The 61,491-nt window shown below is 34.5% G+C and overlaps 4 protein-coding genes across 4 annotated transcripts; 1 reads left to right on the top strand and 3 right to left on the bottom strand.

Moving 5' to 3' along the window:
- Window positions 1–1,267: 1,267 nt before the first annotated feature.
- Window positions 1,268–11,310, bottom strand: LOC132565211 (4-trimethylaminobutyraldehyde dehydrogenase-like). Its single transcript, XM_060229845.1, has 10 exons — window positions 11,233–11,310; window positions 8,756–8,942; window positions 8,132–8,277; window positions 7,592–7,721; window positions 7,089–7,333; window positions 5,707–5,814; window positions 4,971–5,090; window positions 4,543–4,731; window positions 3,499–3,725; window positions 1,268–2,828 (listed from the first exon to the last, which is right to left on the bottom strand). Exons 2-10 carry the CDS (start codon window positions 8,916–8,918, stop codon window positions 2,621–2,623), a joined length of 1,536 nt encoding a protein of 511 aa, XP_060085828.1. The 5' UTR covers window positions 8,919–8,942; window positions 11,233–11,310; the 3' UTR covers window positions 1,268–2,620.
- A 319-nt stretch (window positions 11,311–11,629) lies between these two features.
- LOC132565216 (beta-galactosidase-1-like protein 2) lies at window positions 11,630–27,501 on the top strand. Its single transcript, XM_060229851.1, has 18 exons — window positions 11,630–11,805; window positions 13,089–13,531; window positions 13,792–13,809; window positions 14,972–15,127; window positions 16,092–16,200; window positions 16,407–16,499; window positions 17,038–17,134; window positions 17,627–17,788; window positions 19,917–20,054; window positions 20,731–20,841; window positions 21,085–21,117; window positions 21,891–21,946; window positions 23,088–23,228; window positions 23,866–24,043; window positions 24,224–24,311; window positions 25,793–25,907; window positions 26,050–26,166; window positions 27,393–27,501. Exons 2-18 carry the CDS (start codon window positions 13,125–13,127, stop codon window positions 27,483–27,485), a joined length of 2,112 nt encoding a protein of 703 aa, XP_060085834.1. The 5' UTR covers window positions 11,630–11,805; window positions 13,089–13,124; the 3' UTR covers window positions 27,486–27,501.
- Window positions 27,502–34,644: 7,143 nt separating this feature from the next.
- On the bottom strand, window positions 34,645–42,684 carry LOC132565234 (uncharacterized). Its single transcript, XM_060229870.1, has 7 exons — window positions 42,584–42,684; window positions 38,024–40,470; window positions 37,501–37,646; window positions 36,995–37,072; window positions 36,408–36,519; window positions 35,373–35,479; window positions 34,645–34,755 (listed from the first exon to the last, which is right to left on the bottom strand). The coding sequence occupies exons 1-7, from the start codon at window positions 42,682–42,684 to the stop codon at window positions 34,645–34,647; spliced, it is 3,102 nt and encodes a 1,033-aa protein (XP_060085853.1).
- Window positions 42,685–54,252: 11,568 nt separating this feature from the next.
- On the bottom strand, window positions 54,253–57,263 carry LOC132565235 (sepiapterin reductase-like). Its single transcript, XM_060229871.1, has 3 exons — window positions 56,726–57,263; window positions 55,397–55,549; window positions 54,253–54,404 (listed from the first exon to the last, which is right to left on the bottom strand). Exons 1-3 carry the CDS (start codon window positions 57,261–57,263, stop codon window positions 54,253–54,255), a joined length of 843 nt encoding a protein of 280 aa, XP_060085854.1.
- Between the last annotated feature and the right edge of the window lie 4,228 nt (window positions 57,264–61,491).

Here is a 61,491-nt window from a genome sequence, read left to right as displayed (position 1 = left end):
TTACATTAGAACTTTAACAGCAGTAACTGGTAATGAGAAAAACAAATCCATGTTGGTCCTGATAAATTGATTACTGCCCGTGAGTAACTACATTTGCATTTCTTGAATCTTCACTGTTTAAATTTCTAATGAATGAAGAAAGGACCTCATTTATACATTTTCAACAACTACATTACAGATGACTGATATACAGGTATATCATTGTCTCCTCTGACAATATTTCATTTTAAATTGCACCAATTTGTACTCGAACAAAATAGAAGAATATTGCCAAGATACAAATCAGGAGATCAGCATATTGCAGGACAATAAAATATCATTTGTTTGTCATTATACTGAACAGCAATAGATACAGGTAGGCTTATATTCCAATAAATACAGGAACAAAAACATCTATTGTGCCTTGTCTGAAAATACTCTATTTTCTTTGCAGCACTCATATTCAGTTGACCATTCAGGCCTGTTGACATCTTAGAATGACAATATAACAGTATATTTTACAATTTATATCAGCAAAGGTTGTTAAAATACCTAAGAAGAAACACAATGAAGATTCCGGCAGAAATTGAAGAGATAATTTCAAAGATGTTTGAAAGTGTGTACCATATATTTCTGCCTATAAACCGCACCTAAGTATAAGCCGCAGGACCGGTTTTGAGCGATTTTTTATTATTTCATCCACATATCAGCCGCACCCTTTCTTATGATATGGTGACCACTGTTGTTGACATTTGATCTACCGGTAAGAGATAATGGGAGGCACTTTTTGAAGATCACCAGTGTAATATTTCATCAAGTTTACTGATGAATTTTCCACAATTAATCCTCTAGGTTATGGATATATATTTAAGTAATGTTGGTCTCTATATATATTTTGCAACATTTGTTTCTTATGATGAACTGCTATAGTCAACAATCTTTCCCACCCTTATATCATCTGTTTCATGGTTGGATTAGTTAGAAGTAGGTCCTGCAATATTATGACACATGTAATAAAAATAAAACAAGAGCCCAAAGGGCCCGTATTGCTCACCTGGTTAAGCTTGCTGAAATTGACTCATCTAAACTAAAGGGAGAGTATTTACAACACTTGTTCCCTACCCTAAAGATCAAGGTAGAATTTAAAGTAATCGATTGATTTTCCCCCATTGAAACCCGTCCCTCTCGGCCCTGATTTCCCAGGTAGCTTGGTTTTCCTATAGCTCACATTGGTCCTTTGGGCCATCTCGTGTGACAACAAAAAAAAAAAAAAAAAAATATTAGAAGATTATTTACAAAAAAATTTATTTGTTAATGATGGCAATACATGTATTTAAAAATAAAATATTTCTCAATGTATTTCTTGATCTCACAATATCAATCAAATTGCTTCATGTAAATAAATACATCACTTGGCAGTTATACAATATTAGAACACAAACAACCTCAAACAGTGAAGTCAAAACAACATTACCATGATGTAAACAAACAACACTCCAATGCTAAATACTACATGTATATGAGACAACAGTAAACTGAGACATCAGCCAAGGAAGTTCAGCTCAGCATTTTATCAAGCAGGAACCGACTGGGAGACGATCCAAATCCAACTGATATTACAGGAGTGATTGTCAGTTGTTCAGGGATTTAATCCCCGTCAATTAGAAGTAATGTCCGAGATTATCAAAGTGTTTTGGATTTCGATTCCCTCCGTGTAACTTCTTAAAGACAATAAACACATAAATATGAAAAAATTCCTTATTGTTCAAACATTTGCTCAACAACATCTTAAAACTGTTTGGAATGTATAAATGTTTACTATTTCCTCAAAGACATCAACATACATACCAAGTTACTTTTCACTATCAACCTATATTTGAGCAGCTTGGATTCATATCTCAGGAGTTCACAAACACCTGTACTGGCAAAGTGGACAAAACTCATTCATCACAACACGGATAACCCTGTTTTCTAAATGCTGTTTGTGAAACACAATGAAGTGTTAACCTGTATTATTCATAAATAATTTTCACACCTTTGTTGAACTTTTCTCTGTGCCCTTTTTACCCGATCACCCAAATTCCTTTCCCTACAGATCAAACATGCTGTCAATCTCTACAACATTTTATAGTCTTATTTTCAGTTTCTCCAAACCATAAGGTGATTGATCTATTTTGTTTTGTATTCCCTTACCATTCTTATCATTTTCCATTTGAAAATGTAGAAAATAAAACCGATTTATAAAATGAAAATTTAACAACTGGATGTTCTGTCTATTTTAGCCATGTCTCATACATTAGGTCCTCCCCCTGTGGGATGTGGAATGCCTGTTTAATAATGTATCCTTATTTCTGGTTAAATAGTTAATTTTAAATTCACAAACAATTTTATCAAATTAAAAAAAAACTATTCTGTATCTTCATGAATTAATTTTTCTCTATCAAATGTCTTGTACTCATTTGAATTATAATTCCCCTTTCACATATCTGTCACTGTCTAGTTCAGGACTAGATTACATGGGGTTGGTTCCCTCCTACATACATCCTGGCTCTGGATTAATAAGGTAGCTTTCCTTTGGATATAACCTTGATATCACCTGTCAGAATGTTAGTCACACGCTACACATTATTAACATAGTCCTTCAAAAGGGTGCTTCAACTGATCCCATTTCTACATAAACAGATTTTATCTGTGTGTAATAGTCCAATGCTTCTGGTCCGTTTTCGCGTCCGATGCCTGACTTCTTGTACCCGCCGAATGGAACTCCGGCTGGATACACATTGTAGTTATTGATATAGAGAGAGCCCGCTTCCAGACTGCTTGCCACTCGGTGAGCCCTCTGTAAGTTACTGAAACCAAAAATAGTCAAGATGATACTTAAGAACCACAGAAGCATAATAGACTATGTAAATACAACCTTTTGTCACAACCACATCAGGAAATGATATGGCATTGGCTTAACCTTATAATAGATAACGTGTATGTTGTATACTGTCTAATTTTCGTTTTTTTGTGTAAGATTGCTTGGCAAATATTTCACTGGCTAAGTCTTATTGTTAGAGAGTAACAATACAAATACATATGTTCAGCTCTTCATTGGCAAAAGCCTGACATGTTTAAAATGGGATATTCTAGTTTTGACACCAAAAGATGAAATTTATATACCAGGTAGCATGAAATTAATTTGTATCAGGGTATGTTAATCTCCCTATTCAAAGATGTTTAAATCCATAATACTCTCACTGATAATAACTCCCTTCAATGGCGTCAGCTGGTTAACATCGTTATGTCTACACAATCAATTAATTCAAATTCTGAATCTGTTTCTAGTTTTCAACATTTGAAAACATCCATCTTTTGATCCAAACACAAATAAGTGAGGTCTTGCATCAGATGTGAGATAATGTTTAACAAGTTTTTATTTGGGTACATAAAATTATTTTGAACATCTAAAAAGCATAACCATCTTTATAAATATCAAAGGGTGTTAACTTGGTTATCTTTACAACAATATCATACTTTGTGAAGATTCCTCCTGCCAGTCCAAATTCTGAATCATTGGCACGAGTAATGACCTCTTCATCACTTGAAAAGCTGAGTACAGACATGACACTTCCAAATACCTCCTCCCTGACCACTCGCATGTTGTCTTGGCAACCAGTTAGTATACAGGGCTGGATATAGTGGCCACCAGCTAGACTAGGGCTAGGTGTCACACGTTCACCTCCATACAGAACGCGAGCTCCCTGCGACACAAACATAGAGCCTTATAGTTCCCAATAACAGTCATTCTCTTACTCTGGCAAATGTAATAGATTTCAAGCATTTGGTACCGACTGCAAACATCCTTAATTTTGTGAAACCACATTTCAGGGCATAGAATTTCAGTAAATGACACATTAGCACAATAATGAATTCATGTTTCCAAAATAATTTCTATATAAGCAGCATAGAGAAACTGTAATAACAGCAATCATATTTTAGTGCAATACTTACAGCGTAAACAAGCGCTAAAATAAAATTACCTCTAAAAATATATTTGTTTACAGTATTTGTTTGGATTTATATTCCTGTACCAATTCCCAGTAACGTAAATTAAAATAGCTAACTGTTTAATACTTTATATTTACCTTTTTGTTAACTCAACAGCCAATTTTACATAGGCATAACTAATCTAAAACTAAGTTTATTATCTGCCTTGAAAGTTCATCAGTGGAATAGCCAAAAATAACCGTCTCTTTCCGTTGTCTTTATAATAAAATAATGCATCGTGAATTTAAGATTAAAAAATTGTTGTGTAATTGGAGAGAAATTTTGAGAGTGTAGGGTGAGTACATCAAAATATATTTGAAAATTTTCAAATAATGAGATGGAAATACAGCAATAATATCAAAATTCTGAATCAAAATTGTTTTGTCATTTTGATACTGCAGAGGAATCACAGAAGTACTCTTAAAAAAGCAATAATACCATGAGTTTGCACTTCATTTGGTCCCTAGATTCACAACCTGGAACAGAATTTACTAGGTTCACATAGTGACAATGCAGCACGAATGTAAATACCTCTGTTTTACCAATGTCTATGTACTGTAGAGTTTTGTGTGCCTGTTCTGGGCTGATTGTAGCACCGACAGTGGTGTCTTCGTCATTTGGATCACCAATTTTCATTGCTTTGGTTCGCTCCACCAACTTTTCCAAGAAGGGTTTCATGACACTTTCTTGTACAAACACCCTTGTTCCATTTGAGCACACCTAGGGAAAAACCAATAAAATAGGAGTGAAATTACCACGGTAACAAGGAATTCTATAGTGATCTTGGTATCTACTATGGTATAAACTTTATTAGTTCTATATCAGTTGGATATTTTGTTAAATACGTTTTCTGGTCTGTGTTAAGATCTACCTGGCCTTGGTTGAACCAATTATCTACTCATTGCAAAGACTTACCTGACTTTGATTGAGAAGGACATTTGATCACTGGCTAGACTCACCTGTCCTTGGTTGAGGAAGTTGGCTAACATGGCACCAGTCACTGCACTATCCAGATCACTGTCCTCAAAGATGATACAGGGAGATTTCCCCCCAAGCTCTAAAGTTACATGATGAATTTGCTGAAAATTTAAATAAATGTCACAGTTGTTCAGATCCCTGTTGTACAGAAAAATACTTGAAAAAATGGTTCATGTTATTCAGAGTTTCTTACATCCACGACAGGACATTATATATACCTACAAACACATAGTTGCTCAGAATGCTAACAGTCAAACCCTTGCTGACAACTACTTGTACATCAAGATACTCCTACAAATGTACAAGGCCTTAATCTGCAGTTTTTGAAGTGATCAAAAAATCATTACATCAAATCAAACCAAGTAAAACTTGACAAAATTCTTACAAAAGTATCGTTAATGATCCTGGTGACACCTTTCAACTTAATTTCTTTACTTTGGGGGAATAATATCTTATTTCAATTTTAAATGAAGTCAAAATTAAATGGAGATCATTTCAGTTGATTAAAAAAAACACTCTTTTCAGCAGTCAGGAAGGAATTTCAATTTTAAAATACACAGAAACATAAAAAAATCAAATCTAACAACAAAGAAATACTTATAGACATTAATGATAAATAAAAACTATCAAACATCAAGTATAGCATATAGACATAAACTTTCAAGTCTTGAGTCGACTTCATATGAAACATGTCATCTATTTGTATACCCCTATTACCTTAGCACATGCCTCCATGATCTTGCTACCTGTTGGAACACTGCCAGTAAAAGTCATTTTGGACACACCTGTGTGGTTGCTTAGCAACTCCCCAGTTTCTCCTTCACCCTACAATAAATCATCTCATCAAACACAGGATTGCAAGGAAACATTTGAAGACATCTCAGCCATATCATTATCATTTTTTTTTTTAAATTTTGACCAACAAGTTATGGATGCTGCGACATAATTAATGCATTTCATCTTTTGTGAACAAGGCAGGTAATGACAAGTATTTTCAAAGTTTCAAAAACATATTGTTCTAAAAATTCTTTTCAAGTTTCATTCTGATTAAAATAAGGTGACAATAATACTACAAGATTGATGCACTCACAATTTTTGGATAATCATTTACATCTACAAGTTCAACAAAGAATCTTTAACATTAACATAGGAAAGTTTTTGCCGTAGTGTTGTAACTGTTCTTATCAGCTTAGTTAATATTTCTAGATCTTAAAGCCCAGAGCAGATGAAGTTAGATGGAAAACTAGTCTACAAAGCATCTTTATCTAAATCTGGCAAAATGTCTTTTTGATTGAATACCTTTGCCTATTTTCCGCAATTTTCAACTAACCACTGTCTTGCAGAATGAAAACATCCTTTAAACTACAGAGACCAACACAGGGCTCTCTCACTCCATTTTGGGACTGGGGCTCGGGGCCCTTAGAATTGGGAAAAATAGCGGCATTTTCCTTAGAATTGGGAAAACTTGGGGTCTAAATTGGGAAAAAAAGATACCTATTTTGCATTGGGAATGTGGCCGAATATCGGTCCCAAATCTGGCAGATTGAGAGCCCTGCAACACCACACAGAGACTTTCCTAATCACAGTAACAATGCGGTCACTGAATATGGTATGTCTAATGACATGTGACTTTAATATCTGAAAAGCGTAAAGTTGTTTCATGCCTTTAAAATCAGTCAACAGTCAAACCAATTTTTCCGAGGTGTTTGGTGGTGCAGATTGAGGGATACAGCTCATTGGATTGGCTCTCTTGTGGAAAATAGGTTTGAGTGTTGACTGATATTAAAGGCTAGAAACAACTATTTTGTTACCTGAATTATCCAACATGATCAGATATATGTCATTCATGCTGAGAAATTAATACACCTGTCTGTGTGTAAGACCTGTCCAGTACAAGGAAAGCAGTCGTCCGTTTACATTGGCAATCAAGACAAGAAAGATACTTAATCATAATCATTATCGTTGGAATGCTTGGGCGTGTGCAGATACTCTGCAACCGTCAAACATTTTGACTGTTGACAGGCTTCTTTGGGGTTTTCCTGGTTTCCCAGGTATTTATTGTGTTGCCATAGATATCCTAAAGCAGGCCTGGTATTTACCTGGACAACATTAAAACAGCCATGTGGCAGGCCAGCTTCTGTGTAGATTTCTGCCAACATCACAGCGGTCAGTGGTGTAAACGGGGATGGTTTGAATACCATAGTGTTCCCTGCAGCAAGGGCTGGACTTGACTTCCATGATGCCATCTGAAATGGGTAATTCCAGGCTCCAATACCTCCAACAACACCCAGCGGCTCTTTGATTGTGTAAGCAAAGCTCCCATTGGGCAATTGTTGGTACTCTCCTGTAATGAAGAGAGAATCAATCTAACAAACTGTATTTATCTTGCAATCAACTGAGGGGGCTAACTTTCAAATAATGACTCAAAATCAGGGGATAGGCATATTGTGGGATGTTGAAGAAGTTCCTGTTTGTAACTCCTCTGAAAAGCAAGCTTAGCTCTGAAAGTGAGCTTATTACTAGACATAGGCTAATCAGTGGTAAAAATATTGTAAGCTCATTGGAGTGTGTGAGAAGGATATACATGTACAAATATCTTCACCTGCAATTTTTGCAGCCAGCCCACCATAATAGTCAATAGTGTCGGCACAGCTTACGATGTCGTATCTTGCCTCCCATATAGGCTTGCCTGTGTCAAGTACCTCGGTCCTAGCCATCTCCTCTGTCCGCTCCTACAACATGTACAGAACCATTTGGTATCAAACCAACTGTAGAATAGCACAATCACTTAAAACATTTTTAACAAAGAAGTGAGGTTAATGATAAAATGATAGAAATCTAATAATTAGTGCATAAAAAAGCTTTGCTTTGTTCTTTTAATGGGTTTATTACTCTGTGAACAGCCAGGGCCACTTTGAGGTGGTGTCTCCTTGTCATTGCTGGATGCTACTATAGGGAACAACATGTGGGAGGCCAAAATCATGTGAGTCATATTTTACCATATGCTTATGTAGGCCAACATCCTACTGACCAATATATCATAGCCCAGTAATATAAAAAAATCAAGAATAATAGCAAATTATGGCTAACAAAATACAATGCACAATACACATCAATCATACATTCTTAGCACAAAACCTACCCTGACTATATTGGCTGCCTTTTTCAGTATTGCTCCTCGTTCAAAGCCTCCCATCTTTGACCAGGTTTTAAATGCATCTTGAGCCACAGACACAGCCTCATCAACATCCTTGCCTCCAGCATTTCCAACAGTTCGGAGAACTTCACCTATAGTAAAACAGCTAGAACTACAGAAAAGTGCACTTGTTTCCAAAATAAAGAATTTGAATTTCAATTACAAAACAGGAATAGTATTAAGCTGCTTTCAGTTTTACAGAAATGTTCAGTGTACTTTATCTCTATTAAAGTAACAAGAATTTTAGCAGAGAATTGCATGTTTTCAACATTTCCCACAGTTATGAAAGCCTCTCCTATACTGTACAAATATCACTCACTGACTCAATAGTAAAGATAGCCTGTTGTAACTAGAGACATGCAGGTGAATGTGTTGACAAGTTAGAGAGGTACCAGTAATATATTTGTTAGATTGAAGTTAATGGTGAAGCACAAATAATATTGTAATTTAATGGAATAGGACACATAACATTGTTTAAGATTATTAGCATATTTAGTGAGGTTTAGTTGAGGTAGATGAGCCTTCAGTTAAATGTTTGAGATGGATTTTGATTAAGTGAGCTACTGATACCTGTAGCAGGAGATGTTAGATTGAAGGTGTTTGGTGAGTTTGCTGGGTCCACTCTTTGTCCTCCTATGTAGTTGAGAGGCTGTGTGACCTGTGGATGCGAGCCAGTCACTACAGCCATATATCGTCGTGGAACAAATTGTAATGCTCTCTTCATGGACAACATCTTTCTGGCTGTTCACTGTCAAGACTTAAATATAAAAAGATGCAGGTCTTACAAAAATGAACTCATGTATAAGAATTTTTTCAAGTTGAAAATAACAGCAAGTAAAGCTTTAGGAAATACACACTTAACTAGCTTAAAATAAAATGTGTTCCTTAGTTGACTACAAGTCATTTAAAAATATTTATTTGATTTTTAGCAATGCTTTTCTGAATGCATGAAAGGCCAAATCTTTATATCTCGATGTTTTTTGGAAACAAAAATAAAATAATAAATCATATCAGACTTTTACCATATCATATTAATTAAAATGAGTAAAAACAAAATAATTTAAATTTGATTTTGTGTAAAGTTTCAGAGATCTCAGAATTGGTGACGTCGGCAACATTCAAAATCAGTAACCTTTCAGGGTCATGCTATTGTTCCTACTGTACTTTTCAAGATGTTTCAGGATCTATGACGAACAATCATCATCCAGGCTAGATATATGCAAATGAGATATTTGTGAAAAGTGTATTGTAGTTATACTGTTGCAAATGATTTTTACTGACCAATCAAATGTTGTTTATTTCTTGAACAAATTAGAATTAACATAAATTTTTTACTATTGTAAATTTTACAAATGAATATCATTTAATGTTCATTGACAAGAAAAAATAAATGCTTAAATTGTGTACCAGCGGCTCATTAGACTTATGCATAATGAATGAACTGAGGGGAAACTCTCATGCCAGTTATTTCTAGAATTTTACCAGGGTGGAAAAAAATCGAAGATGGAACGACAAGTGAAACAACAGAAAAAATATTATATGTGTACTAACAGTAAACAGTGATACAACATTCAATAATAATTGTAATACACCAGAATTTTTTCCATTAGTAGTTAAATTTGAATGTAAGCAAATTATAACTATACTGTCAGGGCTCTCAATCTGCCAGATTTGGGGCCGAATATTCCCAATGCAAAATAGTATCTTTTTTTCCCAATTTAGACCCCAAGTTTTCCCATTTCTAAGGAAAATGCCGCTATTTTTCCCAATTCTAAGGGGCCCGGGCCCCAGTCCCAAAATGGGGTGTGAGAGCCCTGACTGTATACAGGACTCGGAAACAATAATGAAGAATTTAATTGATTTCTTCATATATGCGAGGGTCACATGATAGATGGTACAAAGGCATGCAATTGATGTCCTATCCATGAACTGTCCATTGATGGTACCTTAAGATCAACAGTAAAGGTCATCTTTTGACCTTTCCCAATTTAAGGTAGTATACAGGTTAGCAGCAAAGGTCAAATGATCACATTTCCATTGAAAGTACAAAGCTGAAGATCACAAAGAGACTCAAACATCTTTTTGTAATATAATTAGGAGACTTTGAACTTTACAACATAAACTCATTGAAAGCTTAAGGGTTTTGAATATTAACCAGGGCTTTTGAATAAGGACATCTGTGGAATATCTTCACTGACTGACTTTGAGCAACTAATATGTATTTCAATGGCTTTGTAGTTAAACCACTGTTACATATGCATTCTTCCATGGAAATAAGTATGGCTAATCATTAAGTAGAATGAACCACATCTTTGTCTGAGCAAGCCTCCGTAGATTACTACCATACTTACAGAAATCAGTGATTTTTATGCAGAAGTAATGAAGCTAACATAACCCTGGTTTCTATATTAAAGTCCTTTCGCCTAATATCAAAGCTGAACTTGTATTGATTCCCTCATTGATTTGAGCACTAATCTAGCTGTGCTTAGTTTGTTTATTGGGATAAGCGGAAACAACCAGGGACCTCTTGTACAATGTAGCAGTTGGTGGCTACCTCACTGAACATCATGTGGAAGGTCTGACACATGCCATAATCCAAAACAATTTGGGACAAAGCATCTTACCAAATATCACTATTCAACATACATCAGAAGATGGCCTGTATGATATCAGCTTCTTGTTAAGCACAAAATGCTTGCTTAGTGATTGAACTACAATGTAACCTTCAACTTGCTCTACCGATACTGATAGTCAAGCTAAACTGAGCCTGCTTTTTTTAAGTTTTCATTGACAAAGTAAAACATCATAGTAATCTTAGTGTTCTCTCTCCCTTGCAATACCTTACATGCATATTTGGGACACCATCTTGCTAAAACCGATAGGATTTAAACAGCATGCAGATATAATGAACCATGACATGTGTAAGACTACAAGAAAAACCGTCCGTATCCATTTCTTATTTTAATCACGTCTTAAAATCGCTGCAGTGCAAACACGTGCAATTTATTTAATAATTCCAAGTTAACAATGTCAAAATATATACCAACCGAGATGAACACACAGTGTTTACTCTGGATCTGTGTTGGATACCTCAAATTACAGGGGGATTTTATTTCTTGTCAAACTTTGGAGTCAGCAACTGTACCGGATCGACTTAGACTTTACCGACAATATGACCCTGGAATCTGACCCGGAAGTTGATTTTTCACACTTCCTGCACGTGTAGTGGAGAAAATATCTCAATGGTATGTTGTTGTCACTTGTTAAGATTTGTAAATAGTTTTCAGAACAAATAACAATACATTTGTCTTAATGTCCTTTAAGGATCGTTCAGATCTCCAGTCAGTAAGATGTACTAGCTAATTAAGATGTAATGCGGTACACTCACTTCCGGTTTCTTGTTTCAGTTTCAACTTCAACTGTTCAACTTCTAGAGCGGGAGAGCATGAGAATGAAAACTACTACTAAGCAAATGATTTAGCAATCAGCAGAGGGGAAATAATTTTGGTTTAGTTTTACTTAATCCTTCCGATGTATATTATATACCTCTCCTGAAGAATTAACTGACGATCTCCTTATTTCGTTAACTTCACCAGAACTGATGGATGAGTAAAACACAGGTGAGTCAGTAAGCTTGTATAGCTGGTTTCTCATTTAGCCTGGCAATTGAAAGAAAGCCAAGTGCTTGTTGGCATATAATAGCATTTATATCCAAAGTTAAAAACACATAATACTCTTAAATTACTATTTCATTGGAAATATGCCAGCAAGTTATAAATACCTGAATACAGGACAGTAGGTTCACTAACTCATAATCATCTCAGATTTTAGCTGGAGCAGTAACACATGACCATGAGAGCCAGTCCATTGTCGAGCTGGTCATTACATGTCTTTAATGTTCACGGGTCCAGAGAGTGTGACTAGTTATCCATGATCTAGTCACCTGGAAACCAAAATAGCAGGATTAGGACAGAATCACACTGAAATTATTGAAAGTCTTGTGCCATGCCTTCACTAGCTTGATTCTTATGGGGGTCAGGAGAATGACAGGAATTCATGAACTCTTTTCATATTGCCACTGTTATAGGAAGGAGTAATAAAAATACCCTGCTACTCCTGGGGTTTAAACTTCTGCAGACCCTTCATTCTCTAGCTTGATATCCTACTGCTACACATCAGGGAAATTCCCACTATTCTGACTACTAGCACCTCCAGTTGAAACCAATTCCAACTATAGCTAGGTTCCTACACTCATACCTAGGAGATCTACTGCTCTAATCCACCGTCAGTATCTAAAATAAAACATGGTAGGATTTTGTAGCTGTAACAATTGTTCATTGTCATTGTTGCAAAATTCAATCAAGTGCTACAGGTAAGGTTCTAACTTAATAATTTTATTAGATATCAAAAAGTTGAAAGCTGTGTTTTGTATAACACTGAGGGAGTTCTCTGTGATGACTGTTGACTGTAATTATGGCATTGTGTATATTTTGCATATCTAAACTGATGTAAGCTGAGTAAACACCGAAAATGTGGCCGTGGGAATTTTTGAGAGAAAAAGCGGCGTAAGGATGGTTATGGACGTGTTAACACAGAAGATGACACTTATGAATCAAAGCAGCACAAAATACAAACCAAATCATTCCTAAGGAACAATAAGATAAAAGGTTTAGCTGCAATCTTAGTTATAGCAGCTGTTGTTGTTTTCTTTGTGGCCTGTAACTTTAATTGTTCATTGTCATGTGTCTCAAAATGTCACACACCGTGCTAAAGCCAGGCAAGGTTCTCACTTAATAATTTTATTAGATATCAAAAAGTTGAAAGCTGTGTTTTGTATAACACTGAGGGAGTTCTCTGTGATGACTGTTGACTGTAATTATGGCTTATTGTGTATATTTTGCAGAAAAAAAACTGATGTAAGCTGAGTCAAACACCGAAAATGTGGCCGTGGGAATGGAGAGATACACTGAAGCGGCGTAAGGATGGTTATGGACGTGTTAACACAGAAGATGACACTTATGAATCAAAGCAGCACAAAATACAAACCAAATCGTTCCTAAGGAACAATAAGATAAAAGGTTTAGCTGCAATCTTAGTTATAGCAGCTGTTGTTGTTTTCTTTGGCTGGCCTAGAGGAGGCTTTAAGGGTGAGGTTCCTGATGTGTCTCATGTCACACACCGCTACAAAAGCCATGGCAGCCTCACTTTCAAAAAAGGGGAATTTTATCTTGATACAAATCCTATCAAAATTGTCAGTGGAACCATGCACTATTACCGAGTTGTACCAAGCTATTGGGAGGAACGTATGAAAAAAATGAAAGCTTGTGGATTAAACACACTGCAAACGTAAGTATTTTTACTGAAAATATTTTCTTTATCTCATCAAAAGCATACAATTACCTGGTCATGAGGTGTTTCGGAATGGATGAATTGTCCATCATCATTGATCTAATGAAAAGAGGACCATTCAACAAAATGGTTAAAATGTGATTGATTCATTTAATTCTATAGATATTGCTTACAAGTTTTGTTTTGATATTGTCCCTGATCGTAATTCTCCTTCATTCATCATCATCCATAGCTAAACATGACACAATTCCTTCCAGATCAATTCCATGGAATCTGTTGTATGAGATACAATGTATACTCCTTCCTGTATCTGTTGTATCAGATACAATGTATACTCCTTCCTGTATCTGTTGTATCAGATACAATGTATACTCCTACCTGTATCAGTTGTATCAGATACAATGTATACTCCTTCCTGTATCTGTTGTATCAGATACAATGTATACTCCTTCCTGTATCAGATACAATGTATACTCCTTCCTGTATCAGATACAATGTATACTCCTTCCTGTATCTGTTGTATCAGATACAATGTATACTCCTTCCTGTATCTGTTGTATCAGATACAATGTATACTCCTTCCTGTATCTGTTGTATCAGATACAATGTATACTCCTACCTGTATCAGTTGTATCAGATACAATGTATACTCCTTCCTGTATCTGTTGTATCAGATACAATGTATACTCCTAGCTGTATCTGTTGTATCAGATACAATGTATACTCCTTCCTGTATCAGATACAATGTATACTCCTTCCTGTATCAGTTGTATCAGATACAATGTATACTCCTTCCTGTATCTGTTGTATCAGATACAATGTATACTCCTAGCTGTATCTGTTGTATCAGATACAATGTATACTCCTACCTGTATCTGTTGTATCAGATACAATGTATACTCCTTCCTGTATCAGTTGTATCAGATACAATGTATACTCCTACCTGTATCTGTTGTATCAGATACAATGTATACTCCTTCCTGTATCAGTTGTATCAGATACAATGTATACTCCTTCCTGTATCTGTTGTATCAGATACAATGTATACTCCTAGCTGTATCTGTTGTATCAGATACAATGTATACTCCTACCTGTATCTGTTGTATCAGATACAATGTATACTCCTTCCTGTATCAGTTGTATCAGATACAATGTATACTCCTTCCTGTATCTGTTGTATCAGATACAATGTATACTCCTACCTGTATCTGTTGTATCAGATACAATGTATACTCCTTCCTGTATCTGTTGTATCAGATACAATGTATACTCCTTCCTGTATCTGTTGTATCAGATACAATGTATACTCCTTCCTGTATCAGATACAATGTATACTCCTTCCTGTATCTGTTGTATCAGATACAATGTATACTCCTTCCTGTATCTGTTGTATCTGGATATCCAGATACAACCTGAATACTTTACCTATTAAACAAGACACAATCAGAATAAACATTCATATTTTACTGAAGTTTCTTCATTCTTTCTTTATTACAGTGAGTACCTGGAGACTGCTAAGAAAGTGGGTCTCCATGTCATTATCGTTCCTGGTCCATACGTTGGCAGTGACCTTGAACTTGGAGGTCTGCCAAGGTAAGTGCTTGTTGGGACTATTTAAGTCTTTCTGAATCAGTATAGCTGACCATCTGTCCAAAAACCCTTTGCCATAGTCTGTAGTCCTTAGTCCATTGTTGCCCTTAAACAAATCTTGTTATTGCTATTTCTTGAGAAGTACTGGACCAATTGTTCTCAAATTTCATATGTAGAAGGTCACATGGTTGTTTGTTGTTCATATTTTATTTTGGAACAGAACAGAAAGAAGAGGAAAAAAGGCAAAATATCCATTAAGAACTAATAAAGATGATCGTATGTTGTGCATCAAGATCCCTCTGTGATGCAGATGAAAAATAATATTGAAAAATTTAATGTTGTTAGTGTTTGACCATAAACTAATGATACAGACATTGCTTAATAGATTGCTTTGAAATCAGCATGGAAATTCTAGATCTCTTTTGATGACCTTGACAGCTCTAGATCAAAAATATTAATCCTGGCAGCTTTAGATCTGTAGTGTTGACCTTGACAGCTGTAGTTTTAAAATGTTGACCTTGACAGCTGTAGATCTATAGTGCTGACCTTGACAGTTGTAGATCTATAGTGCTGACCTTGACAGCTGTAGATCTATATGCCGACCTTGACAGCTGTAGATCTATAGTGCTGACCTTGACATTTGAGATTTATAGTGCTGACCTAGACAGTTGTAGATCTATAGTGCTGACCTTGACAGCTGTAGATCTATAGCGTTATCCTTGACATTGGAGATTTATAGTGGTGACCTTGACAGCTGCAGTTTTAAAATGTTGACCTTGACAGCTGTAGATCTTTATAGTGTTGACCTTGACAGCTGTAGATCACTATAGTGCTGACCTTGACAGCTGTACATCTATAGTGCTGACCTTGACAGCTGTAGATCTATAGCGTTATCCTTGACATTGGATATTTATAGTGGTGACCTTGACAGCAGTCTGTGTTCATTATGTAATGCTCTTTATTATAGCTGGCTGTTACGTGACCCAGACATGGAAGTGAGGACAAACTATGATGGTTACTTGTCCGCAGTTAAAAGATATTTCACATATCTGATGTCTATTATAGAACAGAAGCAGGTAAATAGTTTTACATTTCTAGTCTTTAGATCTTCTTACTTGTAGGCATTGGTTCAATTACACCACACTCTTGTCATATTATTTAAGATTCAATGAGTGACAGTTTGGCTGTTTATGTTAAAAATAAGGTATATGTTAGCTTGATATATGAACACACATCATTTAACAGATATACATGTATATATTATAATGAGCTTTCTTTATAGCATTCCAAAGGTGGCCCTATTATAGCAGTCCAGATTGAACATCAGTATGGATCCTTCAGTAAAGATACCAAACATTTGCAGGTTCTCAAAAAGGTAGTGTAGCTTAATTTCAACTGGCAAGAAAAAGAATATCCGTTAAAGTCTTTAATTTTTGTAGGAGGGTTAGTAGCCCACTTTCATCAGATGGTGAGCTGTTATAATTGTCCTGTGTCCATGGTCTGTCTGTTCATTATCAGTATTTAAACGATTCTTGTCATCACTATTTCTTCAGAAGTGCTGGATAAATATTTCTCAAATTTCATATGTAGGTTCTCTTTGGTCCCTAGTTATGCCCTTCTGGTCTTGAGACTGTTCGAAAAATGATGACAAAAGAGCATCTTGGATTTTGTCAATGAAAGTTTTTTTATCGTTTGTTATAGCAAAATAAATTCCCTACAAATATCAACAGAACAGTAGAGAACTATAATGCTTTATAAGGGTAATATGAAAAATTGTGTTACATAAGTGACTAGACTCTTTAGGTTGCTTAATAGGTATAAAAACTGTACTTTTTGAGGTGGGCTGTACAGATATAGATGCTGTGTATCGTTTGGAATTTGGCTGTATATGTTTATACTGATGTTTTTAACAGATGATGGTGCAGCTTGGTGTAACTGAAATGGTGCTGACATCAGATGGATGGACAGATGATAATAAGCTGGGCATGGCTGTAGCACCTTTCCATGACAGTATGTTGACACTGCAGGCTGTACAGAAAATCACCCAGTTTAGGAATGATTTACTAAATGTCACGATAAAGGAATAAACAATTAAAGTGGCCATTTTCTGATCATGTAGCAACCTAACATGCTTCATTTGTTTTTAGTGTCATCCAGATTGTGCCAATATTGACAGCAAATACAATCTGATGACTGGTCAATAGATAATTATGATTAAAAAAAAAAAATTGATTGTACTTAAGATCAAGAGAGAAAATGACAAATTGGGGTCTGATATCAGTGTTTAAATAGGGCTGAACTTGCCCCAGTATAGAGATTGGGACACTGAAGTTGTATCACAATATGGTGTAGGAATAGGCTGTCTATAGCTGTTTCACAATGCAGGATTAATAAGGTTCAAAGTCCACAAGCTGTTTAAATATAATAATATAACATAATATAAAATATTTATGTTATGAATGATTGAAGCTTGATATTTGCTTAAATCCCTCTGTTAAATAGGCGCCTTACCAACAGCCAGCTTCAGCAGCTTTGAGGAAGGGAAGTCAGCTTTTGATCATATTACAAGTCTGAGTACAGACTTCCCATTGTTCGTCTCAAACTTCTGGACAGGAGCCAACAACTACTGGGGAGATAAATACAGTCCTGGTTCTACAGTCACAGGTATGAATATCAAACTGAATACAAAGTATATATATAATACACTGACATCTACCTGTTGACACAGATATATGACCTCTGGACAGGTAAATAACACGAAGGTAAGGCCTCTTTAGACAGGTGTATATGACCTGATGTAAATACTCAAGTGTGACCTCACTTGACAGGTTGAAATATTCAAGTCAATTGTGACCTAGCTAAGCAGGTGTAAATTCTCAAGTTTGGCATCACTAGACCGGTGTAAATTCTCAAGTTTGACCTCACTAGACACGTGTAAATTCTCAAGTTTGACCTCACTAGACAGGTGTTAATACTGAAGTGTAACCAATCTTAGATAGGTGTAAAAACTCATATGGGAACTAGCTAGACGTGAAAATACAATGTACTCAATGTGACCTCATTAACCAGGTGTAGATACTCCAAGGTGACCTCTCTTAAATACTCATGTGGGACATCTCTAGATAGATTATATTACTCTAGTATGACCTCACTAACCAGGTGTAAACACTCAAGTGTAATCTCACTACCTAGGTGTAAACTTTCAAGTGTAATCTCACTACCTAGGTGTAAACACTCAAGTGTTACCTCACTAACTAGGTGTAAACTTTCAAGTGTAATCTCACTATCTAGGTGTAAACACTCAAGTGTAACCTCACTAACCAGGTGTATACACTCAAAGGTAACCTCACTAACCAGGTGTAAACACTCAAGTGTAACCTCACTAACCAGGTGTAAACACTCAAGTGTAACCTCACTAACCAGGTGTAAACACTCAAATGTAACCTCACTAACCAGGTGTAAACACTCAAGTGTAACCTCACTAACCAGGTGTAAACACTCAAGTGTAACCTCACTAACCAGGTGTAAACACTCAAGTGTAACCTCACTAACCAGGTGTAAACACTCAAGTGTAACCTCACTAACCAGGTGTAAACACTCAAATGTAACCTCACTAACCAGGTGTAAACACTCGAGTGTAACCTCACTAACCAGATGTAAACACTCAAGTGTGATCTATCTAGACAGTTGTACAATCCAAGTGTAACCTATCTAGACAGTTGTACAATTAAAGTGTGACCTATCTAGACAGTTGTACAATCCAAGTGTAACCTATCTAGACAGCTGTACAATTCAAGTGTGACCTATCTAGACAGCTGTGCAATGCAAGTGTGACCTATCTAGACAGCTGTACAATTCAAGTGTGACCTATCTAGACAGTTGTACAATTAAAGTGTGACCTATCTAGATAGTTGTACAATTCAAGTGTGACCTATCTAGACAGCTGTACAATTGATGTGTGACCTATCTAGACAATTGTACAATTCAAGTGTGACCTATCTAGACAGGTGTTCAGTTCAAGTGTGACCCATCTAGACAGTTGTACAATTAAAGTGTGAACTATCTAGACAGTTGTACAATTCAAGTGTGACCTATGTGTGACAGTGTGACCTATGTGTGACAGTTGTTAATCTCATTTTTAACCTTGATAGACAGGTGTAGATACAAAATGTGACCTAGCGAAACAGGTTTGTTATACAGATATCTGGCTTATGTAGGCAGATATACAATACAATACAAATGAATGCATTGTTGTTTTAAGACTCAAATATTTGAGTCCTGGGCCATGCTTTTTTCCTATTGGAATCTCTTCAATTTTGAGAACCTGTTATATCCACCTGAAACTGGACTCATCAAAATTTTGGAAATATGACTCTGGACTTACAAGATGAAATCCCACAAAACATACTGGTACGACCACTTTAGATTGGTACATTAATCAAATATGTGACATGTGTAAGTATTTGTTTTGTGACGTCTCTAGCCAGGTGTAATTACGCAAGTGTGACCTTACTAGGCAGTTGTATGACGAATGTTAAATAAAAGATTTACCCTTAAGTATTTTGGGACACACACTCTTGAAAATTATTGATTGAACAATGGCACACTAGGAAAACAATGAGAGAGATAGGTTTTAGTAGGGAGCTCAGCCCAACCACTGTTGATAATGATAGGTTAGACCTCTCTCAACAGGTATAGTCATAGCTGATCTCTATAGACAGGTGAAAAGTGAACTAGTCCAGGGAGAGGACACCAATGTTTCCTGACCGGTAGTAATGTATTCTATTTACAGAGTTCACATCAAACCTAGAGGAAGTGCTGATCACTGGGGCCTCTATCAATTTCTACATGTTTCATGGGGGAACAAACATTGATGTTATTGCAGGCGCTAGTGATCATAATGGCTACCAACCGGGAGTCACAAGTTATGGTAAGTTTGGTGTAAAGTATGAAGATCACTAAAACAGTAAGTAAACATATGTAGCAGAGGTCATTATGGCTTACAAGTCTGACGCTCAACCGATCAAGCTGTAGAGAAGTTCTCTTTAGCCGAGCAGTATTTTGCAGCTAGTATTTTTACCAGGGTTACACATGATTTGATGTTTATTCAGGGGTCTACAATTTATTTTATAGAAAACAATATAGACTTTGTACCAAACCTATAGTTTGTGTTACTGTAACCATGGTAATTTCTGCTAGGAGTCAGTTTCATGATATTAAAAGGCAAATTGTATGCGCTGTGGTTATTTTCCAATCAACGAACCTTCGTATATCTAAATTAATAAATATTTTGATATGTATGTGGTATGTGGATGAAGTTTATGTGGCAGAATGACTTCTGTGTTTAGTGTAAGTTTCCCTCAGCATGTGGTAAGTTAAATTTAACAAATTGTATTAGAAGACTCATGCAAGGAAGCTTTTCTCATTTTCTCATTTTTCTTATATTATTTTGTAGTGTTACTAATATCTTTCAGATTTCTTAGTAAAGGTGGATCAAACTTTTTATAACTTTTAAAAGTTAAAACTGAAGTCAAAACTTTTGAATGTCAACTGTTGAAAGGTTATAGTCAAACAGATTTATCATTGATAAATCAAATATTTATCAGATTATGATGCACCGTTAACTGAATGGGGAGACACCACCCTGAAGTATAAGGCAATCACTGAGCTGCTTCTGAAGTATGACTATATACGACCAGAGGATATCGTGATACCAGGTGAGCTTCAGACATCTTAGTTCATAATAACCTGGCACTTGTAATGAAAGTTTCTTAATCTCTTAATCTCATTTTCATAATTCAATTGTGTCTCTTTAAAATCAATTGGTTGCATATTCACTACTGGAACATATTCATTCACCATCTCCATGTTGTTGGTTTTTTCAATTTTAAAACTCAAATGTTTTATATTTACATAGTGGTTGTCACTTTGATATTTTTGTTTCATTTTCTTTTTCACAGAAATATCTCGAGATCCTCGGACCACTGCCTATGGTAGAGTATAAGGTTTAAATAAAACAGCATTCATTGTTTAATAGTTACATTCACTTGTGAGTCTAAGTTGCCATGGTGATCTAACATTGTATTTCTGTATCCTCCTCCAATAAAGTTTCCATGGTGATCTAACATTGTATTTCTGTATCCCCCTCCAATAAAGTTTCCATGGTGATCAAACATTATATTTCTGTATCCCCCTCCAATAAAGTTGCCATGGTGATCAAACATTGTATTTCTGTATCCCCCTCCAATAAAGTTGCCATAGTAATCAAACATTGTATTTCTGTATCCCCCTCCAATAAAGTTGCCATAGTAATCAAACATTGTATTTCTGTATCCCCCTCCAATAAAGTTGCCATGGTGATCAAACATTGTATTTCTGTATCCCCCTCCAATAAAGTTGCCATAGTAATCAAACATTGTATTTCTGTATCCCCTCCAATAAATTTTTGTTGTTATTGATATGTACTTAACCATTTAAATAACTTGAGTAAGTAACAAGTTATCTTATACAAAAAAATACCCGAACCAATGAAATAATTAAAATTAAACAGGATCTTTGAGTTGAGCTTCAAGAAAATAGTGTTTTATCGTCTAACTGTTGAATGATTGTCAAAATTATAGTCACAGTCAATATGAATGTGATCTGGGTGACAAATGAACAATCAGGATGTCATTCATATTGACAATAAATGCAATATGACAACTGTTCAATGGTTATACCCTCACTTTTTTCAGGCAGTGGATGACAAAGTGTCTTTATGTTATAGGTAGTGTACAGATACAGGCCTTCCTCAGTTTTGAGAACATGCTATCCAGAGTAAAGGTAGGTAACTAGAGTTTAGTAATTACCAAAAAAATAAAAGGTAAGATATCGTATATCAGGAGTTGTTTTGCAAGAATCTAATTTTTGTAAATTTACCAACCCTTTTAATATTTCAAAGAATCAACATCACTAATTTTTTTCTTCTTTTTTTTGTTAACAAATGAGTAATACATCTATAGGGCTGACCTACCTAAAGGCACCAGAGGACTCTCTAGTCGTTAACATTTCTGAAATAAATCAAAAGTAGTCAGTATGTACCCATTCAACAAAAAGTACATTTTAGGGCTTTTCGCAAAAATTGGACAGTGCAAAAATATCCCCATATATGGTATGAGGTGTAAGTGGTTCAATTCGAAGATGGGTCGCTTTGTATTTCAGAGGAAACTGAATTCATTGACTGCCCTGCATTGTCATGATTGTGTTCTTTAGCAAGACACTTTATCAAAATTTCTGTGGATAGCATGCAATGGGCCTTGTGCATGGTGTTCAGTTAGGTAGTCGCCAGCTGCTACTACAAGGAGACCACACTTTGAAAAGACCCTGGTTGCATTGCCCTTTTGAGGCAATAAAATCAGCAGGCAAACAAAACATGAAGAAAACTGATAGCAGATTCAGGACTGAATTTTCTAGGTTTCAATACGGCTTAAGAAATCTTTAGAAATTCCTTACTTAAGGAATGCTCAGGAAGTGTTTTATATGCATAATATATGCAAAATAAACCAACACAAAATTTCAAGCTCTGTAAAATCTTGGTATAAGCTTATAAAAAATCCTGAACTCATCTAGATTTAACACCTTGAAAAATCATCTGCTTTTTGATCTAGTTATTTGTTTGAGATATTACAAATTGTATCTAGAAGCATTTGTTTATTTGAAAGGTAGTTCAGGCTCATATACATAACTAATAATGAGTTCACATCTGTAGATGGGAGAGGCTGGTACTGACCAGTGATGTTGAATTTTAACAGGGGAAGCAGATGGATTTGACCAGTGATAACATAATTTTCATTGGTCAAATGACCAAGGTTGTTGACCTGTGAAATGTGTTTAAAGTGTCAATGTTTTACTGTGATGATATATAATACAGATGTTATTAAGGTTAGTGTAAGTACTAGTATTTAGAAAGATGTTAATTTTACAGGGAATGCAGAGGTCCCGCTTTTCACTTACCATGGAGGAGCTGAATGTCAGAGGTCAAAGGTCAGGCTACATACTGTATAGAACAAACATACCTAGCTCGTCCATTGTCAGATTGACTGACCAGCCACGGGACAGGTTACAGGTCAGTTTGCTATCAACAGTTCTGTAGTTTGAAATTATTTTAATTTTCGTTAATTTTGTACCAGCCATATAAAACATTTTGCTTTCATCTTTTTCTTTGTTTTAGCTGACTTGACATCACAGAATACATACTTTTAAAAGAAACCTCAAATAATGTACATACTGTAATATCTATTTATTCTTGGTTTTATATAGCCTTGTGGGTGTCTTGTGGCTCAAAGTTTAACTTTTCTCCCCTATTACCTTTAGACATTACATTGTATGCTACTGTGACCATAGTAGTCAAATTTACACAAATTTTTAGGATTTTTTGAGAGTTATATGTTGAGAACTTTACACTCTCGAAAATTACAGGTAAGGTTGTGTTTTGGTTTTAATTGTTCATTTTTTTTGTTTCACCGAAAGTTTTTAGCAGGGTGGATGTTTTATTACAGGAGTCATGGAACACAGTATTGTTTTCTTTATCAAGTTAATTCCATCCTTGTTAATTGTAGATAAACAACAGTTACAGTATTTGTAACAGATATAAACACACAAAGACCACATTTAATACGGACATGATTTAGTGTAATAACTAATATAGTACATTGTGTATTGATAGTATACCTGGTGTATTAATCCTAGTATTGTGTATATAGCTGTTGGTGAATGGTATTAACATGGACACAATATTTGACTGGAATACCAATACACGTACTACTGATATCTCCTCCGAATGTATCTTCATTAACAACACACTGGACCTCCTAGTGGAGAATACCGGCCGAGTTAGTGAGGTAAAACAGTCGTCAGATTGGATGGACAAGCAGAGGAAAGGTGAGATGTATTACTAGCAAAGGTGAGAATATGTTAAAAAGAAATCAATTAATGATATGTTTTGCTACTATGATAGAATCGAATGAGATTACATAACTTTTCAAATCAGAGTAAGGTTAGATTGTTGTATATTGAAGGCAAATATTACTGCATGACTGTAACATCTGTCCTCTGTATCAGGTCTTCATGGGGATGTGTTAGTAGACCGCCACACTGTGAATCACTGGACCATCTATAGTCTGGACTTCTCATCCAGCTTCATCAACAGGTAAAATACATCTACAGGTAATCTACATCAATAGGTAAACTACGTCTACAGGTAAACTACATTAACAGGTAAACTACATCAATAGGTAAAATATATCTACAGGTAAAATACATCTACAGATAAAATGCATCAACAGGTAAACTACATCAACAGGTAAACTACATCAATAGGTAATCTACATCAACAGGTAAAATACATCAACAGGTAAAATACATCTACAGGTAAACTACATCAACAGGTAAAATACATCAACAGGTAAACTACATCAACAGGTAAACTACATCAATAGGTAAAATACATCAATAGGTAAAATACATCAACAGGTAAACTACATCAATAGGTAAGCTATATCAACAGGTAAACTACATCTACAGGTAAACTACATCAACAGGTAAAATACATCTACAGGAAAACTACATCAACAGGTAAACTACATCTACAGGTAAACTACATCAACAGGTAAAATACATCAACGGGTAAAATACATCAACAGGTAAACTACATCAGTAGGTAAACTACATCAACAGGTAAACTACATCTACAGGTAAAATACATCAACAGGTAAAATACATCTACAGGTAAACTACATCTACAGGTAAACTACATCAACAGGTAAACTACATCAACAGGTAAAATACATCAACAGGTAATCTACAGGTAAACTACATCAAAAAGTAACCTAGAAATACAGGTAACCTACAAAAACAAGTTACCTACATCAACAGGTAAACCTCATAAACATATAAATGACATCAACAAATAAACTGCATCCACAGGTAATCTACATGAACAGATTGTTTACATAAACAGGTAAATTCCATCAACAGATAATCTACACCAACAGGTGCAGGTAAACTGCATAAACATATAGATAACATCAATAGGTAAACTACATCTACAGGTAAACTACATCAATGGGTAAACTACATCAACAGGTAAATTACATCAACAGGTAAACTACATCAATAGGTAAGCTACATCAACAGGTAAATTGTGTTTATATCAACAGAGTAGTTACATCAATGGATGAATAACATTGACAGGTAAACTACACAAACAATCGATCAATTATTAACCTGCATTAACAGGTAAACTTCATCAGCAGGTATGTTACATCAAAAAGGGACAGATATCCATCATGAAAAGGATTAGGTAACAACATCAACAAGTTTCATAAATCTCAGCTGATAAACTATTTATCATTTCAAAAAGGTGACATACTTGCTATTACAGTAACAAGTGACCTACAGATACATTATTTGATCAAATACCTACATTATCTTATTAATATATTGTCAGTAGGTATACTGAGTATGTATTAAATATCCCGGACAATTACATTGTAATGAATAGCAATACTTCATGCTAAAGGTTAAGCATGCTATGATTCTGTTGTATTGTAAAGAAACCCACTTGTTGACCCTTTTACTGTAGAAGTTGATTTTAAAAATACAAATGATATGCTCCCTTTTAACTTGCAGGATCAAAACGTTTGACAGATGGAAACCATTTACCTCCTCAAGTCTGGTTCCAGGACTGTACCGAACAGAACTGAGCATTGAGCAGTCACCAACAGACACTTTTCTGTCACTTACTGTAAGTAAAATATGTAGCAGATATATCCAAATAAATTACAACATTCATCTGTCTCATTAAAGATATTGTTTTGTTGAAAGGTTCTGTTTCATCAGCAAAAACCAAAATGTGGTTCAACACTTTAGTGTGACTTTTTTTGTAGGGCTGGGAGAAGGGCATGGTTTTTGTGAATGGAAACAATGTCGGACGTTATTGGAATGTTGGGCCGCAACACTCTCTTTATGTACCAGCATACTACTTGAAACGTGGTATGAACTTGGTGAGTGACATAATATTTCTACATTCAACATGATAAATCCTATGATAATTAGTAGAGAATCTGTTTCTTTCACCCTGTGAACAACCAGGGTCATATTGAGGTGCAGTCTTATAGTAGCCGGTTGGTTCCTCACTGAACAATATACAGGAGGACCTTCGCATGCCTTCCTGAGCAATTAGTGTAAAGTGTCTTGCTCATTGGTAACAGTACAGACTGGTCTGTTTCTCAACTCCCTGTGAATGCAGACCGCCTCCACTAAGAGGTGTCAGGTGTAAAATTATTTGGTGCTAAATGTCACATAAAGGAACCAGATAGATCGGATGAGACAGAAAAATCTAACGCTGGGTAGCGTGTGTCTGGTTTCCTTATCCCATGTACAACAAAAGTGTATCCTACAAATACAGAGGTGTGATAGCTCAATTGACAATTGACCTATGTTATCACAAGTGAATATCTGAGGTGTGGAATCTGACACCTCTTAGAGGAGATGGTCTGAGAATTGTAATTACATGACTTCATATTCAGTTGTTTTTCTGACCAGCAAATACAAAGAGAGATAATCTAATCGAACTGAAGAATTTTGAAATGAAGCCGCTTTTCTTATCAGGTCATGGTAATGTTGCAATCAGCATCTTACTCCATCTTACGAAGAAAAGAAATCATTACAAATGTTTGTTATAAAGAGGTTGCAAATGTTCTTAAAATTTGAGGTATACCTACTGCATGGCATATCTTTCTTTTTTTTCTGGATTTTTACAAGGAAGTTTACAATATTCAGCACTTATTTACATTTATTGCCATTGTTTTATTGCCTCCTGTATAGAATTTAGGTTCAGAACATCAGCAAAGCCTCCATTCTGTACCCAAATTCTTTATGGTCCGATAGGCTATCCTTAAACCACTTATCTACATACGTCCCGAATACTGGTACCTGCAGATCAGTGTGGTAGGATGGGTAAATACAGTTGAACCACATTATCCTGAATGGGGTAAGACCATGGGAAAATTTCAAGAAAATCAAGTATTCTATTTAAGAGAGTACAAATGTTTTGTGTATGCAGGGACGGACAAAATGCTTCAAGTCAAATGGGGTCTTCATGTTTTACGAGTTCCGAGATAACGAGGTTTGATTCAACTGTATAGATAATATCTGGGCTTAAACGACGTTACATTCACATCACTGTCTGATATCGATTCAAACTTTTTTCTTTTTTTTTTTGTTGCAGATTTTGATATTTGAACAACACAAGGTTGGAGCGACCATATTTTTCTCAGACAAACCATCCATAGGAAAAAGGATGGCATCGGAAAAGTACTGATTCGATGGACAGAATGTGTGCCTATTTAGCTCACCAGTTATGGATAACTGTGTGCTGATACTTTTTTCCCTGGCATCCACATCAGAGTCCTTGTTGACATCCAACCCGAAGTTATGATATATTTGAAGTCAATTTTTGAAAGGCATATGACTCATTAAGTACACGTCCTGCACCCCTCATGAGGTCTAAGATTTATTTCAAAGGGTTTCAGTCCATTTTTATAGATCTCACACCCTTCCTGTTTGGTATATACAATGAGGAGAATACTAGGATAAATGTTTCCGCAATTTCATCTTGAATGTTTTTGCATTTGAATTTTCATATTTTAACACATTTTGGACATAAGTGTTTTGAAAATTTCTTTTACTTTACTTCTTTTCTTTTTGGTATACACAATAATTAAGCATTTTTCAATGACTTATTTCTACTTCATTATCTTGTGAAAATTGTTGTCAGAAAACATTCCACAACATTCCGTTGTTATGTGATAATATTTTTTTGTAAACATTAATGTCGTCCCTTTTCTCAAGACATTCCATGCCATATCATTATTAAATGAAAATCATTGCAAGAGTTCATACTACATGCATCTTGTAATAATCCTTATAAAACATAACATGATAACATGATGTGTAGAATGTATGGTTAAATCTGTAATTAATACTATTGAGCACTGTTATCAGTCTGTGGTTGTAAGTAGAACAAGTGAGTGTGTATTAGGACAGAGTATTGAAACTCTAAGGAAACTCTCGACATGAGGAAATCTCAAGTTGAGATGTTTTATACAAGTGGGGCCAGGTCACATTTAGTTGAGTGTTAGAGTGTTCAGCTAGAGACTAAAGGGTCGCTATTTCAAATCGCTCTGGGGGCAGGGCGTTTTTCATTTCTCCTTCCTATTACAGATCTGGTGCCATTGACCACTCCAAGGGTAGAAGCTAGAGGAAATTGAGATGCTTCCTTGGAGATAATGAACCTGGGTTGTTGTTGTCTTCAGGGTTGAAGACTTTGTGAAGGAGGGAGTACTGTAGAAGTTGAGTGTACAGGTTGCCTTACTAGCCATGGCTAGTGGGAATTTTCCCTTAGTCGAGCTGTAGAGTATCCGGCTCGAGATTGAAGGGTTGCTACTTTCAATCCCGCCTAGGGCAGGATGTTTTTCATTACTACTTCATATTACATATCATATAATTTACGTTGGAGAAAATGCTTTAAGTGTTATCACAAAACTGTGCACATTGGTGCGCTGGTTCTTCTTCTGTTTAGAATCTCTTAATTCTTTAACTAGCCCATTCTATATGTAGTCCCCAGAATACCATGTCAAGTTGAATCATATCTATTTTCCATATAAGGTCAATATTCAGTATACACTATGGTATCCTTCAGCAATTCTGCATTATAAGACACCTCAAATGTATTAATATCCATCTTGAGGTGAAATCCTAGAAACTGAGAAAGGATTGATGTATGAGGATCAAATAATGGCATGGCAAAACACAAAAATGTGAACTATATATATACTACATATAGTTGGAAAAGGACATGTTCTACATGACCCATCTAGCCAGTTTTCAAATATCTATTTTTATAGTATTTTGTGTATAAGAGAAATATAATATGCACTTGTTGAATGTTCAGTGTTGAATGGTCTTTTTAAAATGTATACCTGTATTTATTGCAATTTCTTTGAGAAGGTGAAGCAAAATTTCGGTATAAAACAATTTTGCATATTATGCATGGCTGAATGTACACTTATGTAATATCAGTGAAGTGATTGTTATGATGCAAATATAAGAATCAATGTAATAATTGATCTAGTGATGTTGAAAGGTTGTGAAGCTGTATCTCAGGTAGGCTGAATTGGCCGAGTTAGTCTGCCAATCATAATCTTATTTAAGTTATCTAAGGATGTCAGAGAACCATTGTAATACCTTACATCTCTTTCTAGTTTTTGTCCTGTTAAATTTTATGATTATTTTTCAGATAAAATTCATTGATGTAAAAACAGCATACTACTAACTAATAAGTTTTTAGTGGTCCGATATAAAAGGATGTCCGACTAGTTCTGAAAAAAAGTGTAGATGGACTTTTGATACTTTGGAGACATATTGCACTACAAACATGTTTTCTGTAAGAAACAAACTTGATGGTAATTTTTTTTTAAACATTTATGAATGTTTTTTTGTTTATATTTGGTATATTGACAACTGTGATGAACTTTTCACCGGCATCTGGCCGGTGAGACGAAGGACTACCAGTTGGTATATCTGCATCAGTTAAAAAGTGAAAGACACTTTAGTAACTTTAGGTTTGTTTGTATTGTGATTGTTATTTTACACCATGGGATTTAAATGTATTCTAGCTTTTTATTGAGTCATTACACAGAGGATCTCCAATCAGACAATGTTTTCCTTGGAGGTGTCATTAAAAAAAAGTCAAACATCTTTTGGAGGTGTCATTAAAAACAAAGAGTCATCATAATGTGTCATGTTGTTTTTATTTACATGATAAATGACAGAATCTAAAGAGATTTCAGGGCAAAGGAAAGACACAAGGACATATTCCATATACATTTATACGTTTAACCGTCTCTTTTCAGCACCATCTTCTAGTCAATACCAAGACAATACAACTGATTACAGAACACTCTTGTCTTACACGCACTAGAATTATATGGAACGTCGGTGCTGATATGTTAAATAACAACATTGCATGTGAATTGCTTAATATTGAAATATGCTGATAACGTAGCATGCCATTTACCAAACCACACAAACAAGACATGCACCTACCCCTTCCCCTCCCCAAAACATATATCGATGGTTGTTTGAAGTTTGATGAATTTGTTTAAGTCGTCAAATGTGACCTTACAACCTTCATAAAAGACCACCTTAATAAGAGGATGATATGGGTTAAATATGAACCAAATCTATCAAGAGGTTTTCGAAGATGCCACATGTAAACTGATGGTAAAGGGGACGTGACAACAGGACGGGATGGGGCAAACGGACGTTGGTAACATTATATGCCCCCAACAGTGGATACATTCAGATTCTGGATAAAATATCATCCCATTTATCTTTCTACTATTTTATTTCACTGCCATTTCAGCAATAAACAATTCACATGTGCATCAGCATTCCATAGTACTATACCCCCTCCTACCTAACACCATACAATTCACATGTGCATCAGCATTCCATAGTACTATACCCCCTCCTACTTAACACCATACAATTCACACCACCAGATCTTACAGACACTGATATAACAGTTGTCTTTATTCCACACCTATTTTTCACATCCCTTTTCTACTTCCTAGCATACAAAAATAAGTTATTCAATCTGCATTCACAGACCATGATTGATCTTTAACACTCCAATTACATACATCTTTCAAAATATATATAGTTATATTTACATTCTATGAACGGATGTGCTTCAGCAGTTTTTTTTATTATTATTATTCAAGTATAAGCATTATTATGGTGTAAAATCAAATAAAAGCCTAGTATTATAGGCATCAGAAGAGTAAGCAAAAAAGGTTTAAACCACTCTACCATAAATACATTTGTACCTCAAAGGGTGTGCACATCAAACTGGATTATTTTTGTAAGCATTAATTTTTCAAGTTGAATTCTGGGCTGAATTTGACTGTTTACTTACAGTTAGACTTTTCATCATATATTGACAGTTTATGTTTTAATGTAAATAGTGTACCTTATAAACCTTTTGATTTTATCATACTAAGTGTACAGAAATGATCAAAGAAATTGATTAGATGTCACATTTTTTGAAACTGTCCTCGATTGTCCTATGGAGTTTACAAAGAAAGACTGTTCCAGAAGAATTATTATTCATTGTAAGATAATGCCTACATGGAGAAATAAGAATAATCAGCTTGAGTGAAAACTGTTGAGGCATTAAAACTGGGAAAATGGATCTCTCCAGTTTTCAAGTTTTAACAAACTGAAATTGTTGGTCATGTGACTTAGTTTGATCATGTGCAAGTAAAAACATCATAATACAATCTTATGTACTCTTTAATTTCAGTGAAAATCATATATTTGTTTTAAAAAAGTCTATCCTTGATACCAAAATTTTACACTTCAGATTGTCAGTCGACAGCTAGTGAATTGATACATAGGGCTTCTACTCAAACTGTAAAAAACATCTAGATCTTAATAGTAAAACTGATGTTGTCCTTACATTCCAAACTGTACTGTAACATTAATTAAAACTTACCTCTGGGGTCCTGGAGTAAAAGTCTAAAAATAACCATCATACTTGTACCATTCCCTTGTAAAGAGTTAGGCTTCTTGTAACAATCATTCCCGAATTCAAACAATTATAGCATGTACATAAAACATATTTAATAATGACTTACAGTCTGGAGGACACAACCATTGTTAAAAACCACGACACTATATTTTTGCCAGAAAATGATAGTATAGTATGAGCCATTTTTCAGATGAGAAAAAATATAATGATGACATTGCAACACAACTTTCTATTCTCCATCATAATTTTGATTTATAAAAATCAATTCTTTGCAGATTTCAGTATACAACCATCATAGAATTTTTAATAGGAATTTCAAATAAAATATTTCAAACTTTCAATACAAAGTTTTAAGAATAAATGATTTAAAAAAATGGAGTCACAACAAAATACACACTGATAAAAAATCATACTGAATTTATCAGTAGACAACCAATCATTGCATTCTAGTTATATCTAAGTTTGAAATAGGAAAATTCCCTTTGATACATCTACTCCTCTTTTTTTTTTGTATTTTCTTGGTTGTACACAAATAATGAAATGTTAGGATTTTACATGAAATGTTGTATGTTGAATGCTGTTTAGAATATTAATTAAACTTCAAAACCACATCTGCATGATTTTCCATAATGACATATACTTAAAAAAAAGAAATATTTCTCAGAATATTCATAAAAACACAAATGAAAATATATTCCGGTTTCATGTTTCTCATGCACAAAACATATTACAGTACAATTATAATGAACAGAACTTAAATGATACTGTAAAAAGAAAACAGTTGCCATGCAAACGGTTAAGAAAATTACCAGTTTTCTAACCCGTTTCGTTCCAAGTATAATTATTATTTTCTTTTAATTTGAATCCATATTTAAGAAAATAAGCAAACAGTTTTTTATATAAGTTTTTTATAAGGGACTTCAAGATATGATGATCATAAAGCATCCAAGTTTATCTTGATTTCGGAATAAAACATGCAGTTTAATAACAATTCTTGTCGGTAACTCTGAAAGATAGTGTAAATTCTTTCAAAGATAAAAAACGGACAAATAAATCTTACTGTACTCCACCGAACTGGTGGACTTGGTCACAGTTACCAAGCTTCTAAATAACTATGGCAATGATTACTAGGGATACATTTTGATTCTGGGACACCTGATATAAATCAATGATATGATAAAACATGATTCTGCATGTAAAGATGATAATTCAGAAAAAAAAATTGCACAAATATGTACAGTCACTACTGCACTAATAGAGTGCTATTGCACAAGGTACTAAAAAATGTTCACAAAATGTTAATTAAAAAAACACAAGCAGATAAACTGACTAGTAGGTTTATTTTGATTCACAATTTATTAGTCTTCAAACCACATGAAATAAAACAATTTTCTACCAAACCTAGTAAAACATGTAACTGAGCTACAAAAAAAAAAAAAAAAAAAATACTGAGAAACAAACATTCACTATCATGTAAACATCAATACTGTTAATCGTTGAGACAAGTTCGTTGGTATGCACATCAAAGGGATGTGCTTATACTCGAGATCAGTAGCTGCAATATTTTGTATAAAAAATAAATATTTCTTGGCAAGTCTGATATGTTTAATACAATTTTTGATGTAATTTATGAGTATTCATAAAGGAATGCAAATGATTTCAAACATGATATGTAAAGCTTAAAACCAATTTTTAAGATCTGGAATGAGAATCGCCAGAGAATGCTTCCCTTCAAAGGTTTTCACATACAAAAACATCAAAACTATGCTGTGTAACTTCATAATATATTCTACAAATTTCTTGCTAGTTGCTACAAAAACACACACACAAAACCCAATTACGGTGTAGGTTATTCTTCAGAAAATTTTTAGAAAAAAATTCTGGTATGATTTAAAAATTCTTTCCTTGTCATTTAAAATCAACTTCCATCAGAAATTGGCGATACTGGGGTATGCTATCATTGTAATCACAATCAAAGCAATGTTTAAGATATTTTTTTCACTTGTCCAGTATAGATATTCTGGATATCTGATTACTGAGTAAAAACAAAAAAAAACACAGACAATAAAACTCAAAATCAAAAACTAACTACCTTTTAATTTACAATGCAATGTTGTGTAGAGTGAATTATTACAATACACATAACCAAAAGCTACCAAATGGGACTACTATACTCAAAGTAAGCTTGACTGTTGCTTCCCTCACTAGTCACCATGACAACAACACAAGCTTGACTATCACTACTAATCGGCCCACTCATTATTCATCCTGACAACAATACCAGAAAACTGGCAGCAACAGAAATAACAGTTCATTTTTTTTTTAAAGTTTTATATCAACAAACATGGGACAAATATCTTTTGATCCCATTTTCAATAAATAAATAACAATACAGCACTGAGAGATTCATTACATTTGTAAACAAATTGAAAACAAAACAACCCAACTTGATGATAACGTTGACTGTAAATGATGTAGGGTTCCTTGAAGTCATGTAAAAATCCAGACAAAAGTCAAAAGCCCTGGTGATTACAAATTTTGATGATGAATATAAATGGGGAAGTCATAAATGGGGAGGCTTGAATCTTTTAAAGCGGAGAGTCACAAAAGTCATCAAATTAATACGAAAGAAGGTCAAAAATCATGGTGAAAGTAAATTTGATGATGGGTGCAAGAAATTTCGTATTTTATGGTGAAATAACAAAACAAATGAAATACCCAATCAAATGACAAGTATAAACGATCATTTAACTGTTCCCCCACGTTCAATTTGTTGAATGAACAGGTGCTTGTTCTGGTGTATATTTGACCTTCACACAAATAACATGTACATCATAGCTCTCTGTGAATCCTAACGGTGACCCTCCTGGTGTAACTCTGATTGTTACCATGGCCATTCCTTCCTCCTGGATGATGACTTACTTCGTCTTAAACGTGTGATCACAATTGGGGATGGCTCGTCTTCAACATATGGAAAAATGAAACTCTGAGGACGCTGAAAACACAAACAACAAAATTGGTTTATGATACCACTTAAGAAATCATTCAATCATATTTTAACTAATACAACAAATCATACTGCTGGTACTGTAACCTCCAGGCAGACATTACATTTTTAACTGTGACTTGGTCCTCCAGCAGATAATACAATCTAAGCTAGTTTTTTCAAAGTCAATCTGATATTAGAGCCTTGTTTTGATATCGGGGTCTTTCGTGGACACTGGTGTCCTGGAAATTAAAAGCTTTTGTCCAGCTAATATTGCAGAGTCATGTCTGATATTTAGGATCTTGGGCTTAAATTGGGGTTTCTGGTTGATTGGGGTTCAAGTTTCCAAATACATTGCAGTATTTACCAATGATATACCACATAAACTGGTTTTTAAAGAACACTCATGCTTTAACCAACTAAAAACTAAAATGTACTTGAATTTTTCAAATAGGATGCTATCCAAAACATATGAAGCACAAGATTTCTGATTAAAAAAGTAATAATGTATTAATAGTTTTTATAAGTTAAAGTTATTACATGTTATAAAGTTACAAACATCCACTAACTGAGGACTAGAAAATTTTGGTGTCGTTATTAGAAAAATATAGTGTTGTTATTGTTACCTGGTGAAGAATAGACCTCTTGGCAGGAGAAGAAGTAGGCGTGTGGTGATTCAGGTCAGCATTAGCCAGCTGGTCACTCCAACTAATGCGGGATGCATGCTTGGGAGCTGTAAGATAAACACAAATGATACAATCAACAGAACAAGAAAGCAAAAGAGATCAACAACTCAAAGTTGTAAAGTGTTTGTAATATCACCAGTGAACTCTCACACATTTTTTACATTGTGAACAAATATCAAACTACCATGAAAAATTGTTTATACACCAGACCTAGCATGATTGTAATAGAATATATTTTGTTTTGATGTATAGTGATCTCAATCCTTGGGAAAAGATTCTAATGTTGCACACTCAAGGACTTTAAAAATAAAAACTCACAAAAATCTTTCCCAAGGGTTCTGATCCTTTATCTAGTCCCAAAATTCATAAGTAACATTTTTTTCTCTTCTGTCTGCAATTTTGGTGATACCTCATATATAATGCTGGGTATTAAAAGGTTAATGTCATCAACTCATTGCTATGGTGATGTCATACCACTGTCCTGACTAGGTAATCTCCTCAATCTTAGAGAGGGACCAGGAAATATCTTTCACACAGAAAACTAAATAGACTTGTCCAGCATAAGAGAAATGGACAACACTTATGAAAGACTTTTAACATTTTACTAATTTGAGACTTCTGCCTAACTCTACCTTAAGTGGGATCAACTAAAACTGAAATGTTACATACATAAATCCGTTCTAAACAGATTTTTAGATTTTTATTATATCAAACAAAGATATCAAAGACTATCCATAGTGTTTGGTTAGCTTATTGTACTGTACTTCCTTTTAACAGCCAGGTTTGGATGGTGGAGGAAAGTGAGTTTCTATTGAATAACCATCGACCTGTGGCCAGTACCTGACAACTGTCCTATTTAGGCCTTGAACCCACAACATAAAGGTGGAGAGCTAGTGAAAAAGGTGGTCAGACGCCTTAACCACTAAACCACTGCAACCTTGTCCACAGTGTATCGGGTGATAGATGTGTACTTACGAGGATAATGCTTGATAATCATCTCGGCCTTGGAGACATCCAGGTAGCTCACTTTTCTCTGACTGTTACAGATTGTGTGTAACTTTGTAATGGTGTCAACCTCATGTTCAGACTGAAATCAAAGCAGACTATGATAACAGAGGTGGTGAACTATCTTAGTTAGAGACCACATAAAAATATTTTCAGCTTTAAATTTTCAATATCTAATATCTTACTTTTATCATTAATAAAATTTCACATCACATGTTGTAGAAGAAACAAAATTGAAATTGTAAAATGTTTGTCTAAATGTAGTCATATTTTCAAAACTAATCTATTAACGATTTTAGAAATATATCTTGGCTAAACACTTGGGTCATTTTTTCAAATCAAACATCTGTAAAGTCAGATAGATCTGTCTTAAAAGTCATCTTTATGTTGAATACCATCAATTTCATTTTAATCAAACAATTTGATCAGTATACAAAGACGCCATCAGTCTCATTGTAATAAATCAACCTGATCTGTACATAAATGATATTTCTTCAAATTCTGAATCTTTTAAGTGGCCTTTAAAGACAGGCTTTAATGTTTGTATTATGACTTACAAGTAATGACGGAGGTCGATTATCACAGAACACTCTGGACACGCTGGTAGTCCTTGTAGTCTTGGTCTTTTCTGACTTCTGACCGATGAAAAATACATCTCATTAACAAAAAGTTTGATCTCCAACATGGGTAATTATAACAAGATTGTTTCCCATCATTTCCAAAATAAGTATATTATGCTTTATGTCTTCATCAGCAATTCTTTATTTTTTAAAGATAAAAATACTTCATATATGAAGCTTGTAATGTAAGATTTTCACTTTTCCATTTACTTAATAGAAGTAAATTCAGCTTTATAACATTTTGCTGGGTTTTTTTTAAGTATTTTCCTGTCTTTATACTATTTTTACTATTTTCCTGTCTTTATACTATTTTTCCATTGACAATAGTCTAAAATGTAAATGATATATGAGTAGTACAGTTAATATACATAATTTTTCTTTGGATTTTGTGAAATTGGACCATAAAGACAGTTCACATTTATCACTGTGCATGAAATACTTACCTTTGGAGTATTCATATTTTCAAACTTCTCTTTCAGGACAGCTTTTTCCTTGGGTTGTTTATCAAACTGATGGTGTTGCTTTGTCTTCAGTGTGTCTGGCTTCCTTGTTTTCTCATCAGAATGTGTTACCCCTAACTCATTGTCGGCTGTATAAAACAAACAGTCATCAATCATGATAGTTTGTAGTATTCTTAGTTTTCAAACAGGTAGTTGATATTTAGAAAAATTTGGATGGCTATTTTCACAGCATATTTATCTAATCTACATGTGTTGGAAAACCTGTTCAAAACCGACTACAACAGAACAATGGTTTACCATTCATGATGATTCACATCATCATTTCATCAGCTATGCATTGTTTGTATATAATTTTTATACATTTTGGATTTAGTTCACAAGTACCATGATATTGTATTGTAAAACTGTATGAATTAGTATAGACTAAATCTACAAGGGCTAGCACTACGCTTGTATTATAACATATACTTAGTGTACCAGGGTGCATTTTGAATACAACACTCACCATTTCTGATCTTTCTCGTCTTTGCCTCAGATGTGTGATAAGGTTCAGAAACAAATGTTGCTAATGAGTAGTCATCAGCGCTGGTCTCGACTTTTCTGTCGCCTGGCAGTACCATGGAAAATTCATCGGGAGAGGCATTTTCATCAGTTCCAAAGGACAAGGAAGAATCCTGGTCAAAAGAGTTCTCAAGGCAAGATGATGACAATGAGGAATCACTATCTTCACCAAAGTAAATATCAATGATTTGATTACATAAATCCATTTCACTCACACTTTTCTTGTCCTTTAAGAGAGATGAAGGGGACCCATCTTCCGACCCACATGTGCTATCATAGGTGGCATTTTCTACCCAGAATGCAGTCTTTTTCATGGCACGTCTTACATCTACGATACTCTTTGATGTATCTAATGACATTGGCAAATTAGGTGAAGCCTCTAATTCTGCTGAGGTATCTTGATCATAATCACACCTGTTTAAGGGGAGCTGGCTATTTTTATCACAATTTTTAACAGAATTGTCTATCATGTCAGACTTTTCACTAGATTCGTTGGGGACAAAACACTTATCATCACAGTCTCTCACTGTTTGACCAACATTTGCTGACACTGTATTTTTCACTGCACACATCTGAACATATCCAAAACTTGACATATGACTATTATTTGTGTCTCTCACGTTTATGTAATGTCCTGCAGCACCATTTCTCACATCAATGTCATCGATCTCATGATATATAGGTTCCTCTGTAGTGAATCTACACTCTTCCCCATCAACATAAGATATCCGTTGTCTTGGCAGAGAACCTGTTGTGTTCCATCGACTGAAAGCACTCCGACTGTTAACTGTTAGGTTGGAAGTGGAAAGAGACTCTCGGACGGGCGTCACCATGATGCTATGGTCAGTTTGATTCGATATGTACTTTGGACTAGGGTTCACCAGCACATGAGGGTTCTCCATCACTAAACTGGATTTACTGCTTTTTACAAACCTGCCATCAGTCTTGAGCGAAGTTCTACTGTCTCTAGATTGATTTCTATTGATCTTATCTTGGCTTAAACTTTTCACAGGTTGTCTTGTACCCTTCAACGATTGACTTTTGTTATGAACAGATATACCTTCAGGTTGACTAGTATTAAAAATGTAACTTCTGTCGAACTGATCACATGACTCACTCCTTTTGACAGTTTTGTGCTTGGTCCGACTACTGTTGAACGACTCAGTTCTGTTACAAGTTCTGTCCTTTGACTGACTAGTATTGAATATCTTGTCCTCTGCCTGGCTACTGTTGAATGATTTTTCATTTTTGTGACTTTTGTTTAAAGACTTTTCTGCATTTTCACTAGCTTTAGATGACTTCTTGTTTTTCCGTTTGCGCAAGAAGGAGAGTGGTGCCTTTTCTATGCGAGATTTGCATTTTTTATAATCACTTTGTTTGGCTTTAGTTTGGCTAGTATTTACACAATTTGTATGTACAGAATTAGAAGGTAACTTGGATCCTCTACTGACAGCGATACGTCCTGGTTGACCTGCTGACGAAGCATTTCGAGACAATGAGGTATCCATATAGCACTTTGGGGGAACATAATATGCTGAGCATTGGCTAGTATCAGAGTCAGAATCACTGTCCGACTCTGTGGACCTACCAAAGCGACAATTCTGTCCATCAGAACTACAAGAAGAATAAGAATCGCTGTCTGTGTCATAATCACAAGAAGAACAGTCACTCAAGGTATGAAAGGAAGATGCCGAGGTATTATGAGCACTGTCACTGCTCTTTACAGAAGCAGACTTTCTAGGAGGTGACCGAAGATCAGAATCAGAATCTGAATCAGAATCAGAGTCCTGCTCAGGATTATCCAACAAAGAATCATCCTCAGGTGATGCTATAGGAGCCCGACCTTTACCTTTTGAACTTTGACCTGTGTTGCCACGGGAATGATAAATAACACTGTTTTGAGAAAAGCGTTTCTGCATATTGGGATCTGATGGTAGATCACTGACCAGTTTTGATGTGGAAGGTGATGGAAGAGATGTTGTTGACAAAAGAGGTGAAGCAACTGTTTGTTGTCTATTTCCACACGAAAGATTTGCTCCTGACAAAAAAGCTGGGTGAAGACAGTCTATTCCACTATCTACACTGTCTGTACGCTGATCTGACAACTGTTCTTCTAAACTTGATACACTGCTTTTGATACTGGCAGTGTCACCATCACATGGCCTCACTAGCAGACTATCTTCAGACAGAGGACCAATCTCTGATAGTTCTCTACCTTTGTGGTTACGAGACAACTTCTTACGAAAGCTTAGCCCAGGAATAAACAATGATGATTTACGCTTTGATGAAAACAGTTTCATCTTTTTTCTGTCCTTATTGGACCCTTTTTCTTCAAAGATATCATCTTCCTCAATGGATGTGAGGCCATTGGACCAAAGTTTACTTGCTCCGCTGTAAAAAATGAAAAGTAGAAATTAGGAGACGTCACAGCAGTTCTTATCTTCAGGATTCTTGTAGTATTGTTAATATCTAAATATATAAAAAAAAACAAAACTTCAAAACAAAAGTAAAATTAAATATTAAAATTTCTCACTGTCCTACAAAGTTTTCTAAAATTAGACTGACTACCATGATGGACTGTACCTTTGAACTGGAGAGGTGGCTTAATGACAATGATTATATAATAAAGTTGTCAAAATTTTGTAGATTAAAAAAGATGATGTCACCCGTTTATGGTATCTTGTTTTTGCATTTAACAAATTTGATTTGTTATTATGAAATTACACAGCAATGAATTCATGCCATAGCATAGTTGCTAGTTTATTTGGATTTTTTTTAGTTATTGATTTCATAATTGGGTATGACCAATATTCGTGAAAGATGTTTACCATTAGAAAATTTCAAGGTATAGATATTAATCATCTAAAACACAACAATTGTTAACAACCATTTCATTCCAAAAAGTAATATATATATTATTTCCGTAGAACGTTTTAAAGTGACACCAGAACATTGTTTCCAATATTTTCAATACCATTAATATTAAGAGATTCGTAGTAAGGTTTTCAAAACTAGGGCGAGTCCCACACGGAAAGCAGGAATCCAGCACTCAAATATCAAAGTCCCAAACATTACTGATATACAACTGCAAGTGTGCAGTATTTGTATACACAACAGCTATAAAAGTCCATATGTAGGTGCTATACATGCACATACATTAGTGAGTATACATGTAAATGCTATTGTTTATTTCTTAAATCCTGTTTTTGGTTGTAATCATTGAATGTAAAACACAATACTGCAGTCAAATATAAACACTAATTTCAACAATTTTTGTTTTGTTTTTTTCATACAAATCTTATTTATTTTTGAAAATACATATACATGTATACACGATTATCAATTCTTATTATCATATCGTACTTTCCTGTTTACATTTTAATTTGTTAATTTTTAAAATTTCCAAATCAAGTTACAAAAAAAAAAAAAAAAAATGATGCAACAAAAAACATTCCTCATACATTTAAAAAAATTTAATCTGAATTTTTTGTAATAAAATATTTATTATCTCAGAACAGTTTTGTAATAAATCTACCCTGGCCATAAACCTCAAGATATGATGATAAAAAGGGAATGGCTTTTATCTGTGTAGTGATCCCTCAAGGTATCAACTATCAATTACACCTTGGTATTTATTCAGTAATCAATCTGTTTCTTCCCTAGAGGTATTTCTCACTGATAAAATCTGAATACAAAAGCCAGTGATCATGGAAACCAAATGAATTCAGACCATTTTATCTATAACTGTAGGCTCTAAATTGGATACAAAACCTTACAAAGGGTTAAGACTGGAGGGAAGATTTAAGTCAGCACTTTTATTTGTATGATAGTGTTTAGACTTGTACAAGCAAGCAGCAAAACAGAACTTTATCTAAACAACAACATGGACTTCCAGTAATATTGTTGTCTCTTTGGCCATTTCTATATCAACAAACAGGTGTAATTATCCAGTTTTACCTGTATCGCAATTTAAATTCAACAATGTATCTTTACTGGATGGTAGACTTGATGAAAACATGAAAGAATTACTAGGCTAAATTACATGCATATTCATTATAATTAAAACTTGGCAGAATGAACTTAATAGCTAGTTTGATAGCTGCCACTGATCATAATTTTTTGTATAAAATGTTTCCTAATGACATTAAAGACAAGCTGTATTAAAAATCAAATGTGTCTAAAAGAGGATCTTTTGATCATGCTCAACCAAACAAGAATTGAACACTAGCACTGTGACAACACATAGCTAACATTTTACTAACCTATCTTCTTTTAGTTACTATATACAAATCATACAGTGAGGAAATTTCGTTGGGAAGATTTATCACTATGATTGCAGACTCACATTAATTTCATTTAAAATAAAAAACATTTTTAGGAATCGAGAAGATAATAAGTGAATTTAGAACAGCTTCAGGAAGGCGATTTCAGGATGTAACTGTAATGTATATCAATTACATTCCATGAAGTTTCTACACATAGTTAACAGTGAAATATTTTGTACCTGGTCAGGTCTGTAGGATCACTGTCAGTTGTATGATTGTACAGCTGGATAGGTTTGTATCCACTAAGGAAAGAAACCCCTGGTTTCAGCTTCACTTTCATGATTTGATGTTATGATTTATCATCTACAAATCTGGTATCTAGTCAAGCAACTCCACTTTTAGTAGCACTGTTATATTGTGTAATCTTTGATACAAAAATCCCAAAGTTTGCTTCACCGAGTTTCTCCTGTTTTGGCACACAAGTGATACTGCCACAGCCTTAAATTGTACGATACAATTCCACTGTCATTTATATAAATAAATTTGTTGCACTGCAAGCATTCCTTGACCATCGAATCAACAAGACTAAAATATCCTCCATGTACAAACAAAATGGCCTACACAATCAACACATCCACAGGTGGCCTAGAAAAGCACCATGCATGTCCCTATTCCAACAAACACTTCCTAAATGAGCTAGCAGGTTGTTAACTGGCCTGTATATCCAGCTTGGAGTCTGGGGGCACCTGATCACTGTTTACACAATATCTCTATTGTCACAGGTGACAGACAAAGCCAAGCCCATGTGGTAATATAGCTATCACCTCAGGCTGGGACAAACACCTGATGCTAGGATTACCCATAACTATTTACCTGTAATTAACAGGTGCCCTCTAGTCACTTTGTAGTTAGTGTTCTCTTGGAATATTTTTTTTGGTTTTAGCTATAAAGGAAAATGGCCTGTATTAACATGATATGGTAATATCACTGTTTGGCCTGTAATTTACACATCATATTCAATTTGCATAATTCAGCTAATTTTCTTTGATCATTTGAATGGATTAATTATGAACCCAAAGTGTATGGTCAATTACACTATATGACAGTATAATAGTACTGATCTGCAATGTTTACTGTCAGGTGGTGCAGGTTGACAATAACATTGTAAATGATCTATTCCAACTGGAAAGGTTACAGACACCAAGTTCATTGTTTCATCTTGCACATACTGTGGCAGATGTCATTATTTACTTCAATGCCTACACTCGGATTTGAACCTTGGACTAGGCTTACTAGTCTGATTTTCAAAACTACCAAGCTAAAGAAAAGTTCTCTCCAGCCAGCTCAGCAGTATTTTACCAGGGTTACATTACATTCTGAAGAAAAACGGAGGAAATTAAAGTGCAATATTTTATAGTCAAAATCAGCACAGACTTATCAAGAATATCATCAAATTATACGAAAAAAGACCTAAGATTCCCATATTCTTTGAAAGACTAACAGCCTGTCTATGTTGATTCCTTTATTTGAACTGCTGCTATTTATTTCCTTTTGTGCTTGCAAATCTTTTATAGTGCTATTTTTGGAATAATCTTTCATAAATGCTGTTTTTTTTTCTCTCTCTCTACTATATACACATTAACATGTACCTTTAACTTTTTTGGTGTGCCTTATATTGATATGTTCATTAAATACACATCTCTTGATATAATATGCAAATTCCAGGATATGCTTCATGAGCATTTTATATGCATGACATTTCATTGCGATACTTTGTTGTGTTGTACTGCTATTATATTTACCAGTGAAGTTCAGATTCTGATGAGCTGAAATCATGTCTTAAACCTCAAATAAAAGTTCTTCTATCTTTAGCTTGGGACTAGCAAACCATTTCAAAATGCAGTGACACTGTCTCAGTTGTAATTTACCATAAGTATTCATCGTCTTAATTTTCAAAATAGGAAAGATGTACATGTATTTATTTATGTGTCTGACTGCAGATGGGCAAACACTCCTCTAAAGTGTCAAGAGAGACATTGAGAAAAGAATTAGTTTTTGAATTAGGAATAGAAACTGTTGTATGCCCCCACTGGCAGCCAGAGATAAGTTTGAAACACTTAAGTGTTATTGGCATTCTTAATGCTAAGAAGTCTTTAAAATTTGGCGAGGCATTCCAATTTTGGTCTAAAAAATTGTGAAAACTTAAGTCAAATGACCATAAATTAAAGAGAAATGTTGACAGAACTTGTCCTACATATTATCATCATATAAAATTTTTTTACCATCAAATTACAGATCTTAACAGTGTCCACTAAAGAGCGAATGATCATGAAAGGAAACAATATTATGATGGAATGTTTAGTGAATGGTGACACATTGGAAAGCACACACAGTACCATACATCCTAATGGCAAGGCACTTCAGTGTAACAAGTTACAATATCTGTATATATTGTAGTAGAGATGTTTTAGGTAGAATAACACTACAAAAGCTCCTGAATTGACATCAGTATATATGATTTCATTGAAATAGAATTGAATAAGAACATTTCTCTACCACAACTAAAATGACTAGTATATGATAAACATGCTGCAATTTCTAATTCTGGGAATGAATTGACATAAATACAAATCTCTACTTTGAACATTAATGTATATGTATTTTTCAGCATAAAATATCTTCATTAAAAACTTTGGAAAAAAAGACTCCAAACTAAATTATAGTTCTTGACTTCTAGCACAGATAACATGAAATCCTTTCATTTTGGGATTAATTTGAATAAGTTTCATATTACAAACGATGGATCATTAATTATAGCTGACAGCAAAATCCAAATATTTCCCCACAAAATTAAATGTCTTTTCAATTTTCTAAGGTGTACCAGGTACCCTGTATGCAGTATACAGCTCATTATCCTACAGAACAACTATATATAGCTGTGTCATAAACCTAGATAAAGTATATCGTGAGTCATACTTTGTGTGAAATAGACAACTACCACAATCGTTGGCAACAAACCAGTGATTCCATTGTTGAATTTTCAATTGAACAACTTTCCCTTTCAATTATTCTCTTTTGAACTTCCTTTTATACTCTTTTGAGCCATAGGTGAGAATTACAATTTTGATTCCTGGACTAGGGTTCAGTCACCCATGCATTAATGTTTCCCATTAAATGACCATCTTTTCACTTTGTAAAGAAAACATATGAAAGAAATCAACCACAGCAATCCAAGTACAACCTTTGCAAGTTTGATGGCTGTGGTACATAATTAGGAGACCAAACTTCCATGGATGTTATTATCACAACTTCATGAACTTTCATAAATAAACATGTTCATTACAACACATAAATTTTGAATGCAACATCTAAGTAAATCAGAAAGTAACTCTGGAAAATTGATGCATGTGCCAAATTACATATATATGCTATCAATTATTTGTTGAACAAAGTAATAAAAAATAAATGACATGTACTCCAATAATGGCAACGTCTGTTGATTGTTGAAAGATGAAAATATCTTAATCAGATTTTTAATGTAAGATCTAACAATTATAGTGTTTGCAACATAAAATTTCACTTGTTTGGAATGTGGTATTATATATAATTACTTTGAGGAAAAAAAATGGTGGATCTGGAAGGAAGTTTTCAATAGCACATTAAAAATTTTGGGAATTTGGCTAAATGTGAAATTCAATTCTGAATACGGCCAATCATTGTCCCATAAAAAATAACTACCAGTCAAGCATTTCTCTTAAAATATCAACAACTGAATTACAAATACAAAGCAAAAATTAAGAAAAAAAAATAACAACTTTGTCAAAATTAAAATGTAAAATGTACAAAGTTTTCCATTACAACATGAAATAACATCTCTAGTAAAAATAATTAAAATACAATATATACTAAAGTTCTTGACCATTTGTCTTTCGTCAAGGCAAGTGAAGTGAAAAATTCATCCACAGTTACTGTAGCTTCATTGATTCATGATTTCAACCTGTTAATCGTTTTTGCTGGCCTGAATATGATAGGCATCTTACCCTAGTAGGTAAAATTGAGGTAAAAATACACGAAATAAAAAAAATGTGGAAAAATATTTCGGTTTGTTTTTGAAAAATATAATAAAGCCGCCTTTGATACAATACTTTTCTGTATCAAAACTTTTCAATAACCGATGCTTGTTTTTACAGACGTCCAGCACATTTGGAATAAGATTCAGATTACCATGGCCTTGTTAGAGATCTTTTCTTATTAAAGTTAGAAAGGTGTCTACATCCCATAGCTGTGTGCCGAAAGTGGATAAGTCTGACCGGGTAAATAGGGCAAAAGTGAGAAAAAAAGTTGCAAAAAAGGCATCCTGACAAAACAATTACGGGGCCTCACATGACGCAGGCACCTCTCATATATTACATTTAAATGATGTCAAGTGTAATTTCTTATCATTCAAGTTTTATAAAGGAAAGGCAGCTAAAAATGATAGCAAGGCTGTTTGTCGATTCATTAAATTACATGTAATAATGTATCGGTTGTCCAACAACCAAACGACAGAATTTTGTAAACCGGTGTTTTAATATCATCTAACAGTTTCAAATTCAAGTAGAAAGGGTACCAGGTGTATAAAACTTTAACATGTTGAACTGAAACCGATCAAGATAAACTGTCACACGCCTCCTGTTTTCCTATGCCGATCGTAGCACATGCTGTGTTTACATCTATGATCGAAAGGCGAACACTTACTTGAAAACGGAGACGGATTACCGTCCCTTGTTCGATATTGAAATAAATACATCATGAATGTATATAAATCTGTTATCTTACTAATCTGTACTATAATAGAAACCATACCTTTTACATTTTTTGCTCATGCTGTCCCTGGGTCTACTGTTTATTTAGATTTCCCTCTGCCGAATGTTGACAATGAAGCCATTTAAAATTCGCGTCTTACCCATCATTCCATGCGTTTCCAGATCTATCAGGGGAGATAAGTAATCCAACCTCCGGTTATAGTGTGTTTCAAAATAGTGTGGGTTGTTATTGCAGCGTTTAGTGAAGGCCACGTAGCAAAAATCAGTACATACACCACAGATATGATTTCGTTGTCTAACCAAGCCCTTTGAAACATCTTTACTTAAAAGTGTAATAGCTGATTTAAGGTGAAGATACACAGTTAGTACAAAAGTTTATCACTTAGGGCACAAAACTGTATCTATATATATAAATCTGTGTCATCGTAAATGATGGCCGATATGTCTTTATCCACCTTTTCAACAAAATTTGTCAAATGTGTACCAAATTGTATTGCGATACATATTTAACTTGAAAGAGCGTTTAAATGTGTACAATAGCACATTAAGTCCGGCAAAGTGTTTTTAAATGTAAGACTTTTTGCCCTCATTCGGAATATTTCAGAATTATTTGTGCTAAAGTACAATGCCGAAAGAAAACATTGATATATAGTTATCTCATTTCCCCTGTGTTACTGAATACAGTGTTTCTTTATAAACATTGGCTGCAGGCAACTATATGGAGAAGCTGTTTCGGTACGTTTGGCCCAAGTTGCTATTAAGGATATACCGCGTCACTCATGCGCAGATTTTTTAAAGTATAGACTAAAAAGTAAGAAAAATACTAATATATCATCTGGTATATAAAAATTCCAAGATGGATGCTTCTGATCAGTAAATTTAACATTTCTTCGTTACAAATATATTTGTTTTTATTTTTTTAGATGGAAATTAGGTTTTTAATTTTTAGATGAATCTTTTTCATATTCTTATCAATTTTTCAATAAAATGATTATTTTGACAACTTCAATGTAAAATGAAAGCATTAATGTTTATAAATCTCTAAATGTATTATCCTGACTATCAAATATAGTAATTTTACAACAAATTAATATTTTTTTTTTGCAAACTTTAAGTGAAAATTAGTTATGTTATTTTTAGGTGAAAATGGTACATAATTTCAGTTCATGGAAATTTCGCAGTACATGTAACCATGATATCAATGTACGTGTATCGATGAGTCATTAAGACGGACTGTTATTTAAATATAGTAAAAAGTCCCATTGTTTTTCTGATCAAAGTACTCTACTTTTACTTCGAAGTAAAGGATTTCATATGTAATTAACTAAATTGATGATAAATTTACGAACATTTCCACATAGCGACAAAGTTATAACCAAAACATAGTCAACAGTATGTGAATATCAACAATCAACGGAGTTGATTTATTTTAATGCTTAGTTGTTCTGTTTTGTTTGCTTGTTTTTGTTTTTGTTTTTTTTTTTTTAATTTTTAATAAGCTTGACTCTAAACATTTCGTTCGTATATATACAATGGAATTTCAAAGGTATATGTAGAATTCACGACTGACATTGCTAACACCGGTGTGAACATATACTTATCGATTCAGTAAAAAAACAATAATGACGAATCATGCAAGCGTTATTGTACAATATATATATACTATGTAGACGTTGAAACTTACATGTACAATCACTTATAACGAGAACAGACCGAGACATTCAATCTTGATTTCGTTTTATCTGTGTTCAGAATGCTTCCCGATACTTTCGGGAATTTTAAAGAGGTCGGACGAGACGTCCATGTAATACAATAATTGATGTAAGAGCTATTCGGTTAGATTTTCAGAAAAAATGTGTACGGAAGTGATAACGCACAAGTCATGGCTAATTACTTTGTTGTCTGTAAACATTGTTTGTTTTTCAATTGTTTCTCAGTCAATATCCATGTTTCTTTGAATAATTTGTAGAATCAGTTTCTTGTCAATAACTTCAGAATTACACGGTACCCTGTGACCATTGGGTAATGGAATTAATGATAATTGTTGAACTTTGCAAGGTTATATAAAAATCTTCTCCCTCGAAATTTATTTCATATCACACTTTAATGAAAATACAGTCAAGTACACACATATTTGTACGTATACCTATATAAATATGGAGAGGGATAATGTGTTATTCAAGTAAGATCTAAATTTTTATACCCCTCCCATGAACCGATGTTCTTTGCACAGCTCATATTCAGGCCTCTACGCCACCACAAAGTGCCATACAAACCACTTGGCTCGTTATCATTAGGTTTACCTTTACCCTGGACAAAGATAATAACTGATTAACGCCTCAGGGCGATTAAATTCCACACCTCAGCAGCAGGCCCTTTTTATCCCCACCCCCACCCCTCATATCAGAGATGACATTCAAAATTTCAATATTGCTTCATTGATTTAATTATGTAAGTAAACCACGAATTATCACGTGGTACCTTTCCCTTCCCAATCAGACATGACCAAACAGAGACATTTAGCTTTCAGATTCAAAATTACAAATAGACATTTTGCCCAGTGACGTATTACACAAGGATAGTGAATGCTTTTTTTGGTGTTAGCTTTTATGTTCGTTCATTGAGCCGGAAAGACCTTTCCTTTGCCTTCATTTACTACAAAAGGTATGTTGTCTTTGCACTGACCGACCTGACCAGAGGCAATTTGTTGGCCAGTGGAAAAGGAATCTCATTTCCGTATCAAAAATAACAGCAATAAATCAAAATGATGAATCATAAAAATTATATTGGTCAAACGAAAAATTATTGAGATTTTTAGTGCCACGCAAATTACTTTCTTCAATAAAAGATAATATTTCAGTTGTGAATAGCTCCAACACACGTTTTTTTGTTTTGATTTTTTCTTTTTTTTTAATATAAAATTAACAGAAAGTATTTGTCATAAAAAATAGGGCTATTAATTTGAAAACTGAGATTTGTACTATACCGTTTTTTTAAAAGATTAGTTACGAACTTTTGCAGGAAAATGCTATTATATAAAAACAGCAAGATTAACAGAATTTATTTGACACAGTATTTCTATTCAATATATTTCACAATATAATCATCGTACAGAAAATATCAATTTATACGTTATAATTAGCACGTTTCGAGACGATCATAATTATCAGATATTACTTGTGGAATTGATTTTTGATTTAATAATCATTTTATTGCAGAAAGTTCGTACAATAGTAGTGGGCACAGGTTTTACCAACTTATAAAGCCCTCTCCAAAACAAAGGTTATACACCAATACTTAAACTGCAAGCAAAGTAACAATATATATAATTTTTTATTGAAATATAAGGGAAGGACTGAAGAGAAGGAAGGAGGGTAGGTAAGGAAGGAAGAAGGGGGTATATAGTACAAATGAGGAAAGGTGGGGAATGCAGATAACTAGCCAAATCGCTAAGATGCACCAATAAATTTTTGAACAGCTCTAGCTAAAAGCGAGTTTTCAGCTGAACTTAGCCTTACGCCTCCGTTTATAAGAACGTTTATCGAAATATCACCAGGATACCACGACAGTTCGGTAAATAGGGTGTTACGAATTTGTATATATTTGGTACAGTGAAGTAAGTAATGAAATGAGTCTTCGGAGGGATGTCCGCAGGAGCAAGATGCAGAGTTCGTGAGATCGGCTCTGAATAGGTTATAATTGAGTGAGCTTGCTCTATTTCTCAAACGACGAATATTTAGCTTACGAGGGCCATATGATAAATAGCACGATTTAAGCTTGTTGGTGCTTCTTGTAAATAGTTTGGTTTTAAACAAATTCAGTGAATCAACAGTTGTTAGAGATTCATCTAATCCATTCCAGAGATAAGTTGTAAAAGGGAAAAATGAGTTACACATAGATTGAAGACCGTAAGTTGGCTGTCGTAACTGATCTGCGTTTCTTAAGTTATACCTAGTGAGATTGCCAATATGTTCAGGAAGAAAATCAGTGAGGAAAGATGTTGCAGTCCCGTTAATCATAGTATAAAAAATGGACAACTTTCGATGCTGACGTCTTAATTTAAGTTCTTCCCAATCCGTTTCTCTTAATAGTAAGCCAGATCTAGTATACATGTATATGAGTAAACCAGTCACAATTTGGGCTGCATCTAGTTGGATTTTTTTTCGATATTTGATGACGTAATAACTCCACAATTATCCCATACTTCCCAAGCTTATTCTAATAATGGCCTTATGTATGCGAGATGCATTTTTTACAAAGTGTTTCTGTTAAGAATTAATTTTAACCTATACCCTTCTACTAATTTCTTCTACATGTTTATTCCATGATCCGTCACTACTCAGTACGACTCCCAGATATTTGTGTTGATCTGTAAGTTCAATATAGATATTGTTAAAAATAAAGTGGGGTTGGTGTTCAAGAAGTGTGTTTGTTATTATCATTATTTCTGCTTTGTGTGGATTAAAAGACATCAGTCAATCTTTCGACCATTTTTCTAATTATCAGATCACTATTAACTGCTAATTCTATGTCACCTATATTTCGAGAAGAGTAGGAGAGTGACGTGTCGTCAGCAAACAAGCGTGATAAAGATGTCAGTTCTGTTTAGATATCATTCATATACATTAGGAAAAGTAGGGGCCCTAGTACCAACCCTTGTGGAACTCCTGCAGCGGTAGAATTCACACTTGTAGAAGTGGATACAAATCATTTATTTGAACAAGTTTGATGTCATTTCATCCTAGGATGATAATGACATGATTAATATGAAAACTGTCATGACCTCCAGGTCATTAGGAAGATAGTTTTTCATCCTAGCATGTTTCTGGTGCAGTATGGTAAGACTTACGACCTCTTGGTTATTGAGAAGTTGTTCAAGATTTAAACACTTGTGACTGATGTGTGACACGGGTCGATATCATTTGCGTGATAAACTTCGCAGCCTAATGCTTATTGGACAAGTGCCTCTACAATTTAAGCAATAATCAAACTATTGAATGCACTTGCATGCACGAATCATGAAGGTACGGAAGCGTATTCCGGCCAAGGTGTGTTTTATTTTATCTCGAAATTTCGAGATAGCAACTCGGAATTTTGAATTAGTAACTCGAAATTCCTAGTTAGTAATCCGAAATTTTGAGATATTCACCCGAAATTTCGAGATAGCAACGCGAAATTTCGAGAAAGCAACGGGAAATTTTGAGATAGCAACTCGAAATTTCGAGTTAATAATCCGAAATTTTGAGTTAGTAATAACAACTCGAAATTTCGACTTACTAACTCAAAACGTCGAGTTACTATCTCGAAATTTCGAGTTAAAATAAAAATACAACGTGACCGGAAAACGCTTCCGTAGTACGGCAATGCAGTCAGAGAAATAATTACACAAGGACCGACTTCAAATCACGTTCGCTTTAAATTGAGTTCTGCTGAGTGAACTGTCCAGATAAACAGGAACAATAGCAAGTTACTAATGGATTTTGGTGTATTTAGAGTACACACTTAAATAGTAAAGGACACTAGCTGTAAACACGTACAATAATACGTGTTGTTGATGTTACGGTAACAGAATTTAACACTTGTGACCCATGTTACACTGTAAGAGGTTCAAAGTTAGTTCATTCCAGTATACCATTGTTCCAAAAACATAATAAAAGGCCTCTCGATTTATGAAAGAAGTCGGATACATATCCCATGACTCCTGTGACATTGTTAAAAAATGGACAAGGTAATTCATTTGAACAATCTTGGTAGTCCTCCTACTAGCTTCTAACAATCCAAATTTCATGACCAAATACCATTTCAATAAACTTCCTTCATTCCAGCATTCTACATACACCATATCATACCATGTATCCTTTTGTTAATTAGAGGAAGCAAAGTAGATGCCGGATGAACAAACGCCGTGTCATGGTATCAGGTCTTTTACTCGACGCAAAAATATCACCAAGACATGAGGAAGTATCTATCCGGAAATACTCAGACAGACAGACTATCAATTTCAGTGGATATATAAATCTCTAAAAGGAATTCAGTTTTACCAAATATACATGTATGTAGAAACGCCAGTTTACCATATCAAAGCTTTGTCATATATGAATGGCTGTTTATGGAGCCCCTCATCTCTGTTTACAATTGGCCGGCTACGGCGCATTGCGACGTGAAAATATTATTCTTCCCATGCAATTCTTTGGAATTTACAGAGAAAAAAGTTCTTTTATTGCTCTTGTTTTAGGTTGACAGAGACATTTTCTCTAAAGTTTATGGATTAATTCATGTCTGTTCCTGTCACGGACAAACATAAATTCTCTCAATCTGGGTTTTGACATTTATTTCAGACCACTTTGGATTTTTCTCGGTCATTTCCAAGTTTCTTTAATGACGAATCCAAAGGAGGAAACGACTGACTGCGATATAGCTTTGAATGGGCACTGCTGTATCTTCAATTTGTATTGAAGATGATAATTACTTTTGTGTCATTTGTAAAATCTCTGATTAACATACCACGTACCTATGTGCCACCATTCTTAGACTACAAACAAGGCTAACAGAATCCTCATATCCATAGAAAACACCAGAAAGGATTTAGTTTCCAGTTCAATAACTGTATCGATGGATATTCCTGTTATAAATATCAGAATCTGTTCTGATAAGAACGTTTCCAGATAGTAACATACCTACTTTCTCAAACTTTGGTGTTTACATCGGAGTTCGGTATTAATGAGTTAGTTCCAATTATGATTTCCGAAGATTACCACACAGTGACGCGAGAAATTCAAACCAGGATCTTTAAGGAAACATTCCAAGTTCTTGTGCGATATGAAGTGTGATGATTTCGATGTCTATTATTACTAGAAGTATTGCAGGTGTTTCGTTGTTGGTAACCTTTGGTGTCGACATTGAATTGTGATTTTGTTGACTTGCAAAAGGATTTTCTTTTTTTTTTTAATTTTCTTACCAATATTTTACCAGTGGTAAAATTATAAAAACAATATAGATCCAAAGGCATTTTATTCAGTTTTATAATATTTTTCATTATTTAGACAGCTTTTGACATTCAGATTATCTTAATAATTATCGACTGATTTTACGTACTGACTATATCACTGCTTTAACATTTTTTCACGGTATGGTTTAGCTTGCGGTTCATAGTTATCTACGTGGGCAGCATTCTCAAACGTGTTGTCTTCTAGAACCTCGACCAGATTGGCGACTGCCTCTTTTGCTGTCAGTAATTTGTCGTCTTGTCGCAAGCCTGAAAATAAAGTTTGAAATAAAAAGTTTATGAGCAACCGATCATTAGGCCAAACAAGAGGTGGAAAAAATGGTCCAAAAATTAAACGACATCAGGAAATTCTATTACATAAATACCACGTAATTGTGTTTCTGGTCAGTTTACAACAGGTCTAGCTCACTGTGTTACTGCTAGACATATGTACCTTTGTGATTGATCAGTGGTCTGATTAGCGATAAAATCCAGTGCAATAAGTGTTTTTGGAACTTTATAAAACTGGTCTTGATTGATTTCATAGTAATGTGATCTTCTTAGTGAAAAGTGCAATGCAAAGATGTATAGAGGAAGCTTTTGGGACAGAAATAAGGTAGCAGAGTTTGGTCGGTCGGCGGGAGTTCGCTGTTCCTCAGAGCAAAATAAAATACTGACATGTTTAGACAGAATCTTAGTTCAAACACAAATCCGATTAAACTGGAGTAAAACAAAAATAAAGATAGATTTACATGGAGAACTATGAAAAGGAGAATAAGACCAGGTGACAGGTACAACGTTGAAAATTGACCAGCGTTTAAAACGGAACCGTTACACCGGAAGAGTAAGCGTCTTTTGCTTCATCGACGATACCTTTGGTCAATCCAAGTAAATAATGTAATGTTCTTAAATGAGAACAAGGTAAGCAACAGCGGAACCATAAGGCAATACTTCTACTTTTGCAATTTTTAAACACAAATTAAACCATTTGAAAGTTAATCATATGAAATTAATGCGTCGCCATTGCCCCTAAACTATTCTCAATAATCATTCTGTGTATCTGTTACCCAGATTATAAAATCACCTTATCGCATTTTTTTTCAAGCGTGTTTTACAAAAACAAATCATAATAAAGAGTTACAATCAACGTCTGCAAGACCCGATTGATATTTCATTACTTCCAAATACAAACGTGGCTTTTCTAGAAGTTTTAAACTTAAAAGAAGACGTTATACTATCAACAGTGTCATACGGAAACTGACCATTAACTAGTTTCTGTAATGGTACGGAGGATGCGTTGGTTTCCAGATTTCGTAACATCTCGGTATCAACAGCACCGGGAGCGTACGTTAGAATCCGGATAGAAGGCTCCTCTTTGTCAAGGACTTTGAAAAACATATCACGTGCGGCCTTGCCTAAAAATACAGAAGTGCACAAAAATGCAGAATTAGTTGACAGACGAATTAAATGCTGTGCAAAAGAAACGTTATCATTTGTTTAAAAAATGTTTCCACGTGTGCCTTTTGCACAATCCTTGAGCTTGTAGATTGCTGGTATACATAGTTCTTGAGATTTCCCTTAACCCACATTCCACGATCTATTTCGAACAATTTTGAGTTCACTACATCGCTTTCTAGGATTCAGCAACACTGACGAGCCCGAGAGGGACGAAGCCATTGCGCGTGTATGCATATATATGATGTTGTAAGTTTTGTTTCATGATGTTAGTGTTTAGGCCGACAAACTGAATGTTTTTGTTATGTTTGTGTTTATAAATCTTGGAATAGATAAAAAACGACACTTTATTTTAATGGAAACAAAAAATGTAAATAAAAAAGATTAACGTTGTATTTTGTTTAGGACATCGGAGGATAACTACCAACGATTTCCATTAAATCAATTAATAATGTAGATAACACAAATCTATATGAAGACAATTGATGAAGATAAAGTGACAAAACAATAATTGATGCCCATTAGATTTTTACCATTAATTGACGTTGTGGGCTGAGTTCATATACTGATATGGTTGTAAATTTAAGAGTTGTGTTCCAAATATAAAATAAAAAAAGATAAAAGTAGTTATTCTTCCTGTGATTGGACCTTTACAGATCCATCCAGATAAGGGAAACCATCTAATTAGAACTGTCACCATACTGCTTCTCTTAATGTCTCAAAACGAGGTGGACTTTACTTCTGAACACAAAATACACCAACCTAATCGACATCGACGCCTTAACATGTAGATCAAGAAAAATAACGTTTTCAGAGTCAATGTAATGTACAGAATAGTAAACACATATCAGTGGTAAAAAAACCCAACATGTCCATAGAACCTAAATTAAAACTAACAATCGATGAGAAAAAAGTGTGAAAAATAAATAAATAAAAAAACCCAAAAAAACAAAAAAACAAAAAACAAAAAACAAAATAAAATCGGCATCATATATGGAGAATAAGACCAGATGCTCCGGAAGACCAAGTCTTGGTCAATGCAATTAAATTTACTGACGTTCTCAAATGAGAACAAGGTTAACAAAGAAACCTCCATGCATACAAAAGTACATCGTTCATAGATCGATTTAACATACCTGCACAGTACAAGTGTAGAGATGGTGTAGGTTGCTTGGAAGCCCCTGACGTCATATTGACTACAACCCTAGATTGTGATGGGTCAGAAAATGTCGAGAAGAAGCTTGTGTTGAGTAGGATCAAGCCACTCAGGTTTATATCGTAATAAGACTGGACTTGCATGGCGTCACTCAATTGAAGAGCAGTCTGGTCAATATTTCCCGTAGAAGCACAGTTGTGAACAATCAGTACCTGTTCAAAATCATCTCTAGATAGTTTATTTACAGTCAGTACACTGTCAAACAGTCCGTTGAAATACCCCTCATCAGTATTGCCCTGATCATATTGTCGAACTATTACGAATATTTCGGGAGATAATGTTTTCAAGTCCTTCCTAACGCTCTCTAAAGCTTCAACATTCCTGGCCATGAGTACGAAAACGGAATTAGCGGGAAACTTGACCGCAAACTGCAGAGCAATGCTCCTCCCAAGTCCTCTGCTTGCACCAGTTATGACTACAAAACTCTTCTTAAGAAAGACGCTCTCGTTCTTCTCCATTTTGTTTTTCAGACGACACCTGTTTTGAAATTAAGAATAAGCAAATAAAACTTCATTAGCAATATATAGGTCAGCAAGCCGACCTTAAATATATTCGTAAGACAGACTACTGCACAACCTTTAAATACAGGTTTGGTCTTTCAATCGTTTAATGTACTTTCAACAGACTTTTCAGTCTTTTTTTCTGTAAAATGTATAATGAAGACAGCTTGTTAGTTGATCTTTCCTTCATTGAGTCTCGTCGAAAAGTGACAGAACAAAACATCACAATGCAATACAGTACAACTAATCACAATAGGATGACAGTATTGTTTTAAATGTACATGCTATATATTGAATTATCAAATATAAAGGAGGAGTGCCAGTTTGGGCCTTCTGGTGGCCATGACGAATACTTTTTATATTTGTCTATTAAAAACTTGAGGTCAGGCGGTAATGACATGACATTAATCTAAGGTCAGCACAAGGCTGTTCAGTTGTTATAGGGGGGGGACGAGTGGGGGATCAAATTCATAATTATTGCAATAATTATCAAACTAAAATATTTTTTTTTCTTTTTTTCTCTTAAATGTCATTTGATGATATATTTCAAAACCTTCATTAGAAAAAATGACCAAAAATATGCCATTGTTGAAAAGTAGGTCACGGTTATTAAGTGCCCTAATTACTAATATACTACTATTATTTGAGAAAATACAAAGTGTAACAATTCAGAATACAGAAATAGAACAATATGCATAAGTAATGTGCTTACCTGTAAAATGTATAATGGAGACAGTTTGTTAGTTGAGCTTTCCTTTATTGAGTCTCGTCGAAAAGTGACGCGAAAACTCAGAATTTATGAAGATCAAGCTGTTCTCCAGACTCAGGCATGCGTACAAGTAAGCGTGGGTAATTACAAAAGGTATCTTAATCAATGACCGGTTGAACCGGCATCTATAGCATTTATTACGTAATGACCATTCACTGCACAAAGGGTGTTGACCAAGGGCTAGGTAAAAGTACTAGAGTAAATCTTTCCTGCCAATACTATGACCATTGACAACTAAAATGGATATTTAGTGTCTAAACAGATATGTATTGAATAATTGTACGTTTGGAATAAGTACAGGTTGTTTTAAATCAATTTTATATTTGACTTTAAGAATATAAGCTATTATAAACAAAATGTTCTTATTCAAATAAAAGAGATAAAACATAGATTTTTTTTTATCAAGAAAGTACCATCAACAGCTATTATCATTAAACGAAGACCTCCCTACATGCGATATGAATGCATGTATTGAATGCATTTGTCGGAGGCTGTCTTTTCTTCGTATATGCCGTCTTGTGATAGTGCAGATCTGAATCCTACTTCTTAGTGTTTTCACAATAACGTTCGCCCCAACAAGACACCCAACCCGGTCACAGTATACTTGAAAAAGGGCAAACAGTCGATTCACTGCCACAATTATGAACGTTAAGTAGAATATAGTGACTTCCACTTTTATAGATCGGGTATGTTTCAGCGAAGGGGACAGGACCCAAAGCATTCCTCACTGTGGGCAAACTCAACTACAAGAACAAAACCGAACCAGTGTCAAGGGAAACATAAGAAAAAAACTGTTTTAAGAGAAACAAAATTTAGTTAAGTCGCCTCTTACGACAATGCAATGGGGGAAAGCATGTACTTCTCAAGCCCTAACTGCCGGTCAACAAACGCATGCTATATATGTGGCCTGAGTACAGTCAACTCACAACACATAAGCAAATAAAGATATTCATGACCCACTTTTTTATTTTAGACAAAAGGCACCCACTCTTTTTAATATTATATACAAGAATTTATCACCTATAGTTCAGTCTCATTACAAGCTTATAAACACCAGTGCTTACGTATCTATGCCCCAGTCAGCTCACAATCTATACATACCCTTTTTCACGGAATACATACTTAGGTGCAGAATCAATTGCACCAATTTTACTCATAGTTTCTATTTTTGAAAGTAACGACAGTTCGAAACACCAATTATCCAGATAAATTATGCTATTTGTAGCCTTTGCCAGGTATGTGTCTGAATCTAGACAGTTGTTACTTGTGATCATCCTACATATTATTGCTATTATATTACAGGTGAAGTAATATCATATAGTGATTGACTCAGTTGCGCGAGTCCTTAAACATACATATTTGTATATCTTACCTTTGCACGCTATGTTAAATGATTGACTTGCGAAAAGCTGTCCTCTACACTATGGTTGTATACTGATGTGGAAGTACTGAGGTTTGAACTTTGATTTTATCAACAGTTGTGATATGCGAGGACATGAACTTGGTCAGGTGACTTATCGTATCGAGTCAAGGTCAATGTAATGCAAAACAATTGTTTCTTTAAAATTTAAGTTAGCTTATCAATAGTTCATATGAGGTTACACAGTTTCAACACATGATATGAAATTATTCAACACTCAACAAGAGACAATAAGCGATTTGAGGTGATTCAAGGAGAGATTTATTCACAATTTAAAGAGAGGGGTGTTATTTAAACCCCTGTTAAGTTTAAGTAAGTTAATCAAAAGTTAAGATGTAGTTACACAATTTTAACCTCAATTCAAATATTGAGCACTATTTCATTATTGATGATATCTTTAGCTTGATCCAAATCAGTAATATCATAATGTAATATTAATCATTTTAAATGGATATTGAAATAATTTCTGTATGTATGTTGCAAGATTCTTCATGGTACTTGAATAAATTACGTAAGTATGCAAATATAATGGTACCGTCTTAAGTTTTAAAGAAGTCGCCATTTTGTTTTAAATGCTACATCATGTACGGAAACATATCCGCGTTTGAAAGAGTCAGTATTTCAAAACTTCTTAATGACTCGGAAATTACTCCCAAAAATGTATCGGCTACTTTTTCCTTAAATATCAAGCTTTTCTTTGAGGCTAATAATTTTTACTGTGAAACCTGTAAATACCAAATCATTTACCCAAATCATTTTGTTTTACATCGACCGCTGTATAATGTGTCACCCGACCCTATGGCCAATATAACGGTACTTTTAAAGATACCAATTTTGAGACACAGCTGCATTTCAAATACGCTAATATGTGAATACTTATCAACGGTTAGTTCGTTAAATAAACATTCATACCATGCTAGTGTTTATGTTAATGACCACAGTCGCTTTATAGGTACTGATTGGGGTACATCTTGACTTAATAAGATAATCTGACCATATTTTGTACAAGTTGTCATTTCAGATACAGTAATATCTTGTTTATAAATGCCTATTAGCGGTTATTTTCTTGAATAAGTATTTATAAATATTGAATAAGTATTTATATCATGATACCATTTTTTTTTGTTAATTACCAAAGCGACTATACAACAACTGATCCGTAAATATATTGACTTATTAACCATACGAGAACATTGTACATGGTTTACTTACGAAATATTTGCTATTCAATTCCAGTGTTCTCTATAAATTTGTTTAAAATGCTACATGATGTACCGGAGCATATCCGCGTTTGAAAGAGTCAGTATTACAAAGCTTCTAATCGAATCGGAAGTTATTCTAGAAATTTATCGAAACTTTTTCCTTAAGTAGCTAGCAACTATCAAATTATATGTAGGTCAGTTGCTTTTTTATGGTACATTAAGGTTTAGACAGAGACTCAGTTATGGCTTGGGGTTCGAAGCTGAGCTAGTTGCTGGTGCCGTAGCAATATTGTGTTAACGGATGTACCCTGAAAACCTAAGAAACTTATCGATTAATTAAATAACAAATACGTACCCGGGTTGTTTATGGGATAACTGCTTATGTACAGTTGAACAAACAGTCGATAAAACAACGCTGCGTAATTGAATAGTTCTCGATTTTACGATGAAATAGTAATTACCGCGACACTAAAACGAAACTAATAAATCTGAATATTATTTCAAACCAATGTCTGCAGATTTGTATTTAGTAGCATTTATATCCATATGCTTGTATTTGTATCTTAACGTTACTTGGATGAATCCTGCTAGCTGTTCTTCACTTCAATTCAATTCAAAAACAAGGATTTTATGCATTATACGTCAATGTATGAAATCTGTGGTTTACGGGTTAGCTTGTAATAATGATATAACAAAACAATGATAAATTTTGATAACTTGTCATCCAAACGAAACAAAATATCGGTAAAAAAAAAAAAATGAAAACAATAAAAAAAAACATACACAACCGTAAAC

The sequence above is a fragment of the Ylistrum balloti genome, unplaced genomic scaffold (assembly GCF_031769215.1).
Source record: "Ylistrum balloti isolate Yb309-2 unplaced genomic scaffold, AGI_CSIRO_Ybal_v1 Utg369702, whole genome shotgun sequence".
Classification (NCBI taxonomy): Eukaryota; Metazoa; Mollusca; class Bivalvia; order Pectinida; family Pectinidae; genus Ylistrum; species Ylistrum balloti.
The sequence above is the reverse complement of the archived record's forward strand: the minus strand, read 5'-3'. Positions and strand labels throughout refer to the sequence as shown.

What these genes read in the sequence shown, in the direction of transcription:
- LOC132565211 (XM_060229845.1), bottom strand. Translation starts at nt 8,918, where the DNA reads ATGTTGTCCATGAAGAGAGCATTACAATTTGTTCCACGACGATATATG. An exon ending in TAGACATTGGTAAAACAGAG is followed by an intron (nt 3,726 to 4,542) that starts GTATTTACATTC and finishes TTTGTGTCGCAG; the next exon opens with GGAGCTCGCGTTCTGTATGG. An exon ending in GCAGGAGGAATCTTCACAAA is followed by an intron (nt 2,829 to 3,498) that starts GTATGATATTGT and finishes TTTTGGTTTCAG; the next exon opens with TAACTTACAGAGGGCTCACC.
- LOC132565216 (XM_060229851.1), top strand. Translation starts at nt 13,125, where the DNA reads ATGTGGCCGTGGGAATGGAGAGATACACTGAAGCGGCGTAAGGATGGT. An exon ending in CTATTATAGAACAGAAGCAG is followed by an intron (nt 16,201 to 16,406) that starts GTAAATAGTTTT and finishes CTTTCTTTATAG; the next exon opens with CATTCCAAAGGTGGCCCTAT. An exon ending in ACATGCTATCCAGAGTAAAG is followed by an intron (nt 21,947 to 23,087) that starts GTAGGTAACTAG and finishes TTAATTTTACAG; the next exon opens with GGAATGCAGAGGTCCCGCTT.
- LOC132565234 (XM_060229870.1), bottom strand. Translation starts at nt 42,684, where the DNA reads ATGAAAGTGAAGCTGAAACCAGGGGTTTCTTTCCTTAGTGGATACAAA. An exon ending in AAAATATGAATACTCCAAAG is followed by an intron (nt 37,073 to 37,500) that starts GTAAGTATTTCA and finishes TTCATCGGTCAG; the next exon opens with AAGTCAGAAAAGACCAAGAC. An exon ending in GATTATCAAGCATTATCCTC is followed by an intron (nt 35,480 to 36,407) that starts GTAAGTACACAT and finishes TTTATCTTACAG; the next exon opens with CTCCCAAGCATGCATCCCGC.
- LOC132565235 (XM_060229871.1), bottom strand. Translation starts at nt 57,263, where the DNA reads ATGGAGAAGAACGAGAGCGTCTTTCTTAAGAAGAGTTTTGTAGTCATA. An exon ending in TCTACACTTGTACTGTGCAG is followed by an intron (nt 55,550 to 56,725) that starts GTATGTTAAATC and finishes CTGTATTTTTAG; the next exon opens with GCAAGGCCGCACGTGATATG. An exon ending in ATTACAGAAACTAGTTAATG is followed by an intron (nt 54,405 to 55,396) that starts GTCAGTTTCCGT and finishes CTTTATTTTCAG; the next exon opens with GCTTGCGACAAGACGACAAA.